Consider the following 72,089-nt stretch of genomic DNA (forward strand, 5'->3'; position numbering starts at 1 on the left):
GATTGTTGGGTAAGGATTGTTAGAGTTATCCGGTATATTCTGCTGAGCCTTTGCTTTCTTCATCTCCAGTGCATGCTTCCACTCTTTTTCCTTTGTCTCCATATCTTTGTCCTTTGCCTCCCTAGCTCTCCTGTGGGCAGCCTCTTGGGCTTTTTCTGCCTCTTTCGCTGCCTCTAGTCTGGTTAACTCCAGTTTGTGTTGTGCCTTGGTTTCATGTTAGCCTCTCTGTTTTTAACTAACTTTACACCCGAGAGTTAGAAAGAAAACCACAAAACAAAAACAAAAACAAAAAAATCCTGTCTTGTAAAATTTTGCTGTGCTGTAATCTGATACCTATGTTCTCTGATAGCTATTTTCAGCCTACAGAAAAATCCTTTAAAAAAACCCTAACACCTCTGTCTCCAGGCAAATAGACAGAAAACCCTCTAGCTGCTTTTAGCTAAAAAAAAACCACACCTCTTCAGGTCTGTGAAAAACTTGTGAATGTCCCTGCAGGAGGTTAACTACCCTGCCTTTAGGTAGAGAAAACTCCAGCTCAAAAAAGAAAGATCCCTTTTGTTATGCCTGCTGCTCTGTCCCCCAGGCAGAGACACTGAATTTACAGCTGCAATCCTCTTTTACAAAACCTTTTAAAATCCTGCTGTGCTTCTGGTTCAGAATGTTCTCAAAAAAATCTCAAAATGATCCCCCAAAAATCTCAAAATGATCTAAAAAAAATCTCAAAATGTTCCCACCGCTCTGCCACCATGTCAAGGTTCCTTCCCCACTCTGAACTCTAGGGTACAGATGTGGGGACCTGCATGAAAGACCCCCTAAGCTTATTCTTACCATCTTAGGTTAAAAATTTCCTCAAGGTACAAACTTTGCCTTGTCCTTGAACCCTGTGCTGCCACCACCAAGCATGTTACACAAAGAACAGGGAAAGAGCCCACTTGGAGATGTCTTCCCCCCAAAATATGCCCCCAAGTCCTACACCCCCTTTCCTGGGGAAGGCTTGATAAAAAATCCTCACCAATTTGTACAGGTGAACACAGACCCAAACCCTTGGATCTTCAGAACAATGAAAAAGCAATCAGGTTCTTAAAAGAAGAATTTTAATGAAAGCAAAGGTAAAAGAATCACCTCTGTAAAATCAGGATGGTAAATACCTTACAGGGTAATCAGATTCAAAACATAGAGAATCCCTCTAGGCAAAACCTTAAGTTACAAAAAGACACAAAAACAAGAATATACATTCCATTCAGCACAGCCTATTTTACCAGCCATTTAACAAAAGGAAATCTAACGCATTTCTAGCTAGATTACTTACTAACAAGTTCTGAGACTGCATTCCTGATCTGTTCCCGGCAAAAGCATCAGACAGACAGACAGACCCTTTGTTACCCCCGCCCCCCCGCCTCCAGCTTTGAAAGTATCTTGTCTCCTCATTGGTCATTTTGGTCAGATGCCAGCGAGGTTATCTTAGCTTCTTAACCCTTTACAAGTGAAAGGGTTTTGCCTCTGGCCAGGAGGGATTTTATAGCACTGTATACAGAAAGGTGGATACCCTTCCCTTTATATTTATGACACACACGCACACAAATTCTCCTACATTTACTGCCAATAGGTAAAATTATCATCCCACCATCAAGTTATTTAGATACCTAAGTCTTATTTTCAAAAGTGACTTTGGCACTTATAAATATAATATGGCCAGATTTTTAAAGGCATTTAGGTGCCTATAGAGGATTACCTAAAGAACCTAGAGTCTAACAAATTTATTTGGGCATAAGCTTTCGTGGGCTAAAACCCACTTCATCAAATTCATGGAGTGGAAAATACAGTAGGAATATATATATGTTCTCTCTCTCTCTCTATATATATATATATATATACAGAGAACATGAAGAGATGCGGGTTGCCATACCCACTCTAACAAGACAAATAAATTAAGGTGGGCTATTATTGGCAGGAGAAAAAAAAACTTTTGTAATGATAATCAGGATGGCCCATTTCAAACAGCTGACAAGAAGGTGTGAGTAACAGTAGGGGGGAAATTAGCATGGGGAAACAGTTTTTAGTTTTTGTAATGACCCATCCATTCCCACTCTCTATTCAATTTGATGGTGTTCAGTTTGCATGGTGTCCAATTTGATGGAGTCCAGTTTGCAAATTAATTCCAGTTCTGCAGTTTCTCGTTGGAGTCTGTTTTTGAAGTTTTTTTGTTGAAGAATTGCCACTTTTAGGTCTATAATTGAGTGTCCAGGGAGGTTGAAGTATTCTCCGTCTGGTTTTTGAATGTTATAATTCTTGACGTCTGATTTGTGTCCATTTATTCTTTTGTATAGAGACTGTCCGGTTTGGCCAATGTACATGGCAGAGGGGCATTGCAGGCACATGATGGCATATATCACATTGGTAGCTGTGCAGGTGAATGAGCCCCTGATGGTGTGGCTGATGTGATTAGGTCCTATGATGGTGTCCCTTGAATAGATATGTGGCAATGGGTTTTGTTGCAAGGATAGGTTTCTGGGTCAGTGTTTTTGTTGTGTGGTATGTGGTTGCTGGTGAGTATTTGCTTCAGGTTGGGGGGCTGTCTGTAAGCGAGGACTGGCCTGTCTCCCAAGGTCTGTGAGAGTGAGAGATTGTCCTTCAGGATAGGTTGGTTGATCCTTGATGATGTGTTGGAGAGGTTTTAGTTGGGGGCTGAAGGTGATGGCTAGTGGCATTCTGTTACTTTCTTTGTTGGGCCTGTCCTGTAGTAGGTGACTTCTGGGTACTCTTCTGACCCAGGCCTTCTGCAGCCATGCCACAGGAAGTGGATCTCCTGGACACTACGGTGCTAATAAGCGATGGTCACATAAACACCACCCTATACCGGAAACCTACTGACAGCTATACTTAACTACATGCCTCCAGCTTTCATCCAAACCACATCAGACGATCCATTGTCTACAGCCAAGCTCTAAGATACAACCGCATTTGCTCCAACCCCTCAGACAGAGACAAACACCTACAGGATCTCTATCAAGCATTCTTACAACTACAATAACAACCTGCTGAAGTGAAGAAACAGATTCACAGAGCCAGAAGATGGCAATCCCCATCTCTTCATGTTCTCCCTATCTATCTATCTATCTTCCTGATGTATTTTCGACTCCATGCATCTGATGACATGGGTTTTAGCCCACAAAAGCTTATGCCCAAATACATTTGTTAATCTCTAAGGTGCCACAAGTACTCCTCATTCTTTTTGCTGATACAGACTAACATGGCTACCACTCCGGTAGGTGCTTAATAGCTGCTTAATACCTATAGGTGCTTAATACCTATAGAAATCAATGGGTGTTAAGTGCTAAGATATTTTTGAAAATCTCACAATGCACCTAAATACTTTTAAAAATCTGGTCTGAATGACTAAGGCATTTTTGAAAATGGAACCTTGTCACAGAAGTGCTTTTGCAAATGTTACTCCTCACCATGAGGCAGCCACCAGCCAGAGGCAGATACCTTTGCTCATGATGGTGACATTTTGCAGGAGGTATCAGATGGCCATAAAGAAGTATTAGGACATGACATCAAAGAGGAAGAACTCCATGCAGTCCATCAGGAAGTAGGCCTGGGCACTGTAGCTAGGGAAGGAACTCATATCCTGATTGCTCACTATTGGGATGACCTTGTTGGTGAGCAGGACATCCAGGAGGGAGAGGTTGGTGATGAAGGGGCATACTGGACTGGTGAGTTTGGAGAAGAAGACCCAGAGATTCTGGCTTTGAGATAAACTGTTATTTCATGTTAATCATCCAGAACCCAGAAAGGGAGAATAATTCCAGTGTACCAATTGCAGGGCTTTATTTGATTGGGAAAGGAGAGTAACTTGTATAGTGTCAGGGTCTGACACCAGTTTGGTGTTAGCTTTAAGTCCTATCCATAACCAACAGGGATTTAAATATAAGTTTTTCTTTAAACCTTCAGTGGGGCCACTCGTGTTTAAAGTTGAGAATGTGCTGAAGTGGCTGCGGAATCAGGGCCTTTGTACAGAATATTCAAAGTGAGTTTTAATTTTATAATCATGAGTGTTTGGACCAGATCCTCAGCTGGTGTAAATTCTCAGAGATCTATTGACTTCAACCGAGTTATGACAATTTAAACCAGCTGAGAATTAGCCCATTGATTTTTCAGGAACCCATGTCTAATACTTCCATTTATTCAGAGAAACAAAACACAGCATGTTTGAAATGTTTCAGAGTAACAGCCGTGTTAGTCTGTATTTGCAAAAAGAAAAGGAGTACGTGTGGCTGTAGCTCACGAAAGCTTATGCTCAAATAAATTGGTTAGTCTCTAAGGTGCCACAAGTACTCCTTTTCATGTTTGAAATGTATCCAGTCAAAACATCTTGAAGTCCAAACACTGAGTTCTTTTGATGAGCTGTTTATAAATGATTGATGGAGTAAGATATAGTCATAACAAATCTTTGCTAAATAATGTTTAATAAGGAGTACTTATAAGAAAATCATGATGTGGACAAAGACAATCATTAACAGGAAAAGAAGCACAATAATTTTCATAGATTATGTTATCTAGCTAGCTAGCTAACATAATTCACAATCAAAGAGAAATCTGTCATTATGACTAAATGAGGTTGTGTGTTAGGAGAAGAAATGGTCCTATCTGTCTGTCTCTCTGTCTAATCACATGGTCTGTTTTTGTCTGTCATATATCTAGTGTACAGAACCATTCACAAAGATGGTATTCTAATAGTAACAACTTCTGAGATCCTTTCTCAGCTTGGAAATGAGTAGATCTACATGGGATAGCGTATGGAACACCAGATCAGTGCATGTGACGGCACTTTTCCACTTACATCAAGGCTAGAACAAAATGATCCCAACCAAGTAACTTACACCAGTGTTCATGTCACTACTGAGTGGAGCCCAGAGACTTTGGGCCAGAACCTCATCAGTATTAAATTGGTGATGTCAATGGGTCTAGTTTACATTGGTGCTGATTTAGATGAGTTGGGATATCAGATCCTTACATTTCTGTCACACTCACTTTCTCCAGGGGTCTATCAGCCAATTCTGGATCCTTATGTAGACAGGCTCTTGGCCAAATCCTAATTTCTTTGAAGTGAAGGGCTAAACCTCAGTGACTTCAATGAGATCCAAATTTGGCCTCATTATCCAGAGTTAGATTTTCTTTAGAAAATACTGGAAAAAGTTTCTCTTCAAAACAGTCTTTGCACCATAGCAAGAATGACACAGTTCTTACATAGAAAAGATGAGTGAGGTAATATCTTTTATTGGATCATCTTCTGTTGGTGAGAGGGACAAGCTTTTGAGCGACATGAAGCTCTTCTTCAGGTTAAAATAATAAAAGACAGCTACCTGAGGCTTTTTATCTCCTAACATGTCATTAATAATACAATAATATCCCAACAGTATATACATAATAATTTCAGGAGGAACTTAGCCACGCAGAAATTTCTTTTGCACCCTTTTATCATTGTGGGGAGCAAACCTTCAGCTCACTCAGAAAACCCCATCAAAGAGATGACATATGAGCACTCTCAAGAGAAGGCAAACATTGAAAATCTTATCTAACCCAACTCTCACCATCTCAACAGGCCTTCCCACCTGCAAACCCACCTGGAACAAAGAAACAAATAAAAACAGCAAACAACTCAACAAAAATCAACTAAAAATCTGACAAACAAAAAAACCCCAAAGAACAAATGCGTTGATACCTCAGTCAGAATTATTATCCTGAAAAATAAGAAGAGCCAGAGAACCCACTAGGGACTTTGCTATGGCTACTGATTTTATTTGCAAGATTATCACATAGTATGGTGATGGCTAGCAGTACATAGGTAGATAGATAGATTCCAATCTTAATTACATTGATGTAAACCTAGTAACCACTGTTTTTCTTGAATTGTTTGTCTGGATTTTTATTAGTGTAAATACCCAATTCTGCATAAACAGATTGCACAGTATGTTCTCATGAAGGCAATCATGTCATCAGATGATTCTATTTATAAAGAAACACAGAATGAAACTGTGATCAGTGGAGAAATATAGACATTTTATTCTTGCTGAATAACCTCCAACCTAGCAGTTTACTCAGTGCATGTTTCATTTCCTTGTTTCTCATGCTGTAGATAATCGGATTCATCATTGAGGGCATTATGGTATAGAGAACAGCCACCAAGAGATTCAGATCTGAGGTTGAATTGGAGGTGGGTTTCAGGAAGGCAAAGATGCCAGTGAAAAGGAATAAGGAGACCACAATAAGGTGAGGGAGGCAGGTGGAGAAGGCTTTATGCCGGCCCTTCTCAGAAGGGATTCTCAGCACTGTTTTGTAGATCTGAACATACGACACAATTATAAAAGCAAAGCAGATTAAACATAAAGGCACACAAAGAGAAATAAGAACAACTTCACCGAGGTATGAGTCAGAGCAGGCAAGGTGGAGGAGCTGGGGGATTTCACAGAAGAACTGATCCACCCTGTTGCCTCCACAGAAAGATATTGCAAATGTATTCCCGGTGTGCATTGCAGAGTAGAGAATACCACTGACCCAGGCACTGGCTGCCATTTGGACACAAGCTCTCCTGGTCATCACCATCTCATAGTGCAACGGTTGGCAGATGGCGATATATCGGTCGTATGCCATGATGGTCAGTAAGACAAAATTTGCTGAAGCAAAGAATAAGAAAAAAAAGACTTGGGCGACACATCCAGAATAAGAAATTGATCTGGTGTTCATGAGGGAATTGGCCATGGATTTGGGGATGGTGACAGAGATGTAGCTAAAGTCTAGGATGGACAGATTCATCAGGAAGAAGTACATGGGGTTGTGAAGGTGGCAGTCAAGGGCTATGGCTGTGATGATGAGAAGGTTCCCCAGCAGGGATATCAGGTAAAGCAGTAGAAACACAATAAAGTGTAAAATCTGCAGTTCTGGAACATCAGAGAATCCCAGGAGAAGGAATTCAGTCACGGTGGTTTGGTTGGACATTTTCTTCCTCAGAACACTGTGTGATGGCTGCAGGGGGAATGAGAAGGACCATGGTCAGGATTAGAGCAACAAAGGGAATTGCCCTGATTCCTCTTTCTCTAATATCTCATTCTATGAATGTCAAAGGTGCACAGAACTCATCACTTACAATGAGTCGGTGTTGTTAGTGCTCCTCGCCTCTGACAATCCATCAGTCATATTATCACACTAGTGTAACCTCCTTTAAACTCAACAGAGCTTCATCACTTTACCTGATCTGAGGATTTGGCCGAAGGTGTGGCTTGTTAAAATGCAGTATGAAGGATGGAACAAGGCACACTCCAAATCCAACAATTCTTGCAAAGAAGAAAGTCCTCCATTGCGACCATCACCAAGCTCACAACTTGGGCATAAAACTAATAGACTAAAATGCCAACACAGCCTGATTCCCACTTTGAAGGGCAATATGACGTAGACTCCTCCAGCATCATAAGTAGCAGGTCATCTGTAATGTTTCTACTGCAAGCTCTGTGCCTAGATGGCCTGCTGCCTGCTTCCAGATTAATTTATGGCAACAACTCCCAGCTGCACTTTGGCCTGCATGTAACAATGGGCTAGCAGCATCCCTCCGTCACCACTATGTTTTATCGTTTACTCTGTGCTGTGCGGTGCAGGAGTTGCCAGGCCACTTGGGCTCTACTCTTGTCTCTGCCAGTGACCTGCTGTGTGACCTTGAACCAGTCATTTCCCCTCTTTGTGACTCTGTTTCCCCTCCCTCCCTTTCTCTGCCATCTCTACTAGGACTGTAAGGGCTTTTGGAGAGGGGCCGTGGGGCAGATTTTTAAAGGTATTGAGGCACCTAGTGGGATTTTCAAAAGCATCTAGGCCCCCAAGAAATCAATGAGCTGTAAGCTCCTAGGTGCTTCTGAAAATCCCACTAGGCACCAAAATACCTTTGAAAACATGGCCCCGTGTCTTACTCTGTGTAAGTTAAGCACAGCCATTTACACCTTTTATACTCAGCCAGCAGCAGAGTGGAGCTAGGCCAGGAGGTCTGAGTTCTACTCCCAGGGAGCTCCCATATGTCCTTGAATGAGGTCAGGATAGACAGGCTTTGGCTGCTTGGTCAGCTCTAAACCGGGGTTTAAAGAGACAAGTCTGTATAAAACATTCTGTGCGCTCTGATGCAACTATCCCTTTGAAAGCGAAATCACACAGATTCAATAGAATAAATGGGTTTGAAATCAAGCTCTTATCAGGCAATATTAATGTTCCCCAATTAATTTAAAATTTATGGCTGGTTGGAAATTTTCAGCTGTGTTATTTTTAATGGAGATTGTTTTTTCAGCTAACACCGCCAACAACAAAATCTTAGAATCTCTCTGCTTCCCTCCAACATTTTGGGATTCTTTTGTAAAAAAAAACTGAAAACTCAAAACCCAAACAGTTTTGGTTTTGTGATCAAAAAAATCCAGTTTTCATCAGAAAGTTTTCATTTTCCAAAAACTTGATTTGGGGTTTTCAGTGAAAAGTCAACATTTTCCTGAAGGGTGGAAAAATTCCAGTCAGCAGCAGGTATTTGATTAAACTGAGAGTAAAAGTCTTCATGAGTTCATAATGTACGTCTTATTTATCATCTTAATGTTCCCCTGTATGTTGATCCCCCAACATATTTAACTGAAATAGCAAACTTACTGTGCTGATCTTGTGGATTTTTTCCCAGCATATGATGCATTCAGTCATCCAGCACCAGGATTTTTTGGCAAATATCTATCTATATACCAGAATCTAGAAGCTAAAGGCACAGAGAGAATCCTTCTCCCGTGCCTGCGCCCTTCTGAGACTGTATGGACAGAAATAGACTCAAACCTGTTGCTCTCTGCAGATGAACTGTGAGCAGCTGGCATTGAGTATCACTGGCATTGAAGGACTGATGCTGTGGGAAGGTGATTTATTCATGTCTATTTCCTAAGGGCGAGCGGGACTCACTCCCTGGAGCCCTGCACAGCTCAGCAGCAGAGGCCCAGAGGCAAGTGCAGAGATGCCTAGGTAATAAAGCCAAAAGAGCCATTCTGTCCCTCAAGTCTGAGACCCACATAGCACAGGCCTATGGTCTCCCCCAGCGTTCCCTGATTCCAGCCCAGCTTCTGTGTTATTCCGGGGCCAGGATCACAAAGATGGAGATAGGCACTGGCAGGGATTGATCAATGCTCCTAAATGAGCTTGGTGGCTAAGTCCCATGGTCATTCTGTGGGAGTTAGGAGCGTAACCTGCTTAGATGCCATTGTAAATCCCAATCGGCAGCTATCTCCTTCTTTAGGTGCCTTTGTAACCCTGGTCCTGTGTCTATCTTGTTCACTTCAAGGCCTGGGCTTGGAATTTCAGATAATGGAGGCTGGGCTTCACAAAAAAGCCTATGGGAGTAAGGCATGTACATCTTGGGCTCCTAACTCCCTTAGACTCCTTTGAGAAGCTCAGCCTGAAATGATAACTAGTAGAGCCAGGGATCTAGAGAGAGGAGGTCACAAGAGGCCAAGAACTCCTGTAATCTAAGCCCAGCTACGCAGCTATGTGACTTCAACTCTCTGTGCCTCACTTTACCAAAATCTGGGGCATAATAATTGAGACTGGATGAAAAATTCATAATGAAACTTTTATTTAGAGATGATCCATGATTCAGTTTTGTTTGACCTCTTAATGAATTTTCATTGATCTGGGTGAAATATTTGTCTTTTTTTTTTCTAACAGAATTTGCCCGTGTTCCACAGGAATACAGGAATCACCAGAATCCTGTGCCCTGGCTCTCACAGGGGCCAGCCCCAGATGATGCACCACCCACAGCCTGGAGCAAAGGTTGGGAAGTGGGGAGATCTGCCCCCACTGCAGCATCTGCAGCATTGTCTGCCTGAGTCTGAAGAGGTCCTGAAATAATGATTCTAGGAGAAGGGAACTGCCCCAGGCATCTCCACGGGGTATAAACTCCCAGCTCCGCTGTTCTGGAGGACTCCACCAACCCCGCCTCAGAAGGGGGCTCAGTGTGCAAGGAAAGAGGAAGAGCACAGCAGTCCTGACCCCCTCACCCAAGCAGATACACCCTGGCTGGGGAGGTAAGGACTGGGAGTACCACAACTGCCCCCTGCCTGTCTGTGGGCACCTTGCTGATCCCAAGGAGTTGGGGGACAGTCACCTGCTCCTCTTCTGGGACAGAGCAGGGGTTCTATGCCACTGTCTCAGCCTCTCTTTGAGGGCCCCCTGCCACTGCCACTCCATGTGGGACACTGGATCAATGGGGCAGAGTCCCTTGCATAGCCCTGGAGTGTCTGAATCCAGCCCTGAGAGTCAGCAGAGCTATATGGGACAAATGGGCCTCTTTCCCCAGGCTCCTGGGAACAGCCTTGCTCAGAGCAGTGACTCCTGGAGGGACCAGCTCCAGCTACTGTAGAGGGAGGGGCAGGGGACCCCGCCCCCCTGAATGGACAATTTTGCACTAACTTCCATGTCAGGGAGATTCCCTGTGAGTGAGTGGCTGGTTGAAGACATGCATCATGGTGGTTTAATTCATTCTCTGGTGGAATGTAACTGTGAAGGCTTTCATGATCCCTGTCAGTGTCTCACCCTGCTGGTCATTTTGTCTCAGTGATACCTTGTGGCAGTGAGTTCCCCAGGTTAGCTGTGTATTGGGTGGGGCTGGGCAAAGGCCACCCTGGAAATACTGTTCAGAAAAGGGACTGGGCCAGGCAGAGGAAGGATGAGAGCGGGTAGGGAAGAAAGTGGTGGCCAGAGCTTGCCAATGGGAAGAAGGAGGAGAGAATGGGCAGGTGTTTGGAGCTGGGGTGGGGGGCTGTTCCCTGGGTCTGGGGCCATTTTAGGGGAGTGGGGCTGAGCAGAGGAGGGGACTGGTGGGCAGAGGGGTTAAGCAGGGATCTCTGAGGAAGCTGAGTCAGGAACTCTGGGTGGGGGAATTGGCTTTGTGCCATCGGAGGGGAATCTCAAAAAACAGGGTCTGACAGGGTCTGTGGGGTGGAGGGTGGTGAGAGAGAGGGAGGAGATTAGGGGCTACGGGTGTTTGTTTGGGGGTCTTGGCTGTGGGAGGCAGAGGGAGGGAAACACTCAGAGGGTAGGGTAAGGGTGTTCAGGGGGTAGATGATGCAGTAGGGACTGGACTCAAAGGGCCTAAATCTAAATCTAAATCTAAATCTAAATCTAAATGATTAGGGGACTGGAACACATGAGTTATGAGGAGAGGCTGAGGGAGCTGGGATTGTTTAGCCTGCAGAAGAGAAGAATGAGGGGGGATTTGATAGCTGCTTTCAACTACCTGAAAGGGGGTTCCAAAGAGGATGGCTCTAGACTGTTCTCAATTGTAGCAGATGACAGAACGAGGAGTAATGGTCTCAAGTTGCAGTGGGGGAGGTTTAGATTGGATATTAGGAAAAACTTTTTCACTAAGAGGGTGGTGAAACACTGGAATGCGTTACCTAGGGAGGTGGTAGAATCTTCTTCCTTAGAGGTTTTTAAGGTCAGGCTTGACAAAGCCCTGGCTGGGATGATTTAACTGGGAATTGGTCCTGCTTTGAGCAGGGGGTTGGACTAGATGACCTTCTGGGGTCCCTTCCAACCCTGATATTCTATGATTCTATTCTATGATTCTTCTTCCTTAGACCAGACATACTCCATTGTAACAGTATGGACTCACCCTGCAGAGAGTGAGTGGGGAATCAGTCTCATTGACTGCAATGGAGTTACTCCTGATTTACACCAGGCTGAGTGAGAGGAAATCAGCCCCATTGATTCCAAAGGAGTTACATCTAACTTTTCTTAACTTTGGTGTGTTTGGTACTGATTTTTGGTGCCCAGATAGAGATAAAACCAGGGCTCAGATCCTCACAGCAGGGAGCATTTCCAGTGCTCAAGGGCCACCCCAGCAGCCCTTTGGGGAAAATAAAGTTACAGTGTTATTAGCCAAAGGGTTTAGCTCTCAGTTGGGCCCTTCAGAAGTGCTTGGAGTCACGCCGAATGGATTATACGGGGCACGTGCATGGAGAGAGCATGGGCTGGTTGAAAGCTACTTATAATGTGGAATGTTCTGGCTGACAAATCCACATGCCAGCTGGGCACTTTGAGTTCAGATCTAACCCTGAGCAGAAATCTGAAACTAAGAACATGTAACCCTTCTGCCCGTCAGAGTTGGCAGCAACAAGGGCCGGGTTCAATATCTAGGGGTTCCATTCCAATAACACAATGCAAACCAGCTCGAGCCCCCACCCAGTGACCTGGGACAAATATATACACCCCCGCTGGGCACCTCCAAGAGGCAATACTTCCCCTCTCGCAAGCACATAGTCTGAGTGTAGCAAAAGCATTTTAATAACAGAGAGAAACAATATGGCATTATGTTGGGGAAACACCACCAACAGGATTCATAACACAACCATGAGCAAAAAGAAAAAAACCCACCCCAAGCAAATTGGCGCGTGTCCTTTCCCTTGGGTTCTTGAGTCCAGCAACCCCAAATCAACCAGCAAAACCAAAGTCCCAAAAGTCCAATGCCCCAAAAGTCTCTGTCCCTGGTCAGGGCAGCCCCAGAGTTCGAAAGTTTATCTGCGGAGCTTTACCTCCCAACCTGGGTGGAAATGGGATGGGGGTAAGAGGCACCTTACATGATCTGAAGCTGACCGCCCCATAGCGGCGCTCCGCTCCGCCAGCCGCCCCACGAACTCCTTCGCTCAGCTCCACGGCCCACAAGCAGCTCCTGCCATCCACACACTGCTCCGCGTCGAACTGCTTCACCAGCCGTCCCGCAAACTGCTCCACAATATATCTTCAGGCTCCCCCACTACTTAACACAACACTCAGTGATTTCAGCTCTTAGGTGAATTCAGCTTGTAGTAGGGGAGCCCCAGTGCTGGTGCACTGTCAGCCCAAAGTGAGCTCAGCAGCCTATAACTAGACTTCTAATGAAATCAAAATTAGCTCCGATATTCCACAGTGGAGAGAGGAGGAAGTGCAATTAGCATGTAAGGCCCTCACCAAGGAGCCCATGCCACCAAGTATTAATACTTGTCCCCAGCCTCTCTCCATTCATACAGTTTTGGAACCCATGACCCTTGCCTAGCGAGTGCTACTTAGTTGATGGTGGATCCCTCCATCATAACAAAAGGCCCAGTACAGTTCCAAGCACAGTTCCCATAATCAGGGTAATAACAATTTATTCTTCCTGCCCCAATAACAGAGACACTGGGGATCCCACAGCAGCCAAAGTGACCATTTGGGCAGCTATGGCCTCATTCTAGGCTGGGTGGGTGTGCCTATGCAAATGAGATCGGCCCCTGAAGTTCTTTTCCACAACTTGCCACACCTCACCACCAGATGTCAGGGTGGAGCTCATCCTGACAGTGCTTACATCCAGGTGGCATCTGACTCTGTCTGAGGGGTTTGAATTGTGGGGAAATGTCACCTGAGCACAGCAGGATATTTAGGAGGTGCTGAAAGTATTTTGGAAACGTACTTACCTGCTGGGAGGGGAGGATGATGGGAGTGGAAATTGGGGGAGAAGGCTTTTTGGGGCAGTGTGCGAGGGGTGATTATGGGGTGGGGGATGGAAAGGATGGGTGGGTAAGAGGTGGGTTGGGGATCAGGAGATGAGGAGGGGTGGGACACTGGGAAGGAGGGACTTGAGGGTGAGTGACAGGGGGACTGGGACAACAGGGTGCAAATATAACAGCACATGCTTCCACTCTGCCTTGTCACTGGAGCTACCTTCACCTTCCCTGCCCCCCTGGGAGAGAGCCTGCTCTCCTGAGAGAACACCACACCTGTGAAATTTAACACCCACTTCATCCCCTTTAACAGCCCCTTCACACTTGCCCACAGGAGACCACCTAAATTTATACTTCCCTACATATCATTAAATCCAGAGCCTGCTCTCATATCCCACTTCGCTGCCGGCTACACCTGTGGCAAGAAGACACCAGTGCCCTGCTCCTGACACAACCTACCACAACCCAGTTCTGTATTGAATTGATGCAGATGGGACCCTCAAGGAACAGGTGTACCTCTCTCCTTTGATCACACCCATAGGGGGACTCAGACCCAGATCTTGTTAGATCACAATCATGGTTCTGTGATGCTCCTCAGCTCATCCCAAAATCTCCTCATATCACAATCACATCTCCACCAACTTGCTCCACCTACTGCCTCCACTACTCAACACAGCTAAAACGAGCACAGTGAATGAAGCTGGAGTACATGCAGATAATTCCCAGCAGCTACTGTCATCTCCTGGGGGCAGAGTTAAGGTTACATCTCATGCTGTAGATGAGGAACAGCAGATTCATCGCTGGAGGAACCACAGAATCGAGAACAGTCACCATGACATCCAGACCTGATATTGAGCTAGAGGTGGGTTTCAGGTAGGCAAAGATACCAGTGCAAAGTAACAAGGAGGTCACAAGGAGGTGAGGGAGGCAGGTGGAGAAGGCTTTATGCCGGCCCGGCTCAGAGGGGATTCTCAGCACTGTTTTGAAGATCTGAACATATGACACAATTATAAAAGCAAAGCAGATTAAACCTAAAAGCACACTAAGAGAAATAACAACTTCACCGAGGTCTGCGTCAGAGCAGGCGAGGTGGAGGAGCTGGGGGATTTCACAAAAGAACTGATCCACCTTGTTGCCACCACAAAAGGTTAATGCAAATATGTTCCCAGTCTGCATAGTAGCAACAGAAATTCCATTGATCCAGGCACTGGCTGCCATTTGGACACAAACTCCTCTGTTCATTATAGTCTCATAGTGCAGTGGTTGGCAGATGGTGACTTCCCCTTCGGTCATACACCAAACGCTATAAGGGAGCATTGGACCCTGGAGAAGATGCACATGTAAGGTGAGGTGGTGGCCTTGGGGGGAATAGGGGGTAGGTGTGAGCATTCTGAGTACACACCTGGGGGTGGGGGGGCAGAGGATGTGCGAGAAGAGGGGGTGGGGGGAATTTTGGATGTGCTGAGCTACGGTAGCCAGAGAAAGAGGCTCCAGGGCTGTGGCTGCTGGGGAGAGACCCCCCTTCCTTCCCAGCTTCAGCTCTGTGGCTGCTCTGGCATGGGAGAGCCCTCCCCTGCCCCCATCCTTTCCAGCCCGAACTCAGGGGCTGCTGTGGTGGTGGAGAGAGGGCACATCCATGGCATTAGAAACGTTAAGACTATGGATATTAAAACATGAGTTGTGTGCTTTTATGTGTAGAACAAAAAAAGTTAATTATTAGTAAGGGGTTTTTTTTTATATAGCACTGTGATGAAGTAGGACTGTTCTTCATGTTTTCTCTGACTCCTCTGTGGGTGCCTCAGTTTCCCCTGTGCATTCCTTAAGTATCGAGGTGGGAGAATTAGGGGTATGATTGTTGCAGAGCCCTAGAGGGCCAGTGTCATACCTTCAGCACAGAGATTGGTCAACTCCCTGTCTCCTGGCAACTGACAGCCTGGGCCCCTCCCCTGCCAGGTGCCAACTGAACGTGTTGGAGAACAAAGAGATCAGGTGTCCTCCTGGCTCGGGAAAGAGACAAAGGCCAGAGGAGAGACTGAGGAGTTTCCGTTTGGAGCTGGCTGGGGAAATGGAAGGAGGCGCAGACATGGTCTGGCCTCCCTGCCCCCCAGGATGGACCTGATTGAGGGGTCCTAGTCTCTCTACCAACAAACTCTGTTTTAGACCGTGTTCCTGTCGTCTAATAAACCTTCTGTTTTACTGGCTGGCTGAGAGTCATGTCTGACTGTGGAGTTGGGTGCAGGGCCCTCTGGCTTCCGCGGGAGCCCCGCCTGTGCGGACTCGCTGCGGGAGACACATGGTGTGAGAACGGGATGCTGAATGCTCTGAGGTCAGACCCAGGAAGGTGGAAGCTGTGAAGCTTCTTGCCCTGCAGACAGTCTGCTCACAGAGAGGAGGTGCCGCGTGACAAGCCCTTTTATCCAAAGCACTTTACAATGGTTAGCTCAGGGTACAAACGACATTGGGAAAGGTCATTAAGTGGTCCGCAAAGACCCTCAGCAATTTTTAAGTGGTCCAAGGAAAAAAAAGTTTGAGAGCCACTGCTCTCATTGATCATCACTTTAACACCAAAACAATGTGAATCGGGACAAGTTTAAGTGAGGGTTTAGAGTAGCAGCCGTGTTAGTCTGTATCTGGCACCTTAGAAACTAGCAAATTTCTTTGAGCATAAACTTTCGTGAGCTACAGCTCACTTCATTGGATGCATGCAGTGGAAAATACAGTGGGGAGATTTATATACACAGAGAACATGAAACAATGGGTATTACCATACACACTGTAAGGAGAGTGATCAGGAAAAGTGAGCTATTACCACCAGGAGAGCGGGGGGGGCGGGACCTTTTGTAGTGATAATCAAGGTGGGCCATTTCCAGCAGTTGACAAGAACAGTAGAGGGGGAAATAAACAAGGGGAAATAGTTTTACTTTGTGTAATGATCCATCCACTCCCAGTCTTTATTCAAGCCTAAGTTAATTGTATCCAGTTTGCAAATTAATTCCAATTCAGCAGTCTCTCGTTGGAGTCTGTTTTTGAAGTTTTTTTGTTGAAGAACTCCAACAGACTCCAACGTCGTACCCCTGTCTCCGAGACCAGGGAGGTGGCAGAGCGCAGACTGGTTTATGACATACTACAACTTTCCTGGTCAGCCCTGAACTCTGATTTCCCTCCCAATGCAGAGCGCGGCGCGGCTGACTGGGTGGCCGGGCTGGATTGAGCCGATCGTATCGGGGCCTCCAGCAGCCAGAGCCCCTCCCCTGTTGCCCCCGTCCCATGCAGCCTCAGCGCCCCACGCCGGCAGCACTCTGGGAGGCGGGGCTGCGTGCGTTGTGGGGGAGCACGGCACTGTGTCTGGCTCCGCACACCAGACACACTGCTCTGAGCAGCATGGTAAGGGGGCTGGGGGGTTGGAGATGGGGCATGGGGTCCCAAGAGACAGTCAGGGGACAGGAGCAGGAGGGATTGGATGGGTCAGGGGTTCTGGAGGGGGCTGTCAGAGAGCGGGGGTGTGGAGAGGGGTCAGGGCAGTCAAGGGACAGGGAGCGGGGGGGTTAGATGGGTCAGAGGTTCTGGGGGGCAGTCAGGGGACAGGGAGCGGTTGAATAGGTGTGGGAGACGAGGGGGCTGTCAGGTGTCGGGGGTGTGGATGGGGGTGGGGCTGTCAGGAGACAGAGCAGTCAGGGGACAGGTACGGGGTGGAGTTTGAGGGGGGCAGTTAAGGTGGGGGGTCTAAGGAGGGGGCAGTCAGAGACAAGGAGAAGGAAGTCTTAGATAGGAGGTGGGGTTCCGGGGGGGTGGTTAGGGGCAGGGGTCCCTGGAGGGAGCGATCAGGGGACAAGGAGCAGGGGGGGTCAGATGGGTTGGTGGTTCTGTGGGGGACATTCAGGGGGCAGGAAGTGGGAGGGAGTGGATAGGGGGCAGGGCTACCACTCCCCCCCACCCTTGGAGTGTCCTCTTTTTTGAAAGTTCAAATATGGTAACCCTACCCTATGGGCCAAGCCTCCACTCCTGACAGTTCAGGCGAACCTTCCCCTGTTCTCAGTGAGTCTTGGCTTTAGCTGCTGGGCCTGCCTGCCGAGACAGAGGACTCAATATTTCCATCAGGCTGCTCTGTTGCTAATGCAGCCATCCAAAGAGGTGAAGAATGGAAGATAAAGAGCAAAGCTGGACCATCCGCTGAGCTCCTGCAATCATAGAATCATAGAATCATAGAATATCAGGGTTGGAAGGGACCCCAGAAGGTCATCTAGTCCAACCCCCTGCTCAAAGCAGGACCAATTCCCAGTTAAATCATCCCAGCCAGGGCTTTGTCAAGCCTGACCTTAAAAACCCCTAAGGAAGGAGATTCTACCACCTCCCTAGGTAACACATTCCAGTGTTTCACCACCCTCTTAGTGAAAAAGTTTTTCCTAATATCCAATCTAAACCTCCCCCACTGCAACTTGAGACCATTACTCCTCGTTCTGTCATCTGCTACAATTGAGAACAGTCTAGAGCCATCCTCTTTGGAACCCCCTTTCAGGTAGTTGAAAGCAGCTATCAAATCCCCCCTCATTCTTCTCTTCTGCAGGCTAAACAATCCCAGCTCCCTCAGCCTCTCCTCATAACTCATGTGTTCCAGTCCCCTAATCATTTTTGTTGCCCTTCGCTGGACTCTCTTCAATTTATCCACATCCTTCTTGAAGTGTGGGGCCCAAAACTGGACACAGTACTCCAGGTGAGGCCTCACCAATGTCGAATAGAGGGGGACGATCACGTCCCTCGATCTGCTCGCTATGCCCCTACTTATACATCCCAAAATGCCATTGGCCTTCTTGGCAACAAGGGCACACTGCTGACTCATATCCAGCTTCTCATCCACTGTCACCCCTAGGTCCTTTTCCGCAGAACTGTTGTCTAGCCATTCGGTCCCTAGTCTGTAGCTGTGCATTGGGTTCTTCCGTCCTAAGTGCAGGACCCTGCACTTATCCTTATTGAACCTCATCAGATTTCTTTTGGCCCAATCCTCCAATTTGTCTAGGTCTTTCTGTATCCTATCCCTCCCCTCCAGCGTATCTACCACTCCTCCCAGTTTAGTATCATCCGCAAATTTGCTGAGAGTGCAATCCACACCATCCTCCAGATCATTTATGAAGATATTGAACAAAACCGGCCCCAGGACCGACCCTTGGGGTACTCCACTTGATACCGGCTGCCAACTAGATATGGAGCCATTGATCACTACCCGTTGAGCCCGACAATCTAGCCAGCTTTCTACCCACCTTGTAGTGCATTCATCCAGCCCATACTTCCTTAACTTGCTGACAAGAATACTGTGGGAGACCGTGTCAAAAGCTTTGCTAAAGTCAAGAAACAATACATCCACTGTGATGTATCAAGTGAGCACAGCCTGGAAGAGAAGAGGGAAAGCTTGAAGGTGGCTGGTAGCTGTAGGGAACCAGGGGAGGAGAAATAAATAGTTAATGATGAATCCTACGGGCTTTGTCTTGTGTGGTGAAGGGTTTAAAATGGGTCTAGTTACTCTCACATTCAACTTTACAATCGCTGTGTATGATTGAAGGGCAGATCTAGAAAGGTAAGAGGTCACTCTCGGAGCTTCAAGTCTCAGATTCTGTCACTATTGCCGGCTTTGACCAGCTGATCTCAGCCCAACACATCCCTCAGGTGGTCACGGTGGTGAGCTCTTTCCCTCCTTTTCTGGATTAGCCGCCAGAATAGGGACAGGATACATGTGGCCAAGGAAATCAAGAGGCCTGGGGGGTCACTTGAAGAGGCATGGGGGTCACTTGCAGAGTTGCCTGTGAATGCAGTTCCCTTGAGGGAAGCACGGTAGGGTTCTGTGCACTCAGGGGCACCATTTCCAATTTTGGTGGTGGTGGGGAGGATAATTTCATCATGATTCCAGGGGCTACTTAGGCACCTGAAAACTCTCGTATTTTGGCCAATAACTTCGCAATGAGCTGACAGGAACACTTGCCAGATTGCTTTCCAGGGAAGACAGCTATAAGAATGGATCCAGGGAATGGTTCATAGAATCATAGAATCATAGAATATCAGGGTTGGAAGGGACCTCAGGAGGTCATCTAGTCCAACCCCCTGCTCAAAAGCAGGACCCATCCCCAATTAAATCATCCCAGCCAGGGCTTTATCAAGCCTGACCTTAAAAACTTCTAAGGAAGGAGATTCCACCACCTCCCTAGGCAACGCATTCCAGTGTTTCACCACCCTCCTAGTGAAAAAGTTTTTCCTAATATCCAATCTAAACCTCCCCCACTGCAACTTGAGACCATTACTCCTTGTCCTGTCCTCTTCCACCACTGAGAATAGTCTAGAACCATCCTCTCTGGAACTACCTCTGAGGTAGTTGAAAGCAGCTATCAAATTCCCCCTCATTCTTCTCTTCCGCAGACTAAACAATCCCAGTTCCCTCAGCCTCTCCTCATAAGTCATGTGTTCCAGACCCCTAATCATTTTTGTTGCCCTTCGCTGGACTCTTTCCAGTTTATCCACATCCTTCTTGTAGTGTGGGGCCCAAAACTGGACACAGTACTCCAGGTGAGGCCTCACCAATGTCGAATAGAGGGGGACGATCACGTCCCTCGATCTGCTCGCTATGCCCCTACTTATACATCCCAAAATGCCATTGGCCTTCTTGGCAACAAGGGCACACTGCTGATTCATATCCAGCTTCTCATCCACTGTCACCCCTAGGTCCTTTTCCGCAGAACTGCTGCCTAGCCATTTGGTCCCTAGTCTGTAGCTGTCCATTGGGTTCTTCCGTCCTAAGTGCAGGACCCTGCACTTATCCTTATTGAACCTCATCAGATTTCTTTTGCCCAATCCTCCAATTTGTCTAGGTCCCTCTGTATCCTATCCCTCCCCTCCAGCGTATCTACCACTCCTCCCAGTTTAGTATCATCCGCAAATTTGCTGAGAGTGCAATCCACACCATCCTCCAGATCATTTATGAAGATGTTGAAGATGTTCTGTCTCTCTGAGCTATTTGGACACTTTCAGGGAACATTCCAGATGCAAGACAGAGATTCCCAAAGTTATCTTGGTAACCCTGAGAGACTTATGGAAAACTAGCAGACACCACATCTCTGCTGTCACTTTGCACGGACAAACTTGGACTGTCCAAACCTGTTCATGTATTTTACCTGCTTTAACCTCTCAATAACTTTCATATATAAAAGAAAGAAAATTAAATAAATATTAGACCCACTGAGCTCTAATACTAACGTGGTCTGACACCTTTTGGAAAATCACTTTAGGGAAACTGGTTCGAATTGTAATGTATATTCTTACTTTGTTACTAACTCTTTAGAGAAAAAAGGAGGACCTGTGGCACTTTATAGACTAACAAATTTATTTGAGCATAAGCTTTCGTGAGCTACTGCTCACTTCATTGGATGCATTCAGTGGTATTTTCAGGTGTAGCTCACAAAAGCTTATGCTCAAATAAATTTGTTAGTCTCTAAGGTGCCACAAGTCCTCCTTTTTCTTTGTGAATACAGACTAACACAGCTGCTACTCTGAAACCTGTCTTTAGAGAGAGAAAGACCCTGCCAGGACTCCTGGGTTCTATCCCAGCTCTCGGAGGGGAACGGGGTCTAGTGGGTTACAGTGTGGGGCAGCCAGCCCAGGAGAAAGGGGCGATTCTGCCATTGCTGACATTCCAGTGGGTCCCACTCACAGCCAGTGCCTCTGCTGAGCATTGGGGAAAGTGGGCCGGTATCGGCTGGCATTGTGTACTGGTAAGAAGTGGCTGCCGGTACAGGCCCATTGACCTGAGATAAGTGACTGACCCTTTGGTGTTGGGAGTAACCCAATAGAATGTGATTTTTTGTTTTAATAAACGTTTGCCACAAAGTCCAGTTTAACTGTTTGGTAAGATTGGCTGGAGATCCTAGGGGACTGTCTGTGGCTCCATGGTAATACTAATATAGCGATCCAGGAATTCACATTTATTACTGGCTTGGTGAAATCTAATTATAGAATATATCACCAGTTTGGGGTGTCTGCCCTGTGTTCTGACCATCTGACCTGTGATTGGCACTCATGGTTGTGAGCCGTTCCAGACAGTGTGACAGCAATGACTGAGGAAGAATTGTCCAGGTGGTTTGGACACTAACCTGGAACCTGAGAGACCCAGCTCAGCTACCTGTTTTGCCATGGGTTTCCTGTGTGATCTTGGACATGTCATTGTGTCCAGACAACAGTTCCCATCTATAACATGGACATAATAGTACTGCCCTGGCTTGTAGGGTTGGGGGGAGGATAAATATATTAAAGAGTTAGTGGTTAAAACAGAGGTGGTTGGAAACTTTGTTTCCTCATGAAAATTTTGTGGTTTTTTTTGTTAAAGAAAATCCCCAACATTTCTCAAAACTGAACTTTTTTGTCTGAAAACTGTCAAAAACATTACATTAAATTTCCTTGAACAGAAAATGTTCAAGGAAAGTGAAGACTTTCTGTGAAAATTTTGTTTGATGAACGCTGCAATTTATACATTGGAAAACACTGTGATGGAATGCAGTCATGGCAGCCATGTAGACACTTTAGATAGACAGAGCAGTGAATAATTGGACTTTTTTTCCTGATCATCTCTAGAGTTGAGTTATAACAGTTCCTTCCATTCGAGGCTATCATGAGGCTGATGTCATTCTCAGATTAAATTCATCCATGGGCGCCATTTAATGTGGTGCCTGACTGGGAACTGAGTTCTTCTGAGCTGGCCTCTGGGCATAAGGAATAAGATACATTCCATGTTCAGCACTGGATGAGTTGATTTTTCACCTGTTGTGAAGCACCAAGTATTGGCTATTGCCCAGAGCCACCAAGTATGTCAGTGGCAAAACCAAAAACCAAGTCCCATGAGAGCTGGGTGCATAATACCTTGGAGGACCTGGGCCTGGAACAAGTACAGAATTCCTATTGACTGCACAAACTTCCTTAGACACCCTTAAAAATAAAAGCCCCAATATGGAATTTTTTGCACCATTCTGGAGTCCTTTCAGGATGCAGTATAAAAGTGACTTTTGAAAATGTGGCTCAAAATAATTATTGCAAATTTTGTTTTAAAATTAACAAGACAGAAAATACAAACATTGAAGGACTCCTGAAATGAGCTGGACTTGGCATGGGAGGAAATGACGCATTGTAGGCATCACCTTTGAATGGACTAAAATTGCACTAGCTGAGGAGCTGCAGGAAGACAGCAGCTTTTGATTTTGATACCAGGCTCAGCGGTAAGTCCTTATTAATGTTCACTTCCAAACACACACATGCATAAAATAATAGTTACCCATAAATACACAATTATGTACATGTAGAAACACACAAACAATAATCCACAGTCACAACACACATGTAGGTTTCAGAGTAGCAGCCGTGTTAGTCTGTATTCGCAAAAAGAAAATGAGTAATTGTGGCACCTTAGAGACTAACAAATTTATTTGCGCATAAGCTTTCGTGAGCTACAGCTCACTTCATCGGATGTATTCACTACGCACACATAGTCACACAATATTTTTTCACTAATAAACACACAATGTTGTGTGTTCACAAACACAACAATAATGCACACTCGAACACCAGAAGAAGCACTGACAACACACACACAAGTTACACAACATTTTTCAGTAATAAACACATGATATTGTACATTCACTTCATGTCTGTTCTCAAGGACACACACAGGAATAGAAAACTCACATGCACACTGATTTCAACTCAGGTATACACTCACAATAATGTACATGGACAACAACACACATGTGAGCAGCGTACTTGACTAGCAAAGACACACTGAAAGCAATGTCTCAGTACATTGCACTTAGAATGTAATCTCACAAAAAGAAACACAAAGAATAGATCGACACTAGAAACTTTCACCATCAGAGCAATGTCAGCTTGGAAGTGTGATTTTTTTTGGCAACATTTCTATTCCAGTAAAACCCCTCGTCTAAACATGGTTAAACCAGCTTACAAATGCTTCTGCGGTGTGGCTTGTTTCTCTCAGAGAACCAGTGTAAGCAATACCAGCAAAACTACTAGTCCATTTACAGTAGGAGAGTTTGTCTGTATTGCTATATCAGCAAAACTTTTCCAGTGTAGACCTGGCTCTACCTTGTCTCGCTAGACATTCTCCCTCTTCTTCTCATATAAACACACACACACTCACACTTATGCTCACACAAATTCTCCTCCATTTACTGCCATTGGGTAAAATGATCATCTCCCACCCAGTTATTTAGGTACCAAAGTCTTATTTTCAAATGTGACTTTGGCACTTCTACACATAAAACGGCCATATTTTTAAAGGTATTTGGGTGCCTATGGAGGATTACCTAAAGAACCTAGATGCTTAATACCTATGGAAATCAATGGGTATTAAGTGATAAGATGTTTCTGAAAATCTCACAACGCACCCAAATACCTTTAAAAATCTGGCCTGAGTGACTAAGGCATTTTTGGAAATGGAACCTTGCCACAGAAGTGGTTTTGCAAATGTTACCCCTTGCCATGAGGCAGCCACCAGCCAGAGGCAGATACGATTGCTCATGATAGTGACGTATTGCAGGAGGTATGAGATGGCCATTTGGAAGTCTAAGGACATGATACGAAAGAGGAAGAACTCCATGCAGTCCATCAGGAAGTTGAAGTAGGCCTGGGCATGATAGCAAGGGAAAGAACTCGTCTCCTGATTGCTCACCATGGGGATGACCATGCTGGTGAGCAGGACGTCCAGGAGGGAGAGGTTGGTGAGGAAGCGGCACACTGTACTGGTGAGTTTGGAGACGAAGACCCAGAGATTCTGGCTTTGGGATAAACTGTTATTTCATGTTAATCATCCAGAACCCAGAAAGGGAGAATAATTCCAGGGCACCAATTGCAGGGCTTTAATTGATTGGGAAAGGAGAGTACCTTGCACAGTGTCAGTGTCTGACACCAGTTTGGTGTTATTCTTAAGCCCTATCCATAGCCCTAACCCATAACCAACAGGGACTTAAGTATAAGTTTTTTCTTTAAACCTTCAGTGGAGCCACTCATGTGTTTAAAGTTGAGAATGTGCTGAAGTGGCTGCAGAATCAGGGCCTTTGTACAGAATATTCAAAGTGAGTTTTAATTTCATAATCGTGAGTGTGGACCAGATCCTCAGCTGGTGTAAATTCTCAGAGATCTATTGACTTCAACAGAGCGATGACAATTTAAACCAGCTGAGAATTAGCCCCTTGGTTTTTCAGGAACCCATGAATGATACGTCTATTTATTCAGAGCAACAAAACACAGCATGTTTAAAATGTATCCGGTCAAAATAGCTCTCCAAACCCTTGGATCTTAAGAACAATGAAAAAGCAATCAGGTTCTTAAAAGAAGAATTTTAATGAAAGAAAAGGTAAAAGAATCACCTCTGTAAAATCAGGATGGTAACTATCTTACAGGGTAATCAGATTCAAAACATAGAGCATCCCTCTAGGCAAAACCTTAAGTTATCAAAAGACACAAAAACAGGAATATCCATTTCATCCAGCACAGCTTATTTTACTAGCCATTAAACAAAAGGAAATCTAACGCATTTCTAGCTAGATTACTTACTGACTAACAGAAGTTCAGAGACTGCCCTCCTGATCTGTTCCCGGCAAAAGCATCACACAGACAGAGGAATCCTTTGTTTCCCCCTCCTCCAGCTTTGAAAGTATCTTGTCTCCTCATTGGTCATTTTGATCAGGTGCCAGCGAGGTTATCTTAGCTTCTTAACCCTTTACAGGTGAAAGGGTTTTGCCTCTGGCCAAGAGGGATTTTATAGCACTGTATACGGAAAGGTGGTTACCCTTTCTTTTATTTTTATGATAGGCACCTAGCTCATTTAGGAGCATTGATCAATCCCCGTCGGTGCCTGTCTCCTTCTTTGCGATCCTGGCCCACAGATAACACAGAAGCAGGGCTGGAATCGGGGAATGCTGTGGGACATCATAGGCCTCATACTATGTGGGTCTCAGACTTGAGGGACAGAATGGCTCTTTTGGCTTTATCACCTAGGCATCTCTGCACTTGCCTCTGGGCCTCTGCTGCTGAGCTGTGCAGGGCTCCAGGGAGTGAGTCCCGCTCGCCCTTAGGAAATAGACATGAATAAATCACCTTCCCGCAGCATCAGTCCTTCAATGCCAGTGATACTCAAAGCCAGCTCCGCATAGTTCATCTGCAGAGAGCAACAGGTTTGAGTCTATTTCTGTCCGTTCAGTCTCAGAAGATCTGGGGGTGGGGGTGAAAGATTCTCAGATACGTGTACCCCTAGCTTCTAGATTCTGATATATAGATAGATATTGACCAAAACATCCTGGTGCTGGATGACCCAAAATGTTTGAGGGAAGCAGACAAGTTCTAAGATATTGTTGCTGGCGGTATTGTTTAGCTGAAAAAACAATCCCCACTAAAGAGAACCCGGCTGAAAATTTCCAACCAGCAGTAAATGTTAAATAAATTGGGGATCATTAATATTGCCTGATAAGAGCCTGATTTCAAACCCATTTATTCTATCCCATCTGTGTGATTTCTCTTTCAAAGGGATAGTTGCGTGGGGGTAACAATTGAATAAGGAGTAATGTTGGCAGTGCACAGAATATTTTATAAAGAGGAGCCCCTTTAGACCCTGGGTTAGAGTTGAACCAAGCAAAGCCTGTCTATCCTGACCCAGTTCAAAGACATATGGGAGCTCACTGGGAGTAGAACCCAGAGCTCCTGGCCTAGCTCTGCACTGCTGCTGGCTGAGTATAAATGGTGTAAATGGGTGTACAGAACTTACACGGAAGACATAGAAGACACAGGGCTGTGTTGGCATTTTAGTCTATTAGATTCATGCCCAAGTGGTAAGCTTGGTGATGGTCGCAAAGGAGGCACCTTGTTTGCAAGAATTGTTGGATTTGGAGTGTGATTGTTCCATCCTTCATACTACATTTTATCAAGCCACACCCTGTGCCGAATCCTCAGATTGGGTAAAGTGATGAAGGAGATTACACGAGTATGATAATATTACTGATTGATTGTCAGAGGTGAGGAGCACTAACAATACCTAGTCATTGTAAGTGATGAGTTCTATGTACCTTTGACATTCCTAGAATGAGGTATTAGGGAAAGGAGAAACAGGGCCATTCCCTCTGTCACTCTAATCCTGATCATTGTCCTTCTCATTCCCTCCACAGACATCACAGAGTGTACTGAGGAAGAAAATGTCCAACCAAACCGCCATGATCAAATTCTTTCTCCTGGGATTCTCTGATATTCGGGAGCTGCAGATTTTGATCTTTGTGGTGTTTCTACCGCTTTACCTGATATCCCTGCTGGGGAACCTTATCATCATCACAGCCATAGCCCTTGACCGCCACCTTCACAACCCCATGTACTTCTTCCTGATGAATCTGTCCATTCTAGACTTTGGTTCCATCTCTGCCACCATTCCCAAATCTATGGTCAATTCCCTCATGAACACAAAATCAATTTCTTATTCTGAATGTGTCACCCAAGTCTTTTTTTTTTCTTATTCTTTGCTTCAGCAAATTTTGCCTTACTGACCATCATGGCATACGATTGATACATCACCATCTGCCAACCATTGCACTAGGAGACAGTAATGAACAGGAGAGCTTTAATACAAATGGCAGCCAGTGCCTGGAGCAGTGTTATTCTCTACTCTGCATTGCACACCAGGAACACGTTTGCAATATTCTTCTGTGGAGGCAACGTGGTGGACCAGTTCTTCTGTGAAATCCTCCAGCTCCTCCACCTCACCTGCTCTGACTCGTATCTCGGTGAAATTGTTGTTATTTCTCTTCATGTGCTTTTAGGTTTAATCTGCTTTGCTTTTATAATTGTGTCGTATGTTCAGATCTAAAAAACAGTGCTGAGAATCCCTTCGGAGTAGGGCCAGCATAGAGCCGTCTCCACCTGCCTCCCTCACCTCACCTCACTGTGATCTCCTTATTCCTATTTCACCTTCACCTATTCACCTTTGCCTTCCTGTAGTTACTCTAGGTTTACATCAATGTAATTAAAATCGGAATCTATCTATCTATCTATCTATCTATCTATCTATCTATCTATCTATCTATCTATCTATCTATCTATCTATCTATCTATCTACCGCTTCACATCACCATTCTATGTGATAATCAGTAGCCATAGCAAAGTTCTTAGTGGGTTCTCTGGCTCTTCTTTTTCAGGATAATAACCCTGACGGAGGTATCAAGGCAATGAGGAGCCCTTGCGGCACCTTAGAGACTATCACATTTATTTAGGCATAAGCTTTCATGAGCTAAAACCCACTTCATCAGATGCATGGAGTGAAAAATAGAGTAAGCAGAATATATATTCTAGCACATGAAAAGATAGGAGTTGCCTTACCAAGTGGGGGGTCAGTGCTAACAAGCCAATTCAATTAAGGTGGAAGTGGCCTATTCTCAATAGTTGACAAGAAGGGGTGAATACCAAGGAAAGGAAAATTACTGTTGTCGTGCCAACAAGGCCAATGCAATCAAGGTGGCCCATTTCCAACAGTTGACAAGAAGGTGTGAGTATCAGCAGAGGGAAAATTACTTTTTGTAGCACTTGTCCTCCAATCTATATGTGGGAAATCAAGGTCTCCCTTAATCACACAATTCACAGTAGTATTTGTTTCATTACAAACATTAACAAGAGGTCTCTATCCATATTGGATCCTGGTGGTCATTAGCAGACTCCACGATTATCCTGGGAGAACCTCCAGAAGCTTTCTTCCCCAAAGTGATTTTAGCCAAAACAGACCCTGTCTTATCGATTCCATCACTTCTAATTTCTTTACAGTCTACTTCATCATTAATATACAATGCTGCTCCACCACCTTTGCCTTTATTTCTGTCTTTCCTGAACAGCACATACTCATCAATACCTGTACTCCAGTCATGATTATTATTCTACTATGTGTTTCTGTTATCCCTATAATATCTGGTTTCACTTCCAGTACCAGTAGTTCTAATTAATCCATTTTGTCACCCAGGCTCCTTGCACTGGTGTACAAACATCTTATCTGGTGCTGCTTGGCTTCACCCACATTCCTTGCCTGATCGGGTACAGTTATTCTTCTTCCAGTGTCACCTATCTGACTGGTATCAGCACTATCCTTCCTCTGAATGTCCATTCTCCGACCCACTGTGGCTCCTTTCTCCATTGCTGTATCCTTTCTGATTTGATTTTCCGCCCTCTCAATCTTAGAATCAAGCGTGGAGATTACATGAGCATCTCCCCCAAGTTTCTAGTTTAAAGCTCTTTTAATCAGTTGTGCCAACCTCCATCCCCAAATGGTCCCTTTTGGTCTTAAATCTAAGAATCAATTAATGAAAAAAAGTTGGGGTATGGGGCAGAAGAGGGGCAAGTTAACTGGGTGACAGCTCTTTGGGGTGTGGAGGAATCTCTCTGAAGTGAAGAAGTTTCTCTGTTGTGAGAGAACATAAACCCAGCTCTCAGTTTGCAGTGGGAACTCTTATGGGATCAAAAGATGGAAATCTATCTAATTTCATGGTACAGCCAAATCTTTCGATGTTCATTACTTTTCACGATCACAGGATGCAGCTCATGGAGAAAGGAGATGCGGAAAATCAAACAGATGTGACAGAATTCATCCTCCTGGGCTTTGGGGATCTCCCTGAACTGCAGATCCGTCTCTTCCTGGTTTTTCTAGTGATCTATATTGGGACCATGGCAGGAAACATCCTCATCTTTGTTCTGGTTGTGACTGATCAGCACCTTCACACCCCCATGTACTTCTTCCTGGGGAACTTGTCCTGCCTGGAGACCTGCTACACTTCTGCCCTCCTGCCCAGGATGCTGGCCAGTCTACTGACTGGGGACAGAACCATTTCTGTGGGGGGCTGCATGACACAGGTTTTTTTCTTTTGTTTTCTAACAACTACAGAGTGTTCTCTCCTGGCAGCGATGTCTTATGATCGGTATTTAGCCATATGCAAACCACTGCACTATGGAACCTGTATGAATGGCAAGTTGTGCCTCCAGCTAGCAGCTGGGTGTTGGATAAGTGGATTTTTACCTTGTACAATAGTGATGTGTTTTATGTCACAATTAATTTTCTGTGGCCCCAATGTAATGGACCATTTCTTCTGTGATCTCACCCCAATGCTAAAGCTCTCCTGCAGCGACACCAGCCAGATGATGCTGGTTCTTTATATATTTTCCTCCCAGATGCAGTTTCCCCATTTCTATTAACCTTGACATCCTATGTTTGTATCGTTAGCACCATCCTGAGAATCCCTTCCACCACCGGGAGGCGAAAGGCCTTCTCCACTTGCTCCTCTCACCTCATCGTGGTAACACTTTTCTATGGGACCATAATGATTGTCTACACGCTACCGAAATCCAGCAACCTGAGAGCCCTGAACAAGGTGTTCTCTGTCTTCTACACAGTCCTGACTCCTCTGGCCAATCCCCTCATCTACAGCCTGAGAAACAGAGAGGTCAAGGAGGCCCTGAGAAAAGCTGTCAGGAAATGTCTGGCCCTCACAAAGAAGTCAGACTAGTTGAATGAAATGAGGATCAATCAATCTGGTTTCTATTGTGAAAGAAGGAGGGTCTAAGTGGGCCCTGATACAGAAATGCAGTGTACAGGAGATGTGTGTGCTTGCACACACACACACACACACACACACATATATATAAATTTAAGAGTGATACAGATGGTTGGAATTTTGCAGGGGGAGGAGGGGAGAGAAGATTTTGACTTTTCATCAAAATAACTGAAAAATGAAAAATGTTTTGATTTTTGGCAACTGACATCTGAAAACCTGCAGATGGAAACTGTAAAAAGAAAAAAGTGTCATGCACTGTTGTGGCTGTGCTGGTCCCAGAATATTACAAAGACAAGCTGTGACCCTCTGTACCTTAAAAATAGCACCCTGGACTCCCCTATTCATCACTGGGATAGGAGGATGCTGTGTTTGGTACAAAGTGTGCCTTGGGAGGGATCATTTGAGAAGTCTGGATCTGCTGAACATTAGTATCCTGTTGAATTGTGGGTACTATCATTGTATGTGATGTTATGAAGTATTGCTAAATGTGTTACTGAAATATAGTGAGGTTGGTTGATGGGCACAGCTGGCCTTTCAGTAACAACAAAGGGGCACCCATCGCTGGCCAGACAGGCGTTGATGGCCCATCAAGAAGAATCCACTCTCCCAGAGACTCCTCAGAGGGCAGGTACACAATGGGTACTGCCTGACCCCACCTCACAGCAAGGATCTTTCTAGCACCTGGAGAGAAAGTATAAGGAGGGTCAATGACATCACCACTTGGCCTCTCTCCTCCACCATCTCAACACCTGGAAGGTCGTCTGGAAGACAAATACTTTGAATTGGGGAAGATTGGTCCCAAGCTGGGAAGGGATTCCAGCCTGTTTATAGAGAACTGTAAGTTGCCTGTAACATCTGTTAGGGTGAGAAACTGTTTGATTCAAATCTTGCTTCATTTGTAGAATTTAGACTGCAAATTTATTTGTATTTCTTATGTAACCAACTCTGATCTCTATGCCTGGTTCTTATAATCACTTAAAATCTATCTTTCTGTAGTTAATAAATCTGTTTTATATTTTACTTAAAACAGTGTGGTTTTGGTTCAAGTGCTTGGGGAATCTCAGCTCAGCTTCACAAGGGCCAACTAATTAATGAGCTTGCACTGTCCAAAGGAGTCTTGAGAGGTGTAAGATAGTATATTTCTAGGGTACAAGGCTGGGGTGATTGGCTGGTGCCTCTCTCTGTATAATTCATGACTGGCTTAGAGAACATTCATGCAATTTAACTGGGTGTGTGTCTGCACAAGCTGATGGCTGAGTGATCACAGCACCTGGAGGGGTTTGCTGCTTGTCACTGGTATACTATTGTGAGAGACAGCCCAGGCTGGAGATTTAAGGGGACGCAGCAGTCCCACAGCTCCAGGTTGTACCCCGGGGATCCCATCACTCAAGGCGGGTGAGGTAATATCTTTTATTGGACCATCTTCTGCTGGTGAGAGACTCAAGCTTAGACAGAAGAGCTCTTCTTCAGGACTGGGAAATGTACTCAGTGTGTCAGCTAAATACAAGGTGGAACAGATTGTTTAGCATAAGTAGTTAACATATTTCAAGGGACTGCTATAGAGTGATCTCTTGGTGAAAAGTGTTCACCCAGAGGTGATACAGTGTTTGTCTTTTATCATTTTTCTGTGTCAGTTCATTTCAGAGCATAGTGATTGTCTGGTTTCACCCACATAGCTGTTGTCTGGGCATTTGATTCACTGGATGAGGTACACCACATGTCATGATAGGCACAGATAGGACTCATGGATCTTGAAAGGTGTGTTGGGGGAAGTATTGCTCATCGTAGCAGAGGAGATATGTCTGCTGCTTTTGCATCTGTTGTTCTGGCAGTGTCTGATGCGGCTTTGAGTTGGTGTGTCCTGATCTGTGTGGAACTTGCCTCTGATGATGAGCTTGGAAAGGATGGGGGGTTGTTTGAAAGCCAGAAGTGGGGGTTCAGGAAAGATTTCTTTCAGAATGTGATCCCCATCAAGTGTGGATTGTAATTGTTTAATGGTACTTTTCACAAAGCGATCACTCTACATCTGACCTCTAAGTCCTCATTCTCAAAAGAAATCTGCACAACCCTGTCAAAAGATGAGCCTGGGAACTTAAATTCATAACTTTGCAAGACACTAAAATCATGAACTGAATAGATACACTAGATTTATGGCTTATTACAACAAACTGTAACCAACTAACTCCCCCCCCCCCATACACACACACACACACACACACACACACACAGCTTCATTTCCCACCCTCCCTCCCATGACTGGAGGGGTGTGTGTCATAACCATAAGGGTAGCCTAAAATTCCTCCTTACCTGTAAGGGGTTAAGAAGCTCAAATAACCTGCATGGCACCTGACCAGAGGAACCAATGGGGACAAAAGATACTTTCAAATCTGGGGAGCGGGGGAGAGGCTTTGTTTTGGGTTCTTTGTTTCTGTATTTGTTTGCTCTCGGGACTAAGAGGGACCGGACATCAATCCATGTCCTCCAAACCATTCTGAACCAGTCTCTCATATTACAGAAATTGTATGTAGAGCGAGGCAAGGTGGATTAGTTTAATCTTTGTTATCTCAACTTATGAATTTTCCCTTTGCTGGAGGGAGGTTTATCCCTGTTTCATTGTAACTTTGAAACTAAGGCTCGAGGGGGTTCCTCTGTGTTTTGTTCATCTTTTGTTAACCTGTAAAGTTATCTTCCAACCTGATTTTACAGAGGGGATTTTTACCTTTTCTTTTTTTTTAAATAAAATTCTTCTTTTAAAAACTGATTGATTTTTTTTTCAGTGTCGAAAGATCCAGAGATTTGGGTCTGTGTTCACTTTGTAACTGATTGGTTAGGATATTATTCTCAAACCTCCCCAGGAAAGGGGGTGTAAGGGCTTGGGGAAATGGAGGGAGGCACAGATGTGGTCTGGCCTCCCTGCCCCCAAGATGGACCTGATTGAGCCGTCCTATTCTCTGTACCAACAAACTCTCTTTTAGACCGTGTTCCTGTCATCTAATAAACCTTCTGTTTTACTGGCTGGCTGAGAGTCATGTCTGACTGCGGAGATGGGGTGCAGGACCCTCTGGCTTTCCCGAGAGCCCCGCCTGTGTGGGCTTACTGTGGGAAGCGCATGGTGAGGAAGGGGATGCTGAATGCTCTGAGGTCAGACCCAGGAAGTTCGAAGTTGTGAAGCTTCTTGCCCTGCAGACAGTCTGTTCACAGAAAGGAGGCTCCGTGTGACAAGCACTTTTATCCAAAGCGCTTTACAATGGTTAGCTAACGGTACAAACAACGTTGGGAAAGATCATTAAGTGGTCCGCAAAGACCCTCAGCAATTTTCAAGTGGTCAATGGAAAAAAAAGTTTGAGAGCCACTGCTTTCATTGATCATCACCTTATCACCAAAACAACGGTAATCGGGACGACTTTAAGTGAGGAGTTACTGCACGTTGGTTTACAAGGCTGGGGGTGGGGTAGGACTTGGACCTGTTCTGTGCACCACCAAAAATTATACAAACCTACTGCCCCTGTTCCTGATGAATTTGCCCATACTCGACCTCGGATCCACCTCCATCACCGTTACACATCACTCCTGACGTATTGAGGTACAACCCCTCTATGTAGTAAGGTGCCACCTATCACCTTGTACATGTTGGTTCAATGAAAACAACTCTATCCATCATATTATTCTTTTGACCCTGTCTTTAGGATGGGTCACCATGTTCTATGTGGAATGTGTTATTTTCAGAGTATTCTGGTATCATCCTGGCATATGTTTATATCTCTAGTGTCCAGTACCTTTTAGGTATGTGTGTCTTTGCAACATCAGCCACCTTCTTGCCAGCTTCTGTGAGCAGGGCCTGCCTCTGGCTCATAGCTTAGCTTTGCTTTATGTTAGCAAAGTCTTAACAATTACTTTGGCTCAGGCAGTAGGCCTCATACTGGGCCTCTGATACAAGGGTTTATGTTTCAGGGCCTCATCTTACTACATTAGCCAGAGGTTAAGGGTCTATTACAGGAGTGGGTGGGTGAGGTTCTGTGGCCTGCGATGTGCAGGAGGTCAGACTAGATGATCACGATGGTCCCTTCTGCCCTTAAAATCTATGAGTCTATGAAACAACCTGTAAAATGCTGTGGGATGTAACATTTGTAAACTGTGTATTGGATTTTTAATTAAAATCACAATAAAGGGGTCATTAGCATAGGGAGAGGGAGCGGTCTGAGTGTGATGGGATCACTGATATTTGGGGCTTTAAAAGGCAGCCTGGGGCACTAGACCTTTGTGACTGACTTTCCCTGTCTATACAATGGGGATAATAATCCTTCTTTTGTCTGTTGAGACAGGGAGCTCTTCAGAGCAGGGGCTGTCTCCCACTGTGTCTGTGCAGCACCCAGCAGAATCCTGGGCACTGATCTCGGCTGGGGTTGGTGCAGCATCTGGCGCAATGAGGCCCTGATCTCGGTCAGGGCCTGTGCAGCACCTGGCACAACAGGGGCCCTGATGTTGGACAAGTGCTACCATAATACAAATAATAAATAATAATAGTGGTGAAAAGCGTTAGGCTGAAGTGTGTGAGGCCTGTACACCAGGTGATAGGGCTCATATTTAAATGGGTCAGATTGATCCTCTGGGCACTTTGAATGCCTTCAAATTATATCTAAGATGTGGTCAGGGCCTCACTGGGCCGGGTACCACCCAGACCCCTAATAAGATTGGGATCCCATTGTGCCAGATGCTGCCAAGACCCTGACCAAAGTGAGGGCCCATTGTGCTGGATGCTGCACAGACCCGCAGTGAGACAGTCCCTCTCCGAAGAGCTCATCATCTGAAATTGATGATATCAGAACTGCATAATGGATTGGGATGCCCGATTTCCATTAATTAGCTCTTAGGAGCTGGGACAGCCTTTTTCTCTGTGTTTGTACAGCATCTAGCTCAAGGGGGCCTGGGCCATGACTATCATAATACATCTAATAATGGGAACTGATTTCCGAATTCCTTCACCAGCTTTGAAAATCCCAATCTGGGCAGGAAACTGAGGCACAGAGAGATTCAGTGACTTGGATTTGCAAATGAGGCCAAAGGAGTGAAGAGCCCAATTCCAACTGGCTTGCAATGTAATTTGGGGCCTTATTTCCTTAGGCTCCTTTGAAATCCCTAGCCTAAGTCACTTACCCAAGGTTACATGCAGAGTCTCTGGTGAAGCTGTGATTTCAATCCAGGTTTCTTTCGTGCCAGTCCAGTGCCTTAAGCACCAGGCTGCAGGCCACCTGAGGCAGTGCAACTAGGGTGTAGTTTACCAATGTGATCATTCTCATCCCTGCCTCTCTCACCTCTGTCTCATCCCTGTCCCTCATCCCCACAGGAATTGGTCGATGACCTGTACTATTTCCGGGATCACTACTTTGAAAGCCATGGCGTGGAGGATGCTGAGAGAAAGCAGCAGGACGTGCTGGAGGAAACAGAGAAGACACTACAGCAGATGGGAGAGATAGATGGCAACTGGGTACAGGAGGGAAATGTGACCCCTGCCCTAGAGGGGAAAACCTGGCATCCCATTCCCCACCCCCAGGAGCCAGACAGAACTGGGGCCACCTGCAGATGGATTAGAACTGACACCCCTGGAAGGGAAAGGCCCCATGCTCCATTCCTCACCCCAATGAGCCAACCAGTGTCCTTCCCTGGGGCTGGATTGCGGCCAGCGCCCCCTAGAGGGGATAGGACCTGTGCCCCATTCCCCCTCCTGAGCCAGCCAGTCCCCTGCCCTGGGGCTGGAGGGGAGCTGTGCCACAGGCTGTGCCCTCCCCCTATGGCTCTGTTTCTCCAGCTGTTCCCAGGGCCTGGCCCAGGTGCTGATGCTGAAGGGGAAGGTTCTGAACATCACACCTGACTACAGCCCCCAGGTTGAGGAGCTGCTGGCCAAGGCCGTGAAGCTAGACCCAGAGGTGGTGAGGCCTGGAACCAGCTGGGCGAGGCCTACAGGGCGAGTCGAGGGGGCCGAACTCAGGGCAGAAGAGGTTTGGGTGGGGAGGCAGAAGGCTAGGCTGAGGTGCTGACCCTGGCTCCGTGTCCACCCCCACAGTGGAAGAACAAGGTCTTGCTGAAGAACCTGTCCATGGTTCTGCAGCAGCTGCAAGCTGAGAGTGCAGAGCAGCACGCCCAGAATGTCATGGACAGCATCCAGCAGGCCAAGCTGGCTGTCCAGATGGACATGCAGGACAGCCACTTGTGGTGTGAGTGACAGCCCCTTTCCCTTCCCTAGACAACACTCCCGCCCACTCCCTGCCCCAAGGGACACTGGGACCCCACGTAGTGCCACCTGGGAGGGGCTCAGGCTTCCCAGCATGCTCTGCAACTTCCTGCCCTTCATCTGGCTCTAGGGGGAGGACAATATACCTCAGCCAATGCAATATCCCTCCATTCAGGCCTCCATTCTCACTATGTCCCATCATCCCTCCATCCTCAGCTATATCCTTCCCTCAATCCATTCAACCCTCCATTCTCAGTGTCCCGCCACCCCCCATCCTCAGCTATAGCAATCCCTCTCTCCATCCATCCATCCGTCCATGCTCAGCTATGGCCATCCATCCATCACCCCGTCCATCCTCAGCTATATGCCTCTGTCCATCCATTCATCCATCCATCCTCAACTATGTCCCTCCATCCTCAGTGATGTCCATCCCTCCATCCATTCAACCCTCCATCCTCAGTGTCCTGCCATCCCTCCATCCTCAGCTATAGCAATCCCTCCCTCCCTCCATCCATCCAGGCTCAGATATAGCCATCCCTCCAGCCCACCATCCATCCTCAGCTATATGCTTCTGTACATCCATTCATCTGCAGCTATATCTCTCCAGCTATATGCCTCTGTCCATCCATTCATCCGCAGCTATATCTCTCCAGCCCACCATCCATTCTCAGCTGTATTCATCCATCTCCCTCAGCTATATGATTCTGTCTATCCATCCTCAGCTATAGCCATCCCTCCACCCATCATCAGCTGTAGCCATCCATTCAATCCTCCATCCTCAGCTATACCCCTTCAGAAAATGTGATTGAAAGACATGGGGGCTCAGTAGGGATCACTCTCCCCTGGGAGTCAGTGCCGGCATCAGTGCCCTTGTGTGGTTCTAGAGGGCACCGAGCAGGGCCAGGGCTCAGTTGGGGTGCTTTCTGTTTGGCCATCAAGTTAGAAAGAACTGTGATGTACTCTGGGTGTGTGTCTATGTCTGTGTGCCTGCTGCCCCCTGCTGGAAGAAATGAGCCCTGCTCAGGGTGTCTGTGTGTCACTGCTACTTTCTGGTCTAACCACTGGAGCCCACTTCCCTACCAGACCCAGGAATTGAACCCAGGAATCTTGATTTCCTGAACATGCTGCTCTAACCCAGTGGACCCCTCCCCCCAACCTTGAGCCAGAAATAGAAACCAGGAGTCTTGGCTCCCAGCCCCCTCACTCTAACCCACTAGACCACCTCAGACCTGGAACAGAACCCAGGAGTTCTGGCTCCAAAACCCGCTGCTGTAACCCTAGCATTGTGCTGTGGAATGTGTTATTTTCTGTGTTTGTGAATGTGCTGTGTTTCTCTTGGGTAAGCTGCATAAATATGAGGAGAATTACACAGAGGCCTTGGAGGGGTTTTCCCATGCAGCAGCCCTTGATCCAGCCTGGCCCGAACCCCGGCAGTGCCAGCAGCAGCTCCTGGATTTCTTGGAGCATCTCACCAGCCTCCTGGAGATCAAGGTAGAGCATCCACCCTGCTCCCTGCCCGGTCTACAGGGAGGCATGTCTCAGTCAGTGACCCAGCCATCCGTCCTCCCCTTGTAGGGCAAAGTGAAGGGTAAGAAGTGGCAGAGCATGCTGGGAAGCCTGCACCCATCCCAGCTGGGCCCCTGTGAGGATGGGCAGTACCAGGGGTCCTTGGGACAGAAGGCAGCACTGGAGCATCGGCCCCTGATAGCCCTGCAGCTGGGCGTGAACACGGGGGCCATAGTGCTGGGTAGGGTGGTCTTCAGCCTCACCACGGACAAGAAGGTACCTTTGTGAGTACCAGCCTGTCCGTCTACCCATCTTTAGTGCTTTCTATTAATGTCATCTATCCATCTTCTGTACCATCCATCCATCCATCCTGTTTTCTATCTGTCACTCCTGAGCTCTGTCCATCCTACTATCTATCTGTCACTCCTGAGCTACATCTGTCTATCAGTCCTGCTACCCATCTGTCAGTCCTTGAGCTTCATCCATTTGTCCATCTTGCTTTCTATCTGTCAGTCCAGAGCCCTGTCCATCCTGCTACCCATCTGTCAGTCCTGAGCTTCATCTATCCTGCTGTCCATCTGTCAGTCCAGAGCCCTGTCCATCCTGCTATCTATCTATCAGTCCTGAGCTCTGTCACCCATCCATCCTGCTATCCCTCTGTCAGTCCTGATCTCTGTCCATCCTGCTATCCATCTCAGTCCAGAGCCCTGTCCACCCATCCATCCTGCTATCCATTTTTCAGTTCTGAGCTCCATCTGTCTATCCATCCATCCTGCTATCCATCTGTCCCTCCTGAGCTCCATCCATCTCTCCATCCTGCTACCCATCTGTCAGTCCTGAGCTCTGTTCATCCATCCGTGCTTCCTCAGTTCCATTTTCCCATGCATCCATCTTCATGACTATCAGTGTGGCCTTCCATCCATCCATCTATATATCCTCGGTGCCATCCATCCGTCACCCTAACTCCTGTCCCAGCACCATGCTCACGCTCTCACCTGGTTTCCTGGCAGCACATTCAGCCTGGCTGACTCCGAGGGCCCCTGTTTTGCCATCACTGTCTATAACATGCTGCAGAGCTGGGGTGTGCTCATCAGTAACCTGGTGGCAATCCCCAAACTGCACCTCCAGCAACACCATGTCCAGCACCAGGGCAATATGAGCACAGCCAGGTCCTTAGTGCTAGAGAGATTCATAGGCCTGGCCCCTGGGGAGGAGGGATATGGGAAGTCACTAGAGATAGCAGGTTGAAGCAGGACTGTAGCCCTTCGTCAGTTTAAGGGTTAATCCCCACCCTTTCCTCACGCCCCTCCCTCCACCTGTTGTTTCCTCCCATCCCCACTGCAGGGGAGGGAAGCATGAATTAACTCGAGACTTCCTGTCTGCTACGTGCATCACCTTCTGTGTGGAACGTTAGACCTCAGTTACAGGGCCAAGAACCCCGGAATGTTAGGGCCACAGACCCTGGAATTGGGGCCTTTGTCACCATAAGAACGGCCATACTGGGTCAGACCAATGGTCTGTCTAGCCCAGTATCCTGTCTACCGACAGTGGCCAATTCCAGGTGCTTCAGAGGGAAAGAAAAGAACAGGCGATCATCGGGTAATCCTTTTCAGAGAACTATCCACAATGACTCCACGATCTCTTTCTTGAGTGGTAACAGCTAATTTAGACCCCATCATTTTATATGTAAAGTTGACACCCCCCACCCCCCACCCCCAGTGTCCCAGATCCAGCTGTTGATGCTCATCCCTGATTCTTCACAGGAAAGAGAGAACAACAAAAAACACACATCCACTTCCCCCCAAAAACCAGAACATATTTTGGGGGAGAGAAATTCCTCCTGATCCTTGCAGAAGACCAGCTGAAACCCTTAAGCATGAACTTTTAGAAACATCAGAAGGGACCTTCAGGGCTGCCAAGCCCTCACAAGCAACCCCATCATACAATCCCACACATATATTTGTCCAGCTCTCCTTTAAAACTAATGAAGTTGTTTGCCCACCACAACTCCTATTGGGAGATTGTTCCAGAATCTCACCCCTCTGATGAGTTAGAGAACTTCTCATTTCTGTCCCTGGCCACCGGGGGGAGGAGAGGGGGCTGGGGTGGGGTGGGGGTGTGTGTCTAGAGGGTTAGATTATCATAGAATCATAGAACTGAAAGGGATCTCAAGAGGTCATCTAGATCATCCCTGACATGTGTTTGTCCAACCTGCTCTTAAAAATCTCCAGTGATGGGTATTCCACAACATCCCTAGGCAATTTATTCCAGTGCTTAACCACTATGACACTAAGGAAGTTTTTTCCTAACGTCCAACCTAAACTCCCATTGCTGCAATTTAAGCCCATTGCTTCTTGTCCTATCCTCAGAGATTAAGAACATTTTTTCTCGCTCCTCCTTGTAACAACCTCTTATGTACTTGAAAACTGTCATCATGTCCCCTCTCAGTCTTCTCTTCTCCAGACTAAACAAACCCATTTTTTTAAAAAAAATCTTCCCTCATAGGTCACATTTTCTAGACCTTTAATAATTTTTCTTCCTCTTTCCTGGATTTTCTCCAATTTGTCCACATCTTTCCTGAAATGTGGTGCCCAGAACTGGACACAATACTCCAGCTGAGGCCTAATCAGTGTGGACTAGAATGGAAGAATTACTTCTTGTGTCTTGCTTACAACACTCCTGCTAATACATCCCAGAATGATGTTCAGTTTTTTTTTGCAACAGTGTTACACTGTTGACTCATATTTAGCTTGTCATCCACTATGACCCCCAGATTCTTTTCTGCAGTACTCCTTCCTTCATAGTCCTTTCCCATTTTATATGTGTGCAACTGATTGTTCCTTCCTAAGTGCAGTACTTTGCATTTGCCCTTATTGAATTTCATCCTATTTACTTCAGGCCATTTCTCCAGTTTGCCCAGATCATGTTTATAGATGGGCACTATATTTGCCCTTTTCCAGTCTTAGAAGTATAGATTATCAGGGTTGGAAGGAACCTCAGAAGGTCATCTAGCCCAACCCCCTGCGAGCAGGACCAATCCCCAAGTTTTAACCCAGATCCCTAAATGGCCCCCTCAAGGAGGGAACTCACAACCCTGTGTTTAGCAGGCCAATGCTCAAACCACTGAGCTATCCCTCCCCCCTTCTGGAATGTCTCCCCGTCTTCTATGACTTTTCAAAGATAATCGCTAATGGCTCAGATATCGCCTCAGTCAGCTCCTTGAGTATTCGGGGATGCATTTGCAGATTGTGGTGCTCAGACTCCTGGGTTTTGTCCCTGGCTGTGGGAGGGGAGTGTGGTCTGTAACATACAAATATAATGTCACCATGATTTTGGTCCCAGCTGCACAGGTGTCAATCTCTTGACATCACTGGGGTTGCTCCTGATTTCCAGCAGAGAAAAGGATAGCAGAACTTTGCTCTCTGTATCTTAGTGTGATACCACATTTATCCAGGTAACAATCTTGAAACCAGGTACACAAAAAGGGCAGAGATGCAAGCAAGCTTCCCTGCACACACACTCGGTTTGTTCTCTTGTCCTCTGCATTCACACACATTGAGCAGAGCTCATTTCTTCCAGCCAGGATACCCCCCGACACACACCTCCCCCAGCTCCCATTTGTGTTCTGGTTGTATCGTCAAACAGGCATTTTTTATACTACGAGTGACTCCTAGAGGTCATGCAAAATTCTGTGTGTGTTCCCGTGCAGGATTGGAGTCAGCAATCCCTAGAGGAGAAAGGCTCCAGACCCCTTTGCCTACCCTCCTGACCTGCCAGTCCCTGCAGACTGGGCCAGAGCAGAACCCCCTACCACTCCTTCAGCAGTGTCCTCCTCAGAGCCTCCTTCATCACCTTGTTTCTCAGGCTGTAGATCAGTGGGCTGAGCAGCGCAAGTATGTGTGTGTGAGCTGGGAACCACACCCTGAGCTCGTAGAGCAGATGTAGCCTTAGAAAAATTGAGCTTTGAACAGAAAGCAGATTTTAATTACTGCAGAGGCTGTTGGCCTGCTATAATGATCCCCTTTGCAGCTGCACCTCTGAGCATGACAGCACCCATGGTCCCAGCCCTCCTCCCAAGGCAATTTGCAATCACCAGCTGGGTCTCTCTCCGGCCCAGCTCTGGAGCTGATATACCAGCACTCTGGTCTTTGATGGCAAGAGATGCACATGTGAGATGCTCCATGGTGGGGATGGCTCAACCTCACCAGAGCTGACTTCCTTAGATCCTCTCCAGTAGTGTTGGCTGGTGGGTGAGAAGTCCCTGGAATTGCTGGGATGCATGGTGACAAGTCCATCAGTGGAGGAACTCCATGGGCATTGGAGGAGAGGGACCGAGGGCCAGAGGAGTGGTGGCTGATGTGCAGGTAAATGGGAGTGCAGGTGTAACCCTTCTGCCCGTCAGAGTTGGCAGCAACAAGGGCCGGGTTCAATATCTAGGGGATCCATTCCAATAACACAATGCAAACCGGCTCTAGCCCCCACCCAGTGACCTGGGACAAATATATACCACCCCCGCTGGGTGCCTCCAAGAGGCAATACTTCCCCTCTCACAAGCACCTAGTCTGAGTCTAGCAAAAAGCCTTTTAATAACAGAGAGAAACAATGTGGCATTATGTTGGGGAAACACCACAAACAGGATTCATAACACAACCCATGAGCAAAAAACCCACCCCAAGCAAATTGGGGCGTGCCCTTTCCCTTTGGTTCTTGAGTCCAGCAACCCCAAATCACCCAAAGTCCCAAAAGTCCAATGACCCAAAAGTCTCTGTCCTTGGTCAGGGCAGCCCCAGAGTTCAAAAGTTTATCTGCAGAGCTTTACCTCCTAACCTGGGTGGAGATGGGGGCAGGGGTAAAAGGCACCTTACGTGATCTGAAGCTGAGCACCCCACAGCTCCATAGGCCTTCGCACCGCTCCGCGGCCCACAAGCAGCTCCCGCTGTCCCACGAACTGCTCCGCGTCCCACCAGTAGCTCCCGCCGGCCTAGGAACTGCTCCACCAGCCTGTCCACAAGGCACTCCAGCCGTCCCGCAAACTGCTCCACAATATAGCTTCAGGCTCCCCCACTACTTAACACAACGCTCAGTGACTTCAGCTCTTAGGTGAATTCAGCTTGTAGTAGGGGAGCCTCAGTGCTGGTGCACCATTAGCCCAAAGTGAGCTCACCAGCCTGTAACCAGACTCCTAATAAAATCAAAATTAGCTCTGATATTCCACAGTGGAGAGAGGAGGAAGTGCAATTAGCATGTAAGGCTCTCACCAAGGAGCCCATGCCACCAAGTATTAATACTTGTCCCCCAACCTCTCTCAATTCACAGAGTTTTGGAACCCATGACCCTTGCCTAGCGAGTGCTACTTAGTTGATGGTGAATCCCTCCATCATAACAAAAGGCCACGTACAGCTCCAAGCACAGTTCCCATAAGCAGGGTAATAACAATTTATTCTTCCTGCCCCAATAACAGAGACACTGGGGATCCCACAGCAGCCAAAGTGACCATTTGGGCAGCTATGGCCTCATTCTAGGTGGGGTGGGTGTGCCTATGCAAATGAAATCGGCCCCTGAAGTTCTTTTCCACAACTTGCCACACCTCACCACCAGATGTCAGGGTGGAGCTCATCCTGACACTGCTTACACAGGAAATGGAGCTGGGAATCTCTGACTGCCATTGGATGATTCAGAGATACTCAGAAGTGGTGCAGCACTGGAGGGGACGGGGGAGGATTACAGTAATAGGAGTTTCAAAAGGCAAAGAAGGTAGACAGTGGGGTGTGCATGGAGTTTGATCGATCAGTGTGTATAGGAATAGAGAAAGAGAGAGAGATAGAAGGGTGTGTATTTGGTGATGGAGAGAGGGGTGGGTATGAGAACAGATAGCAGAGTGTGTATGGGAACAGATAGATTAGATAAATAGGTGTACATGGGGGTGGCTAAATGGATAGAGAGAACAGTGTGTATGGGGATAGATGGATGGAAAGATGGATTGATAGAGGATGTTTATGGGGATGGATGGAGAATAGAATAGTGGTGTGTGGGGGAATGAAGGATAGTTGGGTTGATAAAGGGGTGTTTGTGGTGATAGGTTTATGGATAGATAGATGCAGTGATGAGCTGCCAAAATCTTAGCAACCGGTTCCCTATAAAAAGTTCTGATTTAAGGGATGTGCCCCAGTATGTATTTTTTGTACCTCCAGATGAGGCCTCACCAATGTCGAATAGAGGGGAATGATCACGTCCCTCGACCTGCTCGCTATGCCCCTACTTATACATCCCAAAATGCCATTGGCCTTCTTGGCAACAAGGGCACACTGCTGACTCATATCCAGCTTCTCGTCCACTGTCACCCCTAGGTCCGTTTCCGTAGAACTGCTGCCTAGCCATTCGGTCCCTAGTCTGCAGCGGTGCATTGGGTTCTTCCGTCCTAAGTGCAGGACCCTGCACTTATCCTTATTGAACCTCATCAGATTTCTTTTGGCCCAATCCTCCAATTTGTCTAGGTCCCTCTGTATCCTATCCCTGCCCTCCAGCGTATCTACCACTCCTCCCAGTTTAGTATCATCCGCAAATTTGCTGAGAGTGCAATCCACACCATCCTCCAGATCATCAAAAAGGGAAGAAGGAGGATCCTGGGAACTACAGGCCAGTCAGCCTCACCTCAGTCCCTGGAAAAATCATGGAGCAGGTCCTCAAAGAATCAATCCTGATGCACTTGCATGAGAGGAAAGTGATCAGGAACAGCCAGCATGGATTCACCAAGGGAAGGTCATGCCTGACTAATCTAATCGCCTTTTATGATGAGATTACTGGTTCTGTGGATGAAGGGAAAGCAGTGGATGTATTGTTTCTTGACTTTAGCAAAGCTTTTGACACGATCTCCCACAGTATTCTTGTCAGCAAGTTAAGGAAGTATGGGCTGGAAGAATGCACTATAAGGTGGGTAGAAAGCTGGCTAGATTGTCGGGCTTAACGGGTAGTGATCAATGGCTCCATGTCTAGTTGGCAGCCGGTATCAAGTGGAGTGCCCCAAGGGTCGGTCCTGGGGCCGTTTTTGTTCAATATCTTCATAAATGATCTGGAGGATGGTGTGGATTGCACTCTCAGCAAATTTGCAGATGATACTAAACTGGGAGGAGTGGTAGATATGTTGGAGGGGAGGGATAGGATACAGAAGGACCTAGACAAATTGGAGGATTGGGCCAAAAGAAATCTGATGAGGTTCAATAAGGATAAGTGCAGGGTCCTGCACTTAGGATGGAAGAATCCAATGCACCGCTACAGACTAGGGACCGAATGGCTAGGCAGCAGTTCTGCGGAAAAGGACCTAGGGGTGATAGTGGACGAGAAGCTGGATATGAGTCAGCAGTGTGCCCTTGTTGCCAAGAAGGCCAATGGCATTTTGGGATGTATAAGTAGGGGCATAGCGAGCAGATCGAGGGACGTGATCATTCCCCTCTATTCGACATTGGTGAGGCCTCATCTGGAGTACTGTGTCGAGTTTTGGGCCCCACACTACAAGAAGGATGTGGATAAATTGGAGAGAGTCCAGCGAAGGGCAACAAAAATGATTAGGGGACTGGAACACATGAGTTATGAGGAGAGGCTGAGGGAGCTGGGATTGTTTAGCCTGCAGAAGAGAAGAATGAGGGGGGATTTGATAGCTGCTTTCAACTACCTGAAAGGGGGTTCCAAAGAGGATGGCTCTAGACTGTTCTCAATGGTAGCAGATGACAGAACGAGGAGTAATGGTCTCAAGTTGCAGTGGGGGAGGTTTAGATTGGATATTAGGAAAAACTTTTTCACTAAGAGGGTGGTGAAACACTGGAATGCGTTACCTAGGGAGGTGGTAGAATCTCCTTCCTTAGAGGTTTTTAAGGTCAGGCTTGACAAAGCCCTGGCTGGGATGATTTAACTGGGAATTGGTCCTGCTTCGAGCAGGGGGTTGGACTAGATGACCTTCAGGGGTCCCTTCCAACCCTGATATTCTATGATTCTATGATTTATGAAGATATTGAACAAAACCGGACCCAGGACCGACCCCTGGGGGACTCCACTTGACACCGGCTGCCAACTAGACATGGAGCCATTGATCACTACCTGTTGAGCCCGACAATCTAGCCAACTTTCTACCCACCTTATAGTGCATTCATCCAGCCCATACTTCTTTAACTTGCTGACAAGAATACTGTGGGAGACCGTGTCAAAAGATTTGCTAAAGTCAAGAAACAATATATCCACTGCTTTCCCTTCATCCACAGAACCAGTAATCTCATCATAGACGGCAATTAGATTAGTCAGGCATGACCTTCCCTTGGTGAATCCATGCTGACTGTTCCTGATCACTTTCCTCTCATGTAAGTGCTTCAGGATTGATTCTTTGAGGACCTGCTCCATAATTTTTCCGGGGACTGAGGTGAGGCTGACTGGCCTGTAGTTCCCAGGATCCTCCTTCTTCCCTTTTTTAAAGATTGGCACTACATTAGCCTTTTTCCAATCATCTGGGACTTCCCCCGTTCGCCACGAGTTTTCAAAGATAATGGCCAATGGCTCTGCAATCACAGCCGCCAATTCCTTTAGCACTCTCGGATGCAACTCGTCCGGCCCCAGGGACTTGTGCACGTCCAGCTTTTCTAAATAGTCCCTAACCACCTCTTTCTCCACAGAGGGCTGGCCATCTATTCCCCATGTTGTGATGCCCAGCGCAGCAGTCGGGGAGCTGACCTTGTTAGTGAAGACAGAGGCAAAAAAAGCATTGAGTACATTAGCTTTTTCCACATCCTCTGTCACTAGGTTGCCTCCCTCATTCATTAAGGGGCCCACACTTTCCTTGGCTTTCTTCTTGTTGCCAACATACCTGAAGAAACCCTTCTTGTTACTCTTGACATCTCTTGCTAGCTGCAGCTCCAGGTGCGATTTGGCCCTCCTGATTTCATTCCTACATGCCCGAGCAATATTTTTATACTCTTCCCTGGTCATATGTCCAACCTTCCACTTCTTGTAAGCTTCTTTTTTATGTTTAAGATCTGCTAGGATTTCACCGTTAAGCCAAGCTGGTCGCCTGCCATATTTACTATTCTGAATAATCTGAATTGGGTCAGTATTTAGCAGGGCAAGTATATTGTCATTGTTTCAAATGTACTTTGTGTTACTATGTGAACATTAACATTTAAAAATCCTTGGATCTTCCTTCTATCTGGATGACCATGATGGTTTAATCTTGTGGCTGAGATTACTTTCTCTGTATCGAGGTCCTTTTTTGCTTCTCACTGCAGTAACCTCACAGGCATTAGGAGTTTGCCCTCATAACATACCTGTGAGTGAAGGAAGGATTTTATTCCCCATTTCACAGATTGGGAAACTGAGGCACAGAGCTATGCAGGGCTAGAGTCACAAAAGGACTTAGGTGCCTAACTGCCACTTTCAGCAACTACATCCCAGAATCAGGCCCCACTGGGATCCCAAAACCCTTGCTCAGCCTCTGCCGAGACCTGTAGGCGCCTACATTGGTTTGCCGCCTATAATTTTGCAGTAAAAGTTCCTAGGGAACCTACTTCTGCCTGTGCACATGCATACTGCAGCACCACACTGGGCATCCACACACCTCAGCACTAGAGCGATGCCCAAACCAGGAAAAGACAGGTGTTCCTGTGCCCAGCTCGCTCATGGGGCCCGATCTGGTGGGCAGGCTCTGAGCTCATCTATGGGATCAGGCCCTTGTAGGTAAGATTACACCAATTGGCCTGGGAGCACAGGGACAGGATCCAGGGCCTGCCACCTCCGAGGTGGGTGCTCTGCTCACCAGGCTCTAGAGTCATTCTCAGGGCTGTGCACTCTCGCTCTCTGCCTCTCACCCATTGAGTCTTTCGTTCTTTAGGCAGAGTGGCCCAGCTCTGATGGGACAAACTGCAGGAGTGCCCCCCACCCCCAAAATGAGAGTATCTGACAGCCCAGGGGTTAGAGAATGCACAGAGCCACGTTTAAGCCCTGTCTCCCCATCCGGCAAAGGGCAGCCTGAATGGGACGTGTCCCCGCTGGTACCCTAACCGTGGGGCTGAACACTATGGGGGAGTCCCTCACCCCAGCTCCTTTCACAAAGGGCATTGCTGCCTAGCCTCAAGGGAAGGTTTGCAGCTGTGACCCCCAAGCAGAGGGAGGCACCGAACTCCCTGCGTGGGGTGGGGCTTAGGACATGCCCTTGCCGTGGCATCTCCCATTGGATAGCTCAGGCACCTCCCTGCCTAACACGCTGTCTTTTGGGAATCCCACTTGAAGGCGCCTCTCTCCTTATTTGTTGTGTTGGGAGCATGTGTGCTGAGCTCAGGCCGGAGTTAGCTGCGGTGACGCTCAGCCTGACCATGCCTCAGCTCCTTGGGGAACTGGGCCTGACATGCTGCACCCAAGGTCACAAAGCTGGGCTATAGCAAAGCTGAGGACTGAGCCCAGGTCTCCAGAACCTTAACCCCAAGGCTAAGGAGCAGCTCATTAGCTGGGGTTAATTGGCATCGTTCCGTTGACTAAGGAACCTCAGGAAGTGGCTTGTTTGTTCCACCGGGAGTGCCTGAGTAAGAGCTGAGAGTCAGATTTTAAAGGCACTGAGGCATCTGGGTGTCTGGCCCTCAGTAACCACTGAGTCAGGGTCTCAGCACTTGTTTCTTTATCCCTTCCCATTAATATCCCTGTTATTATCCCCAGGGCCCCAGGGTCTGTGTGTAAGGCACAAGCTGCCTCCATGGAAGAGGGGAATTGCAGCACTGTGACCGAGTTCATACTCCTGACTGACTGAGTCCTTGAAGCTTCAGCTCCTCTTCTTTGTCATCTTCCTGGCTGTGTATGGCGCGACGGTGCTGGGCAATCTCTTCATCATGGCACTGGTGGCCTGTGAGCCGCAGTTCCACACCCTCATGTATGTGCTGCTGGGGAACCTCTCCTTCCTGGATTTCTGCTACTCCTCTGTCACCCCCCCCCCCCCCCAGTTTACTGGCAGGGTTCCTCCTTCAGGCTCAGACCATCTCCTATGGGGGCTGCGTGGCCCAGATCTTCTTCCACTTCATCAGGGGCATCAAGATCTTCCTGCTCACCATCATGGCCTATGATCGGTACGTGGCCATCTTCCATCTCTTGTGCTATGTATGAACCAGGCTGTGTGTGTGGTGCTGGTGGGGGCCTCCTGGGTCAGCGGCTTGATCCACTCCATCGTCCAGGTCTCCATCATTGTCCAGCTGCCCTGCTGCGGCCCTCATGAGCTGGGCAACTTCTACTGTGATGTGCCCCAGGTAGTCAAGCTGACCTGCGCCAACACCTTTGCTGTGGAACTGCTGATGGTGTCCAAAAGTGGCCTGATGACCCACCTGGGCTTCCTGGTGCTGCTTGTATCCTACTCCGTCCTCCTGGCCAAGCTGAGCACACGCTCCAGCGAAGGGCAGGCTAAGGCTCTCTCCACCTGCACCTCCCACCTCACCATGGTGACCCTGATCTTTGGGCCTTCGCATATACATCTATGCCCGGCCCTTCTGCTCCTTCCCCATGGTCAAACCCATCTCTGTTCTCTACACGGTTGTCACCCTGTCATCTACACCCTGAGGAACACGGACGTGCAGCTGGCCGTGAGGAAGCTCAGGAAGTTACATTTGTGACACTGGGTTGGGTTGGGGCAGCAGGAAAGGGATGGGATTTTCCATCACACCTTCCCCGCCCCGTGTGCATGTGGAAATACACCTGGAATAGGAGCCCAAGTGCTGCCCCTACTGGGCGGGAACAGAACTGTTCCAACTTGTCCCACAGAAGTTCCAGTGCTGCCCCTAGTGGATGGGACAGGATCTGTCCCCAAGGGAAGTCAAAATTGTAACAAAAGTGCCAGGAGGGACTGGATTTTGGGACTGGAGCTGATCCAAGTTTTCACCCTTCTGAATGGAACTGGGACTTCATTGTATGCTATTGACTCTGTACAGTGGGGTGCAGGTGATGCACCATACTGGTTGGAATTGGAATTGCACCAGCCTGTGTCATAGACCCTCTAGAGCAGTGGGTCTCAAGCAGGGGTATGCATACCCCTGGGGGGACACAGAGGTCTTCCAGGGGGTACATCAACTCATCTAGATATTTGCCTAGTTTTACAACAGGCTACATAAAAAGCACTAGCGAAGTCAGTACAAACTAAAATTTCATACACACAATGACTTGTTTATACTGCTCTATAGACTATACACTGAAATGTAAGTACAATATTTATACTCCAACTGATTTATTTTATAATTATATGGTAAAAATGAGAAAGTCAACAATTTTTCAGTTATAATGTGCTATGACACTGTTGTATTTTATGTCTGATTTTATATGCAAGTAGTTTTTAATTGAGGTGAAACTTGGGGTACGCAACACAGATCCGACTCCTGAAAGTGGTACAGTAGTCTGGAAAGGTTGAGAGCCACTGCTCTAGAGTGGAAAGTCCCTACTGGCTGGGGTGAGAAGTGCTCCTCCATGTATCATGGTCCCTACAGTGCACAGGTTGAAGTGGCTGAGTCTGGTTATTTTTGCATCCATCTGATTTGGCTACTAGCCCCACAGCTTTCTGGCAGGTCCTGGAATGAAGCCTGCTCAGCCAGAGTGACGTCCTGCCGGGGGAGAGATTTATTACAGTATTGAGGTGTAGGGGACAGAAGCTTGTGGCCTGGGCTGAGGAGCTCTGGGCTCCAGTCCCAGCTCTGCCACAGACTTGCTGTGTGACCTTGGGCAAGTCCATTATGTTGGGATTTTGAAAGAAGACTAAGGGAGTTAGGTGTCCAAATCTCATTGGCTTTGGGGTGTCTAACTCCCTTGGGCTCCTTTGAAACTCTCAGCTTTAATCTCTCTGTGACTCAGATTCTCCATCTGTAAAATAATCTTTCCTTTGTCCTGTCTATTAAGACTATAAACTCTCCAGAGCAGGGACTGTCCCGCATTGTGAGTCTGTGCAGCGCCCAGCACAATGGGGGCCTGATCTCAGTCATGGGCTGTGCAGGGCCTGGCACAATGGGGGCCTGATGTCTGTCGGGGTCTGTGCAGGGCCTGGCACAATGAGGGCCTGTATTCTTTCTTCCTACTACTACTACTAGTAGTAATAGAAGAAGAAGATGTAGGAGTAGTACTAGGATTCTTTCATAGGAGTTTGCAGGCCCCATACTTGTAGGGCTGATCCTGCCTTATTCCGCTCAATAGGATTATGTCATCAACTTCAATTACAGCAGGAAGGGGCCCCAAGGGAGTAACTATTTGGCCTAGTAAAACAATAATTTATAGGTAATTGTTTTATTTGGGGGATATTATAGCATGTTCCTGAAAACTCTCCTCTCTTCTGATTTATCCTCAATTTGGGAGAAGTCCCATTTCCTTAAGATAGATTAATTACATAAGTAAAGACAGCTTGCATGAGAAAGGGTTTGCAGAATCTGGACCTTTGTGATGTGACAGAGGTATGCTTATTCAGAAGAGATTCTGCTGCCACGCTGGTGTACATTCAAAGAAACTCTATTGCTCCTACACTCACTTATTCTAGTGTCACTCTATTGACACCAGTAAGGGTTACTCCTGATTTACACCACGGTGAGTGAGAGGGGAAGCAGCCCCACTGATTTATGGGATCAGCCCGGCCATCCATTTCCTAGTAGCTGTGGATTCCATTTCAGGAAACCGGTCCAAAAAGTGGCTGTAATAGTTGCTCTTTCACAGCATGCTCAGAATGGGGAAGCACTGAACGAATCTTGGAGCATGAGCTCCCCTTTGAACCCAGTTGGTGGTGCCAACAGGTGAAGGCTGAAAGGTGGAAGCAGGCAGCAGATGGAGGAAGCTTGCCCTGCGCTGTGTGTTGGGAATCCGTCCCCATTCACCAGCTGCTGAATTCTCTACCACAGGAAGAACTGCTTCAAAACCTGACCATCCACCTTGACAGTTAATGCTCATGCTGCGTCCATCTTGGGCAGCACCAGGCCCTTCTCAGTACCTCCTGGGACTCAAGCAAACAATGAAAGACATCAGCTGTTCAATTCCCCGGGAAGAAAATGCTATTTTTATCAAGAAACTTCAGGAAAATAGTGAAGAAGCAAACAGTTTCCCCACTTCATGTTACACAGCACTGACCCCCGTCAACCTGCTCTCACCATATGACTCTATTCTGGGTCACGTCTGCCTTTCAGTGTCTGAGATGGCAACTTCGTGACGGGTTTGGTCACAGACAACCCCTTGGGACTGTCACCTGATGTGCTGAAACTACTTTTGAGCCCGTTTTCCCTGTCAGCTTGGGACTCCAGAACCCTGCCTTGTTGAGCCAGACATGCAAGCCTGCTGCAACACAGATCCAGGGTCTGAACCACGTCCCCAAAGCTACAGGTTTTCACTGAAAACCACTCAGCAAGTACTCCTGTCTCCAGCATCCAGATGCCCAGCTCCCAGAGGGATCCAAACCCCAAATAAATCCATTTTACTCTGTATAAAGCTTATACAAGGTAAACTCATAAATTGTCCACCCTCTATAACACAGATAGAGATATATGCTCATCTGTTTCCCCCCCACCCCCACCCCGGGTATTAGTCACTTACTCTGGGTTAATTAGTAAACAAAAGTGATTTTATTAAGTATAAAAAGTAGGATTTAAGTGGTTTCAAGTAATAAGAGACAGAACAAAGTAAGTTAGCAAGCAAAATAAAACAAAACATGTAAGTCTAAGCCTAATACATTTAAGAAACTGAATACAGGTAAATCTCACCCTTACAGATGTTCCAATAAGCTTCTTTCACAGACTAAACACCTTCTTAGTCTGGGCCCAATCCTTTCCCCGATACAGTCCTTGTTCCAGCACAGGTTGTAACTTGGGGATTTCTCATGACTGACAGCCCCCTTTGTTCTGTTCCACCCCCTTTTATATCTTTAGCACAAGGCGAGAATCCTTTGTGTCTCTCTGGGTTCCCACCTCTCCTTCTAAATGGAAAAGCACCAAGTTAAAGATGAATTCCAGTACCAGGTGACATGTTCACATGTCCTGTGAGCCCCCCTTCATTCTGCCAGAACTGGCCGGCACCTATGCAGTGGAGGCTTGCAGGTAAACAGAGCCATCTACAGTCAATCTAAAGTCAATTTCGGGGGTTGGACTAGATGACCTTCTGGGGTCCCTTCCAACCCTGATATTCTATGATTCTGATATTCTATGAATTGTCCTAGCCAATGGGAGCCATCAAGATTCCAAACCACCATTAATAGCCCACACTTTGCATAATTACAATTTCTACAATAATTACAAAAGGACCTCAGAGTTATGCCACATATGTCTAGTTTCAGGTACAATAACGATTCAAATAGGATGAACACACTCAGTAGATCATAAGCTTTGTAATGATACCTTACAAGAGACCTTTTGCATAAAGCATATTCCAGTTACATCATATTTACACTCATAAACATATTTCCACAAACATGGAGTGCAATGGTACAAATTTAACAAATTCAATTTACGGACTCTGGGGTCCAGTCACAACTACATGCCCCACATTGTGCAGAAACTCTTGGGAAGGATTAAGATACCAGATAATTGATTAATTGCCTTAAACCAGTGCTGTGAAGGAATGCTAAACTGGGACTGAGATTTCCCCAAAGGCCAGATCGAATTCGGAGATCCTAATTACCATTGCCCGCTATGAATACTGGAACTTAGATACCAGCAGTGACATCCTGGCCCCATTGAAATCAAAGGCACTTTTGTCTTCAACCTCAGCAGGCACAGAATTTCAGCCCATATTACTAGACTTTTGAAAATTAAACCCTGTGGCTGGGATTTTGGAAGAAGTGATTGAGGCACCCAGTTCCAGGGGATTTGGGCCTCTTTGAAAATCCCAACCTATCATCCTCTTCCAAACCCACTGAAGTCAGTGGAAAGACTCTTTCAAAGAGAGCTGGGGAACCAACTCCTATTGAAAACTCCAGCTGGAGTGAGTCTTTCCAATGGTCTTCAGATAAACTCTGTTGGATAGAAGCTGATTGACTAGATCCCTTAGGCTCCTTTGGATATCCCAGTTTCCAGCTGACTTCAATGGACTTTGAAGCAGGCCCAGTATGTATACTTGAGCCTTGCCGCTGTGCTCCTAGTGCTGGGGAGAGAAGGATTCCACATTAATGATTCTCTCTGAGTTATCCCACAGCCTCCACAGCCAAGGCCAGTGTAGGGAGAGGGAAGATTTTGTGTCGTCACACCGTCCCTAGCCATTTGGGCTGTGTGGGGCCCCAGGCCTCCCTCCCCCCCACAAGGATCTTGGAGGCAGGAGCTGTGGGGGGCCACTTCTGGGGCCCCCACAGGCCCAGAGTGGCCTGGGGGATTAGCGGGGGGCCGGGAGCAGCCTGCTCTGCTTCCTTCGCCCCGGCCCCAGTCATGTCGCTTGGGGAAGGGGGGTTGGGGGAAGGGATCCCCCCACTCCACCGGCAGCAGTGGGAAGCAGAGCAACCCGGCCCCAGCCTGCTCTACTCCGCCAGCTCCCAGCCGGGGTGCTCCGCTTCCCGCTGCTGCTGGTGAATGCAGGGTCGCTGGGGGAAGAGGCTTGCAGGGAAGAGGTGAAATGGGGGCTGGCCGGAGGCAGAGCAGGGGGGAAGGGTAAGAAGCAGGGAGTTGTCTGGGGCCCCACACACCCCTGGGGATGGCCCTGCCCCTTGCCGAGGGATAGGGCTGGTACTGCCATGTATGGAGCACGCAGCTGCCTATGGGCACCATGAAATTTGGGGCAATTTGGTGCCCCACATTTTATGGTGTCCTACGCAGCTGCGTATGCTGTGTATGCCTAAGAATGGCCCTGCCCACAGCCCAGTGATCCAACCCTCCCCTGTACTCCAGGCAGGAGCCTGTTTGCTGTTTTGCTGCCTGGAGCTGGCATGCTCAGCTGGGCAGTAGCTATGTGAGCTGTCCTCGCTGAGGAAGGTCAAAGCTTCCTGGGGCTTTGGAAAGGGAGGGGCGCATGCCTGTGTAGCTGGAGGCAGGGCAGTGGAGGTCAAAACAGTGAGCAGAGCGGTCAGGGTGGGCTTTGTGGGACACTGCGGCGGGGGGGGGGGGCAGTTACAGCAACGTAACGAACGACAGCTTCTACGCTGATGCTTTGTCACTTTAACTTTGCCACAAAATGTTCTACACCTCTCGTCGAGGTGGTTTTATTTTGTTGGGAAAACAGGAGAGTTTTTCTGCCAAAAGTAGCCTTGCAGTGTGTACACCCCCACTGTTTTGTTGGCAAAAGTTGCCTTTTGCTGACAAAACTGTGTGGTGCAGATGTAGACAAAGCCTTAGAAAGCTTTTCCTACTATCTAACCTAAATCTCCCTTGCTGCAGATTAAGCCCATTACTTCTTGTCCTACGTTCTGTGGACACAGAGAACTATTGATTACTGTCCTCTTTCTAACAGCCCTGAACATATTGGAAGACTGTTATCAGGTCCCCTTCATTTTCTCAAGACTAAACATGCCCAGTTTTTGTAAACTTCCTTCCTAGGTCAGGTTTTCTAAACCTTTCATCATTTTTGTTGCTCTCCTCTGGACTCTTTCCAGTTCGTGCACATCTTTCCTAAAGTGCAGCTCCCAGAACCAGACACAGTACTCCAGCTGTATCGAGTACAGAAGCACAATTATCTCCCGCGTCTTACATACGACACTCCTGTTAATACGCCCCAGAATGAGATTAGTGCTAGGGTCTGTGTTATACAGGAGGGCAGACGAGACGGTCACATAGATTCCAAGGCCAGAAGGGACCAATGAGTTGTTGTCTCCTCCCATCCAGTCCCTCTAATGCGGCTTCCTTCTCATTTCTTATCCTTTGCTGCCCTCTGGTGACCATATGAAGCAAACAGAATTTCTCTCCATCTTTTCTCTTTACCTGTATTTTACTATCAGCTTCCAAATGCTTCCCATTTCCAGTCAAAACTCTAAGCACCAAGGGCTTGTTGGGTCACTTGGACTGTGGATGGGATCGCAGTGTCCTAGGCACACGCAGAGTGGGTATTGTTAAGTCATCAGCAGGGAACGCACGTAGGCCCCGATCCTGGTGAGACAGGGCCAATGGGAGTTTGGCCTTTGATCTCAGTGGGGACAGGTTTTGCCCCCATTGTCTATTGGGTAAGTAAATGCCTCTGAGCACTGTCGTGTCTGAGCACACGCAGGGATGAGGTGACTCCAAGGGAGCTACGGCCGGGTCACACCAACTGGGGATCCGCCCAGCGACTCCAATGGAGCGACGGCTGATTGGCTCCAGCTGAGGATCTGGCCCACAGAGTTTAAGGTTGATATTTTCCAATCCTGACAAGGTGATTTGGGCACACAATTCCCATCACATTTAGTTTGAAAACATCAACCTAAGCGACGCGCTCAGTGCCACACAGGGCGTCTGGGGCAAAGCCAGGAACTGAGCTGGGAGTTCCAAGGGCCAGTCCAATGCCTCCAACACACGCTCAGCCGTCACCGCCTCGCTGGGGTCCGTAGGTGAGGGTCTCTGGCCTGTGCTATGCCCAGAACAGACTATATCACAGGGGTCCCTTCCGGCCTTAGAACAGCTGGGAATCTGAGTCTCCGAGCGAAACTGTGATCCATGGCTGTTCAAAACAATCGTTTAGTATTAGGCATCCTGCTCCTCATGAAAATTGCAACCCCCTCTTTTCCCAAATGAACAAACTTAGGAAGAGTTTAGCACACATGCTACGTTTTTGACTGATTGATTTGTGGCCAACACACCTGCAAGTCTGGCCACTTTGATTAGTAGGCTGGCTTTTTTTTTTTTTTTTTTTTGCTGGCTACCTTTAGGCACCTGAGTTTGAAAACTTTTGCCTAAGTGATTTGGCTGAGGTTGCAAAGGAAGTCAGGGCCAGCTCTGATATTAAAGCTAAGGTCTCTGGACCCACATCAGGTGCTCCAAACTGTATGATTATGAATTCTTCTTCTTCTTCTCCAAACTTACATCAGTGGACGAAGGTTAGAAACTGACCTCTGGAGACAAATCAGGGTCTCAGATGCCCCAATGTAGAGCTGCATTAGCCCCACTTAAGTCACAGAGATTAATTCTGATTCAGACTATGAAGACCCAGATCTATAATAGAAGCTTGAATATTTTTGGTGATATTTTGCTCTGTGTGTATTTGTGAGGAAGGGGGAATTTTTGGTAATATTTTTATGACCCCGCTGTTTGCCCCAGTTTCCCCTATATGGTGCATGGTTACCCAGTGGGGGGAAAGGACTATGTGTGTTTTCAGGAAAGGCTAAAAGACACAGAAGTGTGTGCATCACCTCCCTGTCTAGGTGGAATGAAGAGTTGTTAAGGAACTGGTTGAAACTGACCGAGATGAACAAGGGGGCCAGAGAGATAATGCCAGCTCCCCTGACTCCTGGATTTCCCTCCTTCTCAGCAGGGAAAGTGACCAAAGACCCCAGCTGGAGAACGAAGGACTAGGAAGGGGTGAGGTGGGGGTAAGAGGTGGCTTCTAGATGCTCTCTTTGTCTCCTGGGAACTGACTACGGAGGTCAGACAGACACACAGACACAGCCTGGACACGGGGTTCACTCCAGCTCGGCTGGGTCCGGGGCTGACCAGAACGGAGGATGCTTTAACATTCATTTCTCTGTGCTAACCTAAGAGCTTCCCAGGCTGTGTCCATGTGACTAATAAACCCGGCTGTTTCGCACACGCTGCCTGAGTGTCACTGTGAACCCCGGGGAGGCGCCCAGGTCCCTGCCGAGTGGACACATCTCTCCCAAGCATCTGGCTTTGCTGGATTCGCTGGACAGAGCTCACGGGGTGAAGCAGGAGGGCTGGAGTGCCAAAGGTTCAGTCCAGGAGGCGGTGAGTCTGTGTGGCCTCCCCTGAAGGGAGGGTGAGACCCTTTTGGCGTCTGGCCCATCAAAGGGGGTCCTGCAAGGGACTGGTCCAAAGCTGGGGGCGCAGCACCGATCCTGTGGATCTGGGACAGTATGTGTGTGAGGGTGTTCCCCCTGCCGGAGGCTGTGGGAACTGCTGTGCATTTGTGTGTGTGTGTTTTGTTGTTGCCCCCTGCTGGAGGGAATGAGACCTGCTCAGTGTGTGGGTGCAGGTGCATGCATCCCTGCTGTCCTCTTCTCTCGCTCGGGTGTGGGTGTGTGTGCGTATTTCCCTTCTGCGCCCTCTTGGAAGGAAGGATGCCCGTTCTCTGTGAGTGGGGGGCGCGGGGCGGGGGGAGTGCAAGCTGCTTTGTGATGCATGGAGACAGCTCAGTTCTGGCCTGGGCCTGGCCTGCCGGGGCTGCTGCCACTCAGAACTCAACAGAAATACCAGAGCTCTGAGGACGCAGGGCCTGGGCCAGGAGACAGAAGTGCTGCAGGAGGAGAGCTGCAGGTCACAACAGTGGTGCATTGACAGAGCTCTGAATGTGTGTGGGGGGTGGGGGGACTGTGAACTTGGATCGCAGAGGGTCAGGATGGAGGGGAATTGTCAGCGTTGAGTGTCTGGGACAGGACAGCAATGACAGCTCATTACTGTGACATATCGGCAGAGCCGGGGAGCAGCGTTATTACAGGCTCAACAGGGGTGTTGTAAGTCAGGGCTGAGATCCATCGGCAGAGCTGTAAGGGAGTCAGGGCTGGGACAGCAGGTTGGGATTGAGGGGCACCAGCACAGTTGTGTGTCTGTGAGCCCAGAGATGGAACGGGGTGGGGGAGAAGGGGACTGTGGGTTAGGACCGAGGACATCGGCAGAGGTAGGGGTTGCGGGCAGGACAGCAATGCCCGTCAGTCACTGAGGCCTAGAAACCCGGAATTGCCATTTGCTCACTGCCCCCGGGCCGTGACGCCTTTGCTAACCTCGTGGGAAACTGAGGTTTGTTTACATGTCTGTTTCACTGCAGACCACCCCCCCCCCCAGCCCCCTCACATTCCCTCACTACCTGAGGGTCTGATGGAATTTACGAAGGGAGGGATCACCTGTCACGGGCACTGGGAATGAACGGCTTGACTCCTTTGGCTTTACCCATCGGGGCTATCTGCCATAGGAACAGACCTGTCCCTTCCTTTGTCTAAGTTTAATCAATGCCTCTGACTTTCTGTTCTAATCAGCCCCCACGAGACTGCCACGGAGACCAACATTTCCCGGCAGCATTGTTGTTCTAATGGCCCGCGGCGGGACCCATTAAAGAGACGAGTAACTTTGTTTCTGCTGCTGGCCTGTAATTCCTCGAGAGTGTTGTCAGCTCTCCAGGCCGGGCCCAGCCCTTCTCGGAGCGCTCATTAAGGCACTTGAAGTTCTAATGACCAGTGTGTCGTCCTGTATGCCTCTGTTTGCTCAGAGGTACTGCAAGGCTAATTGGAGAGATTTCTTTTTAGAAGGAGCTTTGCTAACAGGACTGATTTTAACAAACACATAATGAAGCAGGCTTCTTTGGGTTTTTTTTTTTTTGAATGATTATTTTTGTCCTAAGCAGAGCGTTCCTGTTTCAAATGAAATTGATCCCGGTTGTGCTGAAGGTCACCATGGCCTCCTACAGCTGAGTGTGGCTCTGCTGTGGGCTGCTTCAGTTTCCCCCCTCAATGAGATCACATAGACTCATAGACTTGAAGGCCAGAAGGGACCATCATGATCTTCTAGTCTGACCTGCTGCACATTGCAGGCCAAAGAACAGCACCCACACACTCCTGTAACAGACCCCTAACCTCCGGCTGAGTTACTGACATCCTCAAATCATGATTTAAAGACTTCAAGTTACAGACAATTCACCGTTTACACTAGTTTAAACCAGCAGTGACCTGTGCCCCATGCTGCAGAGGAAGGTGAAAACCCACCAGGGTCTCTGTCAATCTGACCCGGGGGGAAATTTCTTCCCAACCCCAAATATGGTGATCAGTTAGACCTGAGCATGTGGGCAAGACCCACCAGCCAGACACCTGGGAAAGAATTCTCTGTAGTAACTCAAAGCCCTCCCCATCTTGTGCCCCATCTCTAGCTATTGGAGACATTTGCTGCTAGGAGTTGCAGATCGGCTCCATGCCATTGTAGGCAGTCCCATCATACCCTCCCCTCCATAAACTTATCAAGCTCAGTCTTGAAGCCAGTTAGGTTTTTTGCCCCCACTGCTCCCCTTGGAAGGCTGTTCCAGAACTTCATTCCTCTGATGGTGAGAAACCTTTGTCTAATTTCAAGCCTAAACTTGCTGAAGGCCAGTTTATATTTCATTTGCCCTTGTGCCAACATTGGCGCTTAACTTAAATAACTCCTCTCCCTCCCTGGTATTTATCCCTCTGATGTATTTATAGGTAGCAATCATATCTCCCCTCAGCCTTTTTTAGTTAGGCTAAACAAGCCAAGCTCTTCAAGTCTCCTTTCATAAGACAGGTTTTCCATTCCTCGGATCAACCTAGTAGCCCTTCTCTGCACCTGTTCCAGTTTTAATTCATCTTTCTTAAACATGGGAGACCAGAATTGCACACACTTAAACAGCCTGCTCAAGGAGAAGCCAACCACTCCACTTCACAGCAGAGTCTCTCCCTTTAGTACCACCCTCTGAAAGTGGCACTTGTAGGAGGGTTTAAGGCTCTTACCTCAAAGCCCACATAAAACTTCAAAGCCCCAAAACAATAGCCCACATATGAAGAGACACACATGGGAGGTCAACACATACAGACCCCCCCCACACACACAAAATGCACACACTGGCAAAGATATTGGGCATAAGCACACACATGCAAAATCCCACTAACACGGACACAATGAAATAAATCAGTTACTCCCAGGCAGAATGACCTCAAGCCATGTGGGGTTTAACTCAAAGAGGTGACGTTACACGTGTTCCCACACACGTATCCCACACAGTATGGCTGCCCCTTCCTCACCCATCACCCTCTGCTGCCCCTAGTGCCCATTATACAGTATAGCTGCCCCTTCCCCACCCCTCACTTTCTGCTGCCCCAGTGCCCATTATACAGTATAGCCACCCCTTCCCCGTCCCTCACCCTCTGCTGCCCCTACTGCCCATTATACAGTATTGCCACCGCTTCCAGCCCCCACCTTCTGCTTCACCTAGTGCCCATTTTACAGTATAGGCGCCCCTTACCCACCCCTCACTCTCTGCTGCCTCTTGTGCCCATTATACAGAATAGCTGCCATTTCCCACCCCCATCCTCTGCTGTCCCTAGTGATCATTACATAGTATAGATACCCTTTCCCCACCCCTCACATTCTGCTGCCCCTGATGCCCATGATACAGAATAGCCGCCCCTTCCCACCCCTCACCCTCTGCTTCCCTAGTGCCCATTATACAGTATAGACATCCCTTCCCCACCCCTTATCCTCTTCTGACCCTGGTGCCCACTGTACAGTATAGCTGGCCTTTCCCCACCCCTCACTCTCTGCTGTGCTAGTGTCCATTATGCAGTACATTTTAGGATCTTCTGAGTACCCCACTCACATTTCCTGAAGGACAGTTCTAGACAGCAGTCTCACCTGACAGGTGGCCACCTTGCTCTCCTGGACTTTCAGACCCTCAGACAAAGCCCAGGGAAACCACTCCCATTTATATTTGGAGGACACAGTGAGTAATGAGGGCTCCTGTGTGGGGCAGAGGGGAGACCCCGTACTTCAGGGACAAGGTAGCTGGTGTACAGAGCCTGCGGGAGCGGAGTATGTCGGCAGGTGCCACTCTGCCTTCGACGGAGTCATCTCCACTTGAGCAAGCGAGACTCTCTGCAACCTTCAGACACCTCTTCTGTCAGTGGACGGTGACCCTGACACTGGGAGAGACCCTCGGATAGAGCAAGAGAGAAACAGGGTGTCCCTCGGCTTGGCCCCCTGGGGCGAGATTCAGCCCAGCCGCAGCTGGGTACACAAGGTACATAGGTGGAGAGGGGAAAGAGAGAGAGAGTCACGCTGGAGGGCCTCCGAGCTCTGATCCCCTCTCTGCACCAGCCTGAGTGGGGGGCCTCAGGGCATTTCTCGGCATGTACCCAACTCACAGACCCTTGTGACACAGTTCCGGGCCAAATTTTCAGAATGAGTGAGCAGTAAAGAGCAAATCTGCATCTGCCCAGGCCGTGCAGGAAATCACAGAGCCCTCCTAGAACTATATTCTTTGGACACGGCTGGAATTGTAGCTCATTGGGACTTCCAGGGCCAGGGCCCATTGTAATCCCACCACGAACGGGAAACGGAAAACACAGTAAAAGGCCGTAATCACACTTGGACGGTTATTGTTGGGCCTCTGACACAGATACTAAATATCCTAAATTTCTAATGGGGACTGGCATGCAAATCCTGTCGTTTGAGTTGAAAATCTCAGTCTAAAGGTGAGTTTTTCCAGAGTTGGCTTAGATGCTCCCATTGAAATCAGTGGAGCTGCCATTGGAAGTAATATGTAATTGGAAGTAATTGGAAGTAATTGGAAGTAATATAGGAAGGTAATATGGATGGTGAGTGTTCAGCTGTTGTGACCTGCACTGGATGTGTCATGTTTGTCTTTCTTCCACGGGACAGAAGCGACTTTGTGTGTACAAAGTGCAAGCTGTTCTCCATATTGGAAGAGAAGATTCAAGGTCTGGAGCAACAGGTATAGACTCTGCGTTGCATAAGAGAAACTGAAGATTTCCTGGACAGATGTCAGGATATGCTTCTACAGGCACAAGGTTCTGAAGATTCAGAGCAGGCTGCACAGTGGGGACAGGAGGACGGTGAAGAAATTTGGTAACATGTGACCTCCAGAAGAAGAAGGGGGAACATCCATGTACCAGCAACGCAGATACAGGTAAGTAACCGTTTTCATGTTCTCTCCACAGGTACCATTGCGGGGAGTGGCCCAGATGATATGTCTGGGGGAAGGGAGCAGAAGGAGACTCCACCAGTTGAAAGGCATGAGATGTACTGTCCTAAGGTTGGGGGTTCCACGACCACCACGCCCAAGAGAAGGAGGCAGGTGGTGGTGGTCGGGGACTCTCTCCTCAGGGGGACTGAGTCATCTATCTGCCGCCCTGACCGGGAAAACAGAGAAGTCTGCTGCTTGCCAGGGGCTAAGATTCGCGATGTGACGGAGACTCTGCCGAGACTCATCAAGCCCTCGGACCGCTACCCCTTCCCGCTTTTCCACGTGGGCACCAATGATACTGCCAAGAATGACCTTGAGTGGATCACTGCAGACTATGTGGCTCTGGGAAGGAGGATAGAGGAGTATGAGGCGCAAGTGGTGTTCTCGTCCATCCTTCCTGTGGAAGGAAAAGGCCGGGGGAAGGATCATCAAATCGTGGAAGTCAATGAATGGCTACGCAGGTGGTGTCGGAGAGAAGGCTTTGGATTCTTCGACCATGGGATAGTGTTCCAAGAAGGAGGAGTGCTAGGCAGAGAGGGGCTCCACCTAACAAAGAGAGAGAAGAGCATCTTCGCGAGCAGGCTGGCTAACCTAGTGAGGAGGGCTTTAAACTAGGTTCACCGGGGGAAGGAGACCAAAGCCCTGAGGTAGGTGGGGAAGCGGGATACCGGGAGGAAGCATGAGCAGGAGCGTGTGAGAGGGCAGGGTTCCTACCTCATACTGAGAATGAGGGGCGATCAGCAGGTTATCTCAAGTGCCTATATACAAATACACAAAGCCTGGGAAACAAGCAGGGAGAACTGGAGGTCCTGGCAAAATCAGGGAATTATGATGTGATTGGAATAACAGAGACTTGGCGGGATAACTCGCGTGACTGAAGTACTGTCATGGAGGGGTATAAACTGTTCAGGAAGGGCAGGGAGGCCAGAAAAGGTGGGGGAGTTGCACTGTATGTAAGGGAGCAGTATGACTGCTCAGAGCTCCGGTACGAAACTGCAGAAAAACCTGAGAGTCTCTGGATTAAGTTTAGAAGTGTGAGCAACAAGAGTGATGTAGTGGTGGGAGTCTGCTATAGACCACCGGACCAGGGGGATGAGGTGGATGAGGCTTTCTTCCAGCAACTCGCAGAAGCTACTAGATCACAGGCCCTGGTTCTCATGGGAGACTTCAATCACCCTGATATCTGCTGGGAGAGCAATACAGCGGTGCACAGACAATCCAGGAAGTTTTTGGGAAGTGTAGGGGAGAATTTCCTGGTGCAAGTGCTGGAGGAACCAACTAGGGGCAGAGCTCTTCTTGACCTGCTGCTCACAAACCTGAAAGAATTAGTAGGGGAAGCAAAAGTGGATGGGAACCTGGGAGGCAGTGACCATGAGATGGTAGAGTTCAGGATCCTGACACAAGGAAGAAAGGAGAGCAGCAGAATACGGACCCTGGGCTTCAGAAAAGCAGACTTTGACTCCCTCCGGGAACTGATGGGCAGGATCCCCTGGGAGAATAACATGAGGGGGAAACGAGTCCAGGAGAGTTGGCTGTATTTTAAAGAATCCTTATTGAGGTTACAGGGACAAACCATCCCGATGTGTAGAAAGAATAGTAAATATGGCAGGCAACCAGCTTGGCTTAACAGTGAAATCCTTGCTGATCTTAAACACAAAAAAGAGGCTTACAAGAAGTGGAAGATTGGACAAATGACCAGGGATGAGTATATAAATATTGCTCGGGCATGTAGGAATGAAATCAGGAAGGCTAAATCACACCTGGAGTTGCAGCTAGCGAGGGATGTTAAGAGTAACAAGAAGGGTTTCTTCAGGTATGTTGGCAACAAGAAGAAAGTCAAGGAAAGTGTGGGCCCCTTACTGAATGCGGGAGGCAACCTAGTGACTGAGGATGTGGAAAAAGCTAATGTATTCAATGCTTTTTTTGCCTCTGTCTTCACGAACAAGGTCAGCTCCCAGACTACTGCACTGGGCAGCACAGCATGGGGAGGAGGTGGCCAGCCCTCAGTGAAGAAAGAAGTGGTTTGGGACTATTTAGAAAAACTGGACGTGCACAAGTCCATGGGGCCGGATGCATTGCATCCGAGAGTGCTAAAGGAATTGGCGGATGTGATTGCAGAGCCATTGGCCATTATCTTTGAAAACTCATGGAGATTGGGGGAAGTCCCAGAAGACTGGAAAAAGGCTAAGGTAGTGCCAATCTTTAAAAAAGGGAAGAAGGAGGATCCTGGGAACTACAGGCCGGTCAGCCTCACCTTAGTCCCCAGAAAAATCATGGAGTAGGTCCTCAAAGAATCAATTATGAAGCACTTAGACGAGAGGAAAGTGATCAGGAACCATCAGCATGGATTCACCAAGGGCAAGTCATGCCTGACTAATCTAATTGCCTTCTATGATAAGATAACTTGTTCTGTTTATGAAGGGAAAGCAGTGGACATGTTATTCCTTGACTTTAGCAAATCTTTTGACATGCTCTCCCATAGTATTCTTGTCAGCAAATTAAAGAACTATGGGCTGGATGGATGCACTACAAGGTGGGTAGAAAGTTGGCAAGATTGTCGGGCTCAATGGGTAGTGATCAATGGCTCCATGTCTAGTTGGCAGCCGTTGTCAAGTGGAGTGCCCCAAGGGTCGGTCCTGGGGCCGGTTTTGTTCAATATCTTCATTAATGATCTGGAGGATGGTGTGGATTGCACCCTCAGCAAGTTTGTGGATGACACTAAACTGGGAGGAGTGGTAGATACGCTGGAGGGTAGGGATAGGATACAGAGGGACCTAGACAAATTGGAGGACTGGGCCAAAAGAAATCTGATGAGGTTCAACAAGGACAAGTGCAGAGTCCTGCACTTAGGATGGAAGAATCCAATGCACCGCTACAGACTAGGGACCGAATGGCTAGGCAGCAGTTCTGCAGAGAAGGACCTAGGGTTGACAGTGGACGAGAAGCTGGATATGAGTCAACAGTGTGCCCTTGTTGCCAAGAAGGCCAATGGCATTTTGGGGTGTATAAGTAGGGGCATTGCTGGCAGATCGAGGGACGTGATCGTTCCCCTCTATTCGACATTGGTGAGGCCTCATCTGGAGTACTGTGTCCAGTTTTGGGCCCCACACTACAAGAAGGATGTGGATAAATTGGAGAGTGTCCAGCGAAGGGCAACAAAAATGATTAGGGGTCTGGAACACATGACTTATGAGGAGCGGCTGAGGGAACTGGGCTTGTTTAGTCTACGGAAGAGAAGAATGAGGGGGAATTTGATAGCTGCTTTTAACTACCTGAAAGGTGGATCCAAAGAAAATGGATCTAGCCTATTCTCAGTGATAGCAGATGACAGGACAAGGAATAATGGTCTCAAGTTGCAGTGGGGGAGATTTAGGTTGGATATTAGGAAAAACTTTTTCACTAGGAGGGTGGTGAAACATTGGAATGCGTTACTGAGGGAGGTGGTGGAATTCCCTTCCTTAGAAGTTTTTTAAGGTCAGGCTTGACAAAGCCCTGGCCTAGATGATTTAGTTGGGGATTGGTCCTGCTCTGGGCAGGGGGTTGGACTAGATGACCTCCAGAGGTCCCTTCCAACTCTGATATTCTATGATTGTATGATTCTATGATTCCATGCCTCGGTTTCCCCATCTGAAAAAGGGGGTTAGCCACACTTCTCTTCCTTTGTAAGGTGCTTTGAGATCAATACCTGAAAAGTGCACTGGGGGTGTGATGGGGTGTCCACACCACAGGAGCCCTGAGTGGGTTAATGTGGGCTGGGAGGGGCCAATCAACCTTAGATGCTGTGCATGGAGGGAAACCAGGGCTTGATAGGACCTAATGGCAGATGAAGCCCAGCTGTGGGAGGAGCTGGGCGAGCATTATCAAGCCAGGAAGCCCAAGCAGGAATGGGCTGCTGGGAGGCAGGATGTCTGCAGTTGCTCACTGAGAGAAATGGAGTTGGCCTGGGACAAGGAGGAGATACAGGGGGTCAATAAGCCCTGGTGTTCTGCCCTGGACTAGGGAGTCTTACAGGAGGCCTAGAGGGGTGAAGTAGCCATAGGGAGTGGAGGAAGCTCCAGGGGTGAACCCAGAGGTAGGCAAGGAGATAGAGCGTTGGGGCACAGCAACGGGGTTTGAGACTGAGCAGGCCTAGCGTGCTAGTCAGAGGGTCCCTGGAGTGGCACCTGGAGTTGCAGAGGTATCTGGGTTCCCCACCAGCCACTGGCAAAGTGGCCCAGGACCTGGTATTGGGACAGAAGACTGCCTGAGAAGGTATATGGACAGCTCATCGGCTGGGGCTTCAAAGACCACAAAGAGCAAATCCAGCAGGTTCGTGAGGTTGGCGAATCCCAAGAGGATGAAGCCAGGTGTTGGGGTATGATTGCCACTCGCCATTGGATGGGTACATTGAACCTGCAGAGACAATAAAGGCAGAGGACACGGGCATGTCACTTGCTTAGAGTGTTGGCACAGAACTGTCTCTCACAGATGTGAAACCATGCATCTCATCTGTCAGCGATAGAAGCCTGATTAGATACCCACCCCCTCCGGACTGTGATCGTCGTATATTCTGGCTAATGTGTGTTGGGAGTGTGGCGAAGTTGCTGCCCCAACACGCCCGTTCTGAGCTGGCTGCAGCAGTCTGGCAACTTTTGCCTCAGTTTCCCCCATTGTCTTTTAGCTTCCAGCTACAAGAGTGTCCTGGCCCTCCACTTTTCACAGTCCTTCACTCATGGTCCAACAGAAATGTATATTAACAAAACCTTCAGCCTGGCTGGGCTCAGCCGGTAGCCACCTCCTCACAGGTGTGCCTCTGTTGTTCTAGAATGGCCCCCTCTCTAACACAGGCTTCTGTGCCTCAATCAACCCACAGCCCAGGGGCCTAGCACATTCCTCCCTTCACAGCGGGGTTCACACAGGCTATAGCTCCTTGAGGTGCCTGAGTCCTCTCAGGCTTCCAGCTGACTCTGGAGTGACCATTCTACTCTACCCTTCTTTCAGGCTGCTTCCCAGAGAGAGGGAACTTTCTTCCCCTCTTCTCTGAGTCTCCTTTCCCCAGCTGGGCTCACCCTGCTTAGCTTTATCTTTAGTTAGGGCTGGCTAGGTGAGAGCAGGCAGATTAACTGGCCTCTGAGCCCCATTTCAACCCATTCCCAGCATGTGTGGGGTGACAATCAGACTTGCTTAACTGTTTGTCAAAGGCCTTATACTGGTGACAGGTAACACAGATTCTCTTTGAACTCCTTAGAGACTAACCAATTCATGAAAGCTTATGCTCAAATAAATTGGTTAGTCTCTAAGGTGCCACAAGTACTCCTTTTCTTTTTGCGAATACAGACTAACACGGCTGTTACTCTGAAACCTTTGAACTCCAAAGACTGAGGCCTGTGATTTTGGAGCAGGAAGAATGGGGTTTCATCTAGGGGTGGCTGACATTTTTTCAACCAAAACTTGAAAAATGGGGTATTGACAAAACTTCAATGGAAAAAGTTGAAAAAAGTTATGTTTTTTTTTTGTTTTGTTTTTTAAAGGAGGTAAAACACCTCATTGTATCTTAAAACATTTTTCCCTTGCTGGAAAAGTGTTCAAAAGTTTGAACAAGTAAGAAAAAGTGTTGCTTTCTCTCACATTTTAAACCTTTAAAAAAACTCTGCCCCCTGTTTAATATTGGGGGAGAAAAGGAAAGTAAATAAAAACATGAAAGAAAATGACTTTTTCCCACTTTCTTTCATTTTTTTCTTCCACTTGAAAAATACAATTTTTAAACACATTAATAAGCACTAGAAATTAAACAGAGGGACATTAGTAGCAGAGTTCAGATCAAATTTTGGGCGATGCCTGGTGCTCAAGTCATGCATTTTGTTATCGGAAAAGAAATCAGCTCAGCCATGAGTTCAAGCCTGGCTCCAAAAACTTTAGCACCTTTATGGATCCACACAGTCCAGGACTATCTTATCAGATGCACTTAATCTTCGCATTGACCTCTCTGTTTCTCTTTACCAGCTCCCTGAGGGGTGGCATGTTTACAAGGAATACCCCAATGACAACTGCACCCAACTCCTTCTAACGTGAGGAAAAGGAATCCAAGTAAGGTAATGTTGGCCATGAACAGTCTGCGGCCAGGAGTAAACACTGTACCATGGTGATAAGTGTCTGTGGAATCAGGCCTGAGCACCAGAGCTGGATTTTCAAAGAGGCCTAAAGGGGTCAGGTAGGAATACCTAGTGAAATTCAATTGGATTTGGGTGCCCAACTCCCTGAGAATCCTTTAAAAATCCCAACCCAGACTGCTGCCACTCACCCCTCCAATGAGTAACACCTAACTCCAGGAGTAGTTCCGAAGAACTGATATGTCTATTCAGAGATTAAGGCACTACACCGTGAGAGGGAGAAAGGCAGATTCCAGCCCTTGATGAATTTAAAGTAGAACTGTCTTCCCAAAAATTAATTAATGGAAGCTGAAATAAGAAAGGTTTCAATAAATTAAAATTCAAATGTTATGTGAGAAGCTGGGAATCAGAAAGCAAAAAGATATGAGGAAAAGCACAAAAACCAAATCCAAATAATGGGGCAAAATTCTATAGCAAAAAATCAATGAAGGAAAATATTAGATCATAAAGAAAAATGGATTTTTTAAAATAAAATATACATTTTTCTCAGACATGGTGTAAAAATGTTTTGCTCTTTTTTGATCAGTTTATAGAATTATTGGTATTTTTCAGAAATGTGAAATTTTGATTTTTTTTATATTGAATATGGGTATGGGAAAACAAATCTTTTGTTTCTCCCACCCCCCTATCCAATCCTGCCATTACTAACACCCGTGATGAATATTATTCACCAGTGTAGTCTGACTGACTCTTGAAGCATCAATAACCACATGGGTTTTGTTGTTTTATGAGCACAAGGGAAAATACAATTCATTGAAACTTAATGGGACAGACTCTGCTCTCAGTTATTTTAGTATAAATCTGAGCTAGCTCCACTGAAAATGAGGTCGCCCAATGACTAGTACATCAAATTCAGACCCTCGACACACAAGTTCTATTCCTGGTTTTCCTGTTTCTTTGTTTCTAAAATGGGGCTATGGCTCATTTTGGCTGATCTGTTCAAAAGCTCAGACACAAATGCAAAAATACATATCTGCATGCACACACACAATTATACAATAGGCACAAACACAGACACAATGGTATAAACACAAATGTGTTCTTATTCACGTAGAAACAAAGCAAACATGCTAATTATGAGCATTAAAAAACATACATGTTCAAAGGGTCAGAGGCACCACACACACACACACTCTCTTACACAAGAACAATACATATACACAGGATGCACGCCCTAAGAAATCCCTAACACATATACAGGGATACAGGTGCAAACAGATAGTGTTACAGGGTCTGTAACACAATCACAGACAGACACAAATACACAACTCTGCAAATGCACTCTCATTTTTGTGAACACACATTTGTTATAAACATACATGAGGACTTTTACAAACACATAGAGATTACAACAAATACACACAGCAATTACTGTGAAATACACCCATGGACTCCCCAACAAACACCTGTTCACAAACTCACAATTCAAACACATGCTCTTGATATTACATTTTGGGAGGAAAAGTCATGCATTTCTTTTGTTATAGCTTCTTATTTTAATGACCTAAAATACAAATGATTTATTTAGATGGCTGACCAGGTCATTGCCTTGAATCATAGAATCATAGAGTTGGAAGGGACCTCTGAAGGTCATCTAGGGGTTCACTCCATTGTCTTCCATCTCCTGTCTCTCCAAAGTATCAGTGGGGTTCTTGGGGGTGGAGGTGGGGTCTCCACTGAGGATGGCGTCCAGTACCTTATTGCAGCAGCATGTCTTCGGTGCACCACCGGAGTGACGGTTTGCCTCCCTTGCCTTCTGGTACGCTTGCCTGAGCTCCTTTATCTTGGATTGGCACTTCACCGTGTCCCGTTTGTAGCCTTTCTCGCTCAAGCCATGAGAAATCTGCCCGTAGGTGTTGAAATTCCTGTGGCTTGAGCGGAGCTGGGACTGCACAGCTTCCTCTACCCATATACTCAGGAGATCCAACAACTCAGCCGTGCTCCAAGTGGGAGAGTGTTTGCTGCATGGAGCCACCATGGTCAGCTGGGAAGATGCGATGTGAGGTCTCTACGCCAAGCAAACAGGAAGTGGAATTTCAAAATTCCCGGGACTTTGGGGGGTGGGTGGAAGGAGTGGATGTCTGTGTACCTGGGAGCAGAACAGCGGAGTTTGAACTGCTGACCACAGCGGTCAGAATGGGCATTGTGGAACATGTCTGGAGGCCAATTACAGAGAAAAAACCAAGTGCGGTGTCCATACTTTCAGTTTGTTGCCAAAACGTTGCCACAAAAACCTCTACACCTCTCTTTGAGGTGGTTTTATTTTGCCGCAAAAACAGGGGACTTTTGTCGCTTGGACGGACATTGCAGTGTGTACACTTCCACAGTTTTGTCGCCAAAAGGTGACTTTGGTTGACAAAATTCTGTAGTGTAAACAAGGCCCTAGACTTTGAGTTCTTTTCTGTTTCCCATTCACAAAGAGTAAGCATGTACTTTCCAGCTGAGCCTTTGAAAACTGTCTAGGGTATTTGGACACCCAGTTCCCAGTGATTTTATTTGGATTTGGATGACTGAATCCCTTAGACAGCTTTGAAAATCTCAGCCTCAGTCTCAATCATAGAATCATAGAATATCAGGGTTGGAAGGGACCTCATGAGGTCATCTAGTCCAACCTCCTGCTCAAAGCAGGACCAATCCACAACTAAAGCATTCCAGATGAAGTGGTTCCACTGTGGCTAAATAATTAAAAAATGCAGTGGAGCAGGGGGACTGGATCCTGGGTCTCCCACCTCCCCAGAAGTGCTCTACCCACTAGACTAGAGCCATTCTTGTGCTTGTGATTTCTCTCTCTATATAGCCCAGTGACGTTTTCATTATTTTCCAAAGTAGTAGGCAAGCTTTGAGCCCTGATCAAGTTTAAGTTTCCACAGGGTTTGGCGGCAGAATCGCAGAGGGGCCTTATTCTGGGATTTAGGCACCTAAGGTGGCAGTTAGGTGCCTAAATCTCTTTGTGAATCTGGCTCCTGGTGGGATTTAAAAAAGCATCTAAACAGTGTAGGGACCTTAACACCTTCGAACATCTGGCCCAAAGAGACAAAGCAATTTGCCCAAGGTCACACACAAAGTCCGTGGCAGAGTAATACATTGAATCTAGGTTTCCCACCTCTGAAAGTAGGATGCTAATCACTGTACTGTCCTTCCAGGCAGCTGTTTGTGGGCAAATTAAAGTCTTTTTTGATTGTATGTTCTTCAGGGGCAGGGACTGTGGATAATACTTAGCAGAACGAGGCCCCAGTTCTGACTACAATCTTTGTTAGCTACCTCAATAATAAAGAAAAACAAC

The 72,089-nt window shown here is 47.4% G+C and overlaps 2 protein-coding genes and 2 pseudogenes across 2 annotated transcripts; 3 read left to right on the top strand and 1 right to left on the bottom strand.

Annotated features, from left to right (window-relative positions):
* Positions 1–6,042: 6,042 nt before the first annotated feature.
* On the bottom strand, positions 6,043–6,999 carry LOC142068931 (olfactory receptor 14A16-like). The gene has a single exon (XM_075119045.1). It carries the CDS (start codon positions 6,997–6,999, stop codon positions 6,043–6,045), a length of 957 nt encoding a protein of 318 aa, XP_074975146.1.
* Positions 7,000–29,111: 22,112 nt separating this feature from the next.
* On the top strand, positions 29,112–30,079 carry LOC142068964 (olfactory receptor 6N1-like). The gene is given in 2 exon segments (XM_075119080.1): positions 29,112–29,739; positions 29,742–30,079. Coding segments are annotated over 2 exon segments (966 nt in total).
* Positions 30,080–30,834: 755 nt separating this feature from the next.
* LOC125629858 (tetratricopeptide repeat protein 5-like) lies at positions 30,835–39,110 on the top strand (annotated as a pseudogene).
* Positions 39,111–48,585: 9,475 nt separating this feature from the next.
* Positions 48,586–49,489, top strand: LOC125629855 (olfactory receptor 4D5-like; annotated as a pseudogene).
* The last annotated feature ends 22,600 nt before the right edge of the window (positions 49,490–72,089 follow it).

The sequence above is a fragment of the Caretta caretta genome, chromosome 14 (genome assembly GCF_965140235.1).
Source record: "Caretta caretta isolate rCarCar2 chromosome 14, rCarCar1.hap1, whole genome shotgun sequence".
Classification (NCBI taxonomy): domain Eukaryota; kingdom Metazoa; phylum Chordata; order Testudines; family Cheloniidae; genus Caretta; species Caretta caretta.

Bases quoted from the DNA above. Each gene is read 5' to 3' on its own strand.
- LOC142068931 (XM_075119045.1), bottom strand. From the start codon at position 6,999: ATGTCCAACCAAACCACCGTGACTGAATTCCTTCTCCTGGGATTCTCT.